This window comes from Rutidosis leptorrhynchoides, chromosome 1 (assembly GCF_046630445.1).
Source record: "Rutidosis leptorrhynchoides isolate AG116_Rl617_1_P2 chromosome 1, CSIRO_AGI_Rlap_v1, whole genome shotgun sequence".
In the NCBI taxonomy this organism is placed as follows: Eukaryota; Viridiplantae; Streptophyta; class Magnoliopsida; order Asterales; family Asteraceae; genus Rutidosis; species Rutidosis leptorrhynchoides.
The window spans coordinates 67,678,813-67,750,901 of NC_092333.1; the positions used below are offsets into that span (position 1 = coordinate 67,678,813).

At 33.8% G+C, this 72,089-nt stretch overlaps 1 protein-coding gene and 1 long non-coding RNA gene across 3 annotated transcripts; one reads left to right on the plus strand and one right to left on the minus strand.

Moving 5' to 3' along the window:
- The first annotated feature begins 28,038 nt into the window (after window positions 1-28,038).
- LOC139861298 (metalloendoproteinase 1-MMP-like) lies at window positions 28,039-29,204 on the plus strand. Its single transcript, XM_071849677.1, has one exon. The coding sequence runs from the start codon at window positions 28,048-28,050 to the stop codon at window positions 29,095-29,097; it is 1,050 nt and encodes a 349-aa protein (XP_071705778.1). The 5' UTR covers window positions 28,039-28,047; the 3' UTR covers window positions 29,098-29,204.
- A 1,770-nt stretch (window positions 29,205-30,974) lies between these two features.
- LOC139861307 (uncharacterized) lies at window positions 30,975-33,661 on the minus strand. 2 transcript variants are annotated; one of them, XR_011763716.1, is made up of 4 exons: window positions 33,531-33,661; window positions 33,371-33,424; window positions 32,835-32,879; window positions 30,975-32,403 (listed from the first exon to the last, which is right to left on the minus strand). It is a non-coding gene; the product is annotated as an uncharacterized lncRNA (long non-coding RNA). The 2 variants fall into 2 exon arrangements; XR_011763715.1 differs by having other exon boundaries at window positions 33,493-33,609.
- Window positions 33,662-72,089: the final 38,428 nt, after the last annotated feature.

The window sequence follows — 72,089 nt, forward strand, 5'->3', positions numbered from 1 at the left end:
GTCGAGAGTCCAAATAAGTTTGTATTGATGATTATATGATAAATGGAATAGGTACATTCCATTGGCGAGTTGCGGGATTTGGATTGCACTTCATCGAGGCGTTAAGGTGAGTGGGATATTTATGTATGTATGTATATAGTATATTTATTTGTATGCTATGGCATGGTCCACGGAGCCGAAAGTGCCATAGTTTGTGCGAGTGAGCTATGATGCAAACCACGGAGCCGGTGGCATCATGGTACGTGTGTTGTAGTGTGAACCAAGGAGCCGGTAGCACTATAGTACGAGTGTCGAGGTGTGAACCACGAAGCCGGTATCGCCTTGATAAGAGTATGACTCTAGTTGTGATGTAAACCACGGAGCCGGTAGCATCAAAGTGTGAACCATGGAGCCGGTAGCACTATAAAATAATGTGTGAACCACGGAGCCGGTAACACCAAAGTGTGAACCAAGGAGCCGGTAGCACTATAAAAGAGTATGACTCAAATGCGTAGTGGCGTGAACCAAGGAGCCGGTAGCGTCATAGCATTACGTATGTGTGAACCACGGAGCCGGTAGCACCATGACGCGAGTATAGTTAACCATATAGTTTGTGCATGTATTGTAGCATATTATATTTTGGAGTATATGCTATTGTTTATGCTAGTTGCGGTATTAGAGGTTATTAACTTTATACTTGGAGTTCGTATGCTAATATTATATTGCTAGCATGTTTGTGGTATGTGAATAGGTGGTTGCAAGTAGGTGTATTATATATGCATGTGTATACTTACTGCACTCACTAAGCATTAGCTTACCCCTCTCGTTGTTTACCTTTTTACAGGTATTGTGATTGTAAGGCTAGCTAATCGTTAGACTAGATGTGTAGGAGCGCTTGGGTTCGATAGGGTGGCTTTCGGAGATTTGGATGCGGATTGGGGATTTGGTAGTCCCCGAGATTATGCTCTTGGTATTGGGTTGGGTTATTGAGTATTAACCCGTATTTTCTGTAATTGGGTCATTGTTACGAATGATTTTGTAATGTGTCATCTGTGTACCAAGGGTTATATTAAGTTGTTAAATGTAACGTTATGATATTATGTTTTCGATTAAAACAGAGTTGAAAATGTTATGTATTATTAACGGGATATTGGGACCTAACTTATATAAATAAATAAAAACGTGCTTCGTTTTTGGTAAACGGAATTGGGGTTGTTTCAAAAGGAAACATCGACATATTGTTGAAACTGGATTATCTCTTTTGTCGCATGCTAAACTCCCACTCACTTTCTGGTCACTTGCGTTTACTACGGCATCCTATCTCATCAATCGAATGCCTAGTCCAATATGCAACAACAAGTCTTCATATCACCTCTTTTTGGCACCTCACCTGATTACTCCAAACTCAGGAGTTTTGGTTGTTTATGCTATCCATGGTTACGACCTTATACCACTCACAAGCTTGATTCACGATCAACTCCATGCATTTTTGTTGGTTATTCCTCAACTCAAAGCGCGTACCATTGTATGGATCCGGTCATTAATCGTATTTACAGCTCTGGTCATGTTCTTTTTGTTGAAGAAGAGTTCCCCTATCCCAAACTCACTTCAACCACACCCTCATCTTCATATCCTACATCAGAATCATGGTGCCTTGTTGAGGTTCCTATCATTCCACCTGAACATCATCCATCACCTGAACCACCACAATCTCCACCTTCACCAACTTTACCTTCATCACCTGTCCCGCCAATACAACCTCCTGTTGTTCCTGCACCACCGCTACCACCTCATGTTGTTCCTTCATCGTCAATCACTACTCGTTCCAAGAACAATATTCGCAAACCAAATCCCAAGTATGTTAACTCTACCATCACCAATACACGTCCCTTTAAGCTTACTAATGTTAAACAGGCGCTACTTGATCCTGCATGGAAGTCTGCTATGCTTACTGAATTATAAGCGTTACACAAACTTGGTACATGGGACTTGGTACCTAGTGATCCTTTTTACAACATTGTCAAATTTAAATGGAAATTTCGCATTAAATATAACTCGGATTGTTCTATTGAACGCTATCGTACTCGACTTGTAGCCAAAGGGTTTCACAACGTCCGGGTGTTGACTATACCGAAACCTTTAGTCCCGTTGTCAAACCATCAACCATTCGTACTCTCTTGAGTCTTGCAATTACTCGAAAGTTGAAATGTCCCGTTCTTATTGATTAAAAACGTTCCATATTAATTGATTTCGTTGCGAGGTTTTGACCTCTATATGAGACGTTTTTCAAAGACTGCATTCATTTTAAAACAAACCGTAACCTTTATTTCATCAATAAAGGTTTAAAAAGCTTTACGTAGATTATCAAATAATGATAATCTAAAATATCCTGTTTACACACGACCATTACATAATGGTTTACAATACAAATATGTTACAACAAAATAAGTTTCTTGAATGCAGTTTTTACATAATATCATACAAGCATGGACTCCAAATCTCATCCTTATTTAAGTATGCGACAGCGGAAGCTCTTAATAATCACCTGAGAATAAACATGCTTAAAACGTCAACAAAAATGTTGGTGAGTTATAGGTTTAACCTATATATATCAAATCATAATAATAGACCACAAGATTTCATATTTCAATACACATCCCATACATAGAGATAAAAATCATTCATATGGTGAACACCTGGTAACCGACATTAACAAGATGCATATATAAGAATATCCCCATCATTCCGGGACACCCTTCGGATATGATATAAATTTCGAAGTACTAAAGCATCCGGTACTTTGGATGGGGCTTGTTGGGCCCGATAGATCTATCTTTAGGATTCGCGTCAATTAGGGTGTCTGTTCCCTAATTCTTAGATTACCAGACTTAATAAAAAGGGGCATATTCGATTTTGATAATTCAACCATAGAATGTAGTTTCACGTACTTGTGTCTATTTTGTAAATCATTTAGAAAACCTGCATGTATTCTCATCCCAAAAATATTAGATTTTAAAAGTGGGACTATAACTCACTTTCACAGATTTTTACTTCGTCGGGAAGTAAGATTTGGCCACTGGTTGATTCACGAACCTATAACAATATATACATATATATCAAAGTATGTTCAAAATATATTTACAACACTTTTAATATATTTTGATGTTTTAAGTTTATTAAGTCAGCTGTCCTCGTTAGTAACCTACAACTAGTTGTCCACAGTTAGATGTACAGAAATAAATCGATAAATATTATCTTGAATCAATCCACGACCCAGTGTATACGTATCTCAGTATTGATCACAACTCAAACTATATATATTTTGGAATCAACCTCAACCCTGTATAGCTAACTCCAACATTCACATATAGAGTGTCTATGGTTGTTCCGAAATATATATAGATGTGTCGACATGATAGGTCGAAACATTGTATATGTGTCTATGGTATCTCAAGATTACATAATATACAATACAAGTTGATTAAGTTATGGTTGGAATAGATTTGTTACCAATTTTCACGTAGCTAAAATGAGAAAAATTATCCAATCTTGTTTTACCCATAACTTCTTCATTTTAAATCCGTTTTGAGTGAATCAAATTGCTATGGTTTCATATTGAACTCTATTTTATGAATCTAAACCGAAAAAGTATAGGTTTGTAGTCGGAAAAATAAGTTACAAGTCGTTTTTATAAAGGTAGTCATTTCAGTCGAAAGAACGACGTCTAGATGACCATTTTAGAAAACATACTTCCACTTTGAGTTTAACCATAATTTTTGGATATAGTTTCATGTTCATAATAAAAATCATTTTCTCAGAATAACAACTTTTAAATCAAAGTTTATCATAGTTTTTAATTAACTAACCCAAAACAGCCCGCGGTGTTACTACGACGGCGTAAATCCGGTTTTACGGTGTTTTTCGTGTTTCCAGGTTTTAAATCATTAAGTTATCATATCATATAGATATAGAACATGTGTTTAGTTGATTTTAAAAGTCAAGTTAGAAGGATTAACTTTTGTTTGCGAACAAGTTTAGAATTTACTAAACTATGTTCTAGTGATTACAAGTTTAAACCTTCGAATAAGATAGCTTTATATGTATGAATCGAATGATGTTATGAACATCATTACTACCTTAAGTTCCTTGGATAAACCTACTGGAAAAGAGAAAAATGGATCTAGCTTCAATGGATCCTTGGATGGCTCGAAGTTCTAGAAGCAGAATCATGACACGAAAACAAGTTCAAGTAAGATCATCACTTAAAATAAGATTGTTATAGTTATAGAAATTGAACCAAAGTTTGAATATGATTATTACCTTGTATTAGAATGATAACCTACTGTAAGAAACAAAGATTTCTTGAGGTTGGATGATCACCTTACAAGATTGGAAGTGAGCTAGCAAACTTGAAAGTATTCTTGATTTTATGAAACTAGAACTTTTGGAATTTATGAAGAACACTTAGAACTTGAAGATAGAACTTGAGAGAGATCAATTAGATGAAGAAAATTGAAGAATGAAAGTGTTTGTAGGTGTTTTTGGTCGTTGGTGTATGGATTAGATATAAAGGATATGTTATTTTGTTTTCATGTAAATAAGTCATGAATGATTACTCACATTTTTGTAATTTTATGAGATATTTCATGCTAGTTGCCAAATGATGGTTCCCACATGTGTTAGGTGACTCACATGGGCTGCTAAGAGCTGATCATTAGAGTGTATATACCAATAGTACATACATCTAAAAGCTGTGTATTGTACGAGTACGAATACGGGTGCATACGAGTAGAATTGTTGATGAAACTGAACGAGGATGTAATTGTAAGCATTTTTGTTAAGTAGAAGTATTTTGATAAGTGTATTGAAGTCTTTCAAAAGTGTATAAATACATATTAAAACACTACATGTATATACATTTTAACTGAGTCGTTAAGTCATCGTTAGTCGTTACATGTAAGTGTTGTTTTGAAACCTTTAGGTTAACGATCTTGTTAAATGTTGTTAACCCAATGTTTATAATATCAAATGAGATTTTAAATTATTATATTATCATGATATTTTCATGTATGAATATCTCTTAATATGATATATATACATTAAATGTCTTTACAACGATAATCGTTACATATATGTCTCGTTTAAAAATCATTAAGTTAGTAGTCTTGTTTTTACATATGTAGTTCATTGTTAATATACTTAATGATATGTTTACTTATCATAGTATCATGTTAACTATATATATATCCATTATATGTCATCATATAGTTTTTACAAGTTTTAACGTTCGTGAATCACCGGTCAACTTGGGTGGTCAATTGTCTATATGAAACATATTTCAATTAATCAAGTCTTAACAAGTTTGATTGCTTAACATGTTGGAAACATTTAATCATGTAAATATCAATCTCAATTAATATATATAAACATGGAAAAGTTCGGGTCACTACAGTACCTACCCGTTAAATAAATTTCGTCCCGAAATTTTAAGCTGTTGAAGGTGTTGACGAATCTTCTGGAAATAGATGCGGGTATTTATTCTTCATCTGATCTTCCCGCTCCCAGGTGAACTCGGGTCCTCTACGAGCATTCCATCGAACCTTAACAATTGGTATCTTGTTTTGCTTAAGTCTTTTAACCTCACGATCCATTATTTCGACGGGTTCTTCGATGAATTGAAGTTTTTCGTTGATTTGGATTTCATCTAACGGAATAGTGAGATCTTCTTTAGCAAAACATTTCTTTAAATTCGAGACGTGGAAAGTGTTATGTACAGCCTTGAGTTGTTGAGGTAACTCTAGTCGGTAAGCTACTGGTCCGACACGATCAATAATCTTGAATGGTCCAATATACCTTGGATTTAATTTCCCTCGTTTACCAAATCGAACAACGCCTTTCCAAGGTGCAACTTTAAGCATGACCATCTCTCCAATTTCAAATTCTATATCTTTTCTTTTAATGTCAGCGTAGCTCTTTTGTCGACTTTGGGCGGTTTTCAACCGTTGTTGAATTTGGATGATCTTCTCGGTAGTTTCTTGTATAATCTCCGGACCCGTAATCTGTCTATCCCCCACTTCACTCCAACAAATCGGAGACCTGCACTTTCTACCATAAAGTGCTTCAAACGGCGCCATCTCAATGCTTGAATGGTAGCTGTTGTTGTAGGAAAATTCTGCTAACGGTAAATGTCGATCCCAACTGTTTCCGAAATCAATAACACATGCTCGTAGCATGTCTTCAAGCGTTTGTATCGTCCTTTCGCTCTGCCCATCAGTTTGTGGATGATAGGCAGTACTCATGTCTAGACGAGTTCCTAATGCTTGCTGTAATGTCTGCCAGAATCTTGAAATAAATCTGCCATCCCTATCAGAGATAATAAAGATTGGTATTCCATGTCTGGAGATGACTTCCTTCAAATACAGTCGTGCTAACTTCTCCATCTTGTCATCTTCTCTTATTGGTAGGAAGTGTGCTGATTTGGTGAGACGATCAACTATTACCCAAATAGTATCAAAACCACTTGCAGTCCTTGGCAATTTAGTGATGAAATCCATGGTAATGTTTTCCCATTTCCATTCCGGGATTTCGGGTTGTTGAAGTAGACCTGATGGTTTCTGATGCTCAGCTTTGACCTTAGAACACGTCAAACATTCTCCTACGTATTTAGCAACATCGGCTTTCATACCCGGCCACCAAAAATGTTTCTTAAGATCCTTGTACATCTTCCCCGTTCCAGGATGTATTGAGTATCTGGTTTTATGAGCTTCTCTAAGTACCATTTCTCTCATATCTCCAAATTTTGGTACCCAAATTCTTTCAGCCCTATACCGGGTTCCGTCTTCCCGAATATTAAGATGCTTCTCCGATCCTTTGGGTATTTCATCCTTTAAATTTCCCTCTTTTAAAACTCCTTGTTGCGCCTCCTTTATTTGAGTAGTAAGGTTATTATGAATCATTATATTCATAGATTTTACTCGAATGGGTTCTCTGTCCTTCCTGCTCAAGGCATCGGCTACCACATTTTCCTTCCCCGGGTGGTAACGAATCTCAAAGTCGTAATCATTCAATAATTCAATCCACCTACGCTGCCTCATATTCAGTTGTTTCTGATTAAATATGTGTTGAAGACTTTTGTGGTCGGTATATATAATACTTTTGACCCCATATAAGTAGTGCCTCCAAGTCTTTAATGCAAAAACAACCGCGCCTAATTCCAAATCATGCGTCGTATAATTTTGCTCGTGAATCTTCAATTGTCTAGACGCATAAGCAATCACCTTCGTTCGTTGCATTAATACACAACCGAGACCTTGCTTTGATGCGTCACAATAAATCACAAAATCATCATTCCCTTCAGGCAATGACAATATAGGTGCCGTAGTTAGCTTTTTCTTCAATAACTGAAACGCTTTCTCTTGTTCATCATTCCATTCAAAATTCTTCCCTTTATGCGTTAATGCAGTCAAGGGTTTTGCTATTCTGGAAAAGTCTTGGATGAACCTTCTGTAGTAACCAGCTAGTCCTAAAAACTGGCGTATGTGTTTCGGAGTTTTCGGGGTTTCCCACTTTTCAACAGTTTCTATCTTTGCCGGATCCACCTTAATACCTTCTTTGTTCACTATGTGACCGAGGAATTGAACTTCTTCCAACCAAAATGCACACTTTGAAAACTTAGCGTACAATTCTTCCTTCCTCAATACTTCTAACACCTTTCTCAAATGTTCACCGTGTTCTTGGTCATTCTTTGAGTAAATAAGTATGTCATCAATGAAAACAATGACAAACTTGTCCAGGTATGGTCCACACACTCGGTTCATAAGGTCCATGAACACAGCTGGTGCATTAGTTAAACCAAATGGCATGACCATAAACTCGTAATGACCGTAACGTGTTCTGAAAGCAGTCTTTGGAATATCATCTTCTTTCACTCGCATTTGATGATACCCGGAACGTAAGTCAATCTTTGAATAAACAGACGAGCCTTGTAGTTGATCAAATAAGTCGTCGATTCTCGGTAGTGGGTAGCGGTTCTTGATGGTAAGTTTGTTCAACTCTCGGTAGTCGATACACAACCTGAATGTACCATCTTTCTTCTTGACAAACAAAACAGGAGCTCCCCACGGTGATGTGCTTGGTCGAATGAAACCACGCTCTAAAAGTTCTTGTAATTGGCTTTGCAGTTCTTTCATCTCGCTGGGTGCGAGTCTGTAAGGAGCACGAGCTATTGGTGCAGCTCCTGGTACAAGATCTACTTGAAATTCAACGGATCGATGTGGGGGTAATCCCGGTAATTCTTTCGGAAATACATCGGGAAATTCTTTTGCAATGGGAACATCATTGATGCTCTTTTCTTCAGTTTGTACTTTCTCGACGTGTGCTAGAACAGCATAGCAACCTTTTCTTATTAGTTTTTGTGCCTTCAAATTACTAATAAGATGTAGCTTCGTGTTGCCCTTTTCTCCGTACACCATTAAGGGTTTTCCTTTTTCTCGTATAATGCGAATTGCATTTTTGTAACAAACGATCTCTGCTTTCACTTCTTTCAACCTGTCCATACCGATTATCACATCAAAACTCCCTAACTCTACTGGTATCAAATCAATCTTTAATGTTTCGCTAACCAGTTTAATTTCTCGATTCCGACATATATTATCTGCTGAAATTAATTTACCATTTGCTAATTCGAGTAAAAATTTACTATCCAAAGGCGTCAATGGACAACTTAATTTAGCATAAAAATCTCTACTCATATAGCTTCTATCCGCACCCGAATCAAATAAAACGTAAGCAGATTTATTGTCAATAAGAAACGTACCCGTAACAAGCTCCGGGTCTTCCTGTGCCTCTGCCGCATTAATATTGAAAACTCTTCCACGGCCTTGTCCATTCGTGTTCTCCTGGTTCGGGCAATTTCTAATAATGTGGCCCGGTTTTCCACATTTATAACAAACTACATTGGCATAACTTGCTCCGACACTACTTGCTCCGCCATTACTCGTTCCGACACCATTTGTTCCTTTCGTTCTATTAACCCCTGGTCCGTAGACCTCACACTTCGCCGCGCTATGACCATTTCTTTTACACTTGTTGCAAAATTTGGTGCAGAACCCCGAGTGATTCTTTTCACACCTTTGGCATAGCTGCTTCTGATTGTTGTTGTTGTTGCGGTTATTATTGTTGTTGGGATGATTGTTGTAGTTGCTGTTGTTGTTGTTGTTGTTGTTGTTGTTGTTGGGCCGTTTGTTGTAGTTGCGATTGATGTTGCGATTGTTGGGATAATTGCTGCGATTATTGTTGTAATTGCTGTTGTTGTTGTATTGGTGATTCTTATCACCGTTTTCCTCCCACTTTCTTTTGACTTGCTTCACATTGGCCTCTTCAGCAGTCTGTTCTTTAATTCTTTCTTCAATCTGGTTCACTAGTTTGTGAGCCATTCTACATGCCTGTTGTATGGAGGCGGGCTAGTGTGAACTTATATCTTCTTGGATTCTTTCCGGTAATCCTTTCACAAACGCGTCGATCTTCTCTTCCTCATCTTCGAATGCTCCCGGACACAATAGGCACAATTCTGTGAATCGTCTTTCGTACGTGGTAATATCAAATCCTTGGGTTCGTAACCCTCTAAGTTCTGTCTTGAGCTTATTGACCTCGGTTCTGGGACGGTACTTCTCGTTCATCAAGTGCTTGAATGCTGACACGGTAGTGCGTACGCATCGCCTTGTCCCACTTGCTCTAGATAGGTATTCCACCATGTTAACGCAGAACCTATGAAGGTATGCGTAGCGTACTTCACTTTGTCCTCTTCAGTACACTTACTTATGGCAAACACCGATTCGACCTTCTCGGTCCACCGTTTCAATCCGATCGGTCCTTCGGTTCCATCAAATTCCAAAGGTTTGCAGGCAGTGAATTCTTTGTAGGTGCATCCTACACGATTTCCTGTACTGCTAGATCCAAGGTTATTGTTGGTATGTAGCGCAGCCTGTACTACGGCTATGTTTGAAGCTAGAAAAGTACGGAATTCCTCTTCATTCATATTCACGGTGTGTCGAGTAGTCGGTGCCATTTCCTTCAAAATAGTCAAATGGAACAAGTTAATCATACAGAATATTAAGAGTAGTTAATAGTATTTCGTAGCATAATATGAACTCATTTATAAAAGCTTTTTCTTCATATTAGCGTTTTATAAGTTTAAATTCGGGTAGTACCTACCCGTTAAGTTCATACTTAGTAGCTAATATACAATTCAACTACTACAATTCTATATGAAAAACTGATTATAATAATATTTCGCGTTCAAACTTTTATACAATATTTTACAAACTTACAATACCGCTTATTTTACATAAAGCATGAAATATAGCACACAATAACTTTGATACAAGATAGTTGTGAAGATAATTCTAGCTAGTACACAAGTCGTTCAGCAAAGGCAATAAAAACACGTAATTCATACGTCCAGAAACAAGTCATGCATTCTGGTTTTACTAGGACTACTTCCCATCCTTGGTCTTGTGGAACATAACCGTTATGGCCGTTGATAAGACAGTGTGTTGTAACATCGTCAAAGGGACGAGGGTTACGTAATGACCAACAGTCTCGTAATAACCTAAAAACCTCATTTCTTACCCCAATTACCGACTCCGTTACTTGTGGGAACGTTTTGTTTAATAGTTGTAGCCCGATGTTCTTGTTCTCACTTTGGTGAGAAGCGAACATTACTAACCCGTAAGAATAACATGCTTCTTTATGTTGCATGTTAGCCGCTTTTTCTAAATCACGAAGTCCTATATTCGGATATACTGAGTCAAAATAATTTCTTAACCCGTTGCGTAAAATAGCATTTGGGTTCCCCGCAATATATGCGTCAAAGTAAACACATCGTAACTTATGGATTTCCCAATGTGATATTCCCCATCTTCCGAACGAAAGTCTCTTATAAACCAAGACATTCTTGGAACGTTCTTCGAATGTCTTACAAACTGATCTCGCCTTAAATAGTTGTGCCGAAGAATTTTGACCGACTCTAGACAAGATTTCATCAATCATGTCTCCGGGTAGGTCTCTTAAAATATTGGGTTGTCTATCCATTTTGTGTTTTTATACTGTAAAATAGACAAGAGTTAGATTCATAAAAAAATACTTATTAATACAAGCAATTTTTACATATATCATAAAGCATAAGCACACTATATTACATATATTACACCACACGAATATAACTATCTTATTCCGACTCGCTCGTTTCTTCTTGTTCGGTTTTGGTTCGTTTTGCCAAGTTTCTAGGGATATATGATGTTCCCCTAATACGAGCCGTCGTTATCCACATTGGTTTAGAAAAACCTGGTGGTTTAGAGGTTCCCGGGTCATTGTTACAACTTAAGGACTTCGGGGGTTGACGATACATATAAAGTTCATCGGGGTTGGAATTAGATTTCTCTATTTTTATGCCCTTTCCCTTATTATTTTCTTTTGCCTTATTAAATTTAGTTGGGGTAATTTCTATAACATCATCGGACTTCTCGTCGGAATCCGATTCATCGTAGAATTGGTAATCCTCCCAATATTTTGCTTCCTTGGCGGAAACACCATTGACCATAATTAACCTTGGTCGGTTGGTTGAGGATTTTCTTTTACTTAACCGTTTTATTATTTCCCCCACCGGTTCTATTTCTTCACCCGGTTCCGATTCTTCTTCCGGTTCCGATTCTTCTTCCGGTTCCGACTCTTCTTCCGGTTCCTCTTCGGGAACTTGTGAATCAGTCCACGAATCATTCTAATTTACATTTGACTCTTCATTATTATTAGGTGAGTCAATAGGACTTGTTCTAGAGGTAGACATCTATCACATAATATCAAACACGTTAAGAGATTAATATATCACATAATATTCATATGTTAAAAATATATAGTTTCCAACAAAAATGTTAAGCAATCATTTTTAAAGAAAACACGGTCGAAGTCCAGACTCACTAATGCATCCTAACAAACTCGATAAGACACACTAATGCAAATTTTCTGGTTCTCTAAGACCAACGCTCGGATACCAACTGAAATGTCCCGTTCTTATTGATTAAAAACGTTCCATATTAATTGATTTCGTTGCGAGGTTTTGACCTCTATATGAGACGTTTTTCAAAGACTGCATTCATTTTAAAACAAACCGTAACCTTTATTTCATCAATAAAGGTTTAAAAAGCTTTACGTAGATTATCAAATAATGATAATCTAAAATATCCTGTTTACACACGACCATTACATAATAGTTTACAATACAAATATGTTACAACAAAATAAGTTTCTTGAATGCAGTTTTTACATAATATCATACAAGCATGGACTCCAAATCTCATCCTTATTTAAGTATGCGACAGCGGAAGCTCTTAATAATCACCTGAGAATAAACATGCTTAAAACGTCAACAAAAATGTTGGTGAGTTATAGGTTTAACCTATATATATCAAATCATAATAATAGACCACAAGATTTCATATTTCAATACACATCCCATACATAGAGATAAAAATCATTCATATGGTGAACACCTGGTAACCGACATTAACAAGATGCATATATAAGAATATCCCCATCATTCCGGGACACCCTTCGGATATGATATAAATTTCGAAGTACTAAAGCATCCGGTACTTTGGATGGGGCTTGTTGGACCCGATAGATCTATCTTTAGGATTCGCGTCAATTAGGGTGTCTGTTCCCTAATTCTTAGATTACCAGACTTAATAAAAAGGGGCATATTCGATTTTGATAATTCAACCATAGAATGTAGTTTCACGTACTTGTGTCTATTTTGTAAATCATTTAGAAAACCTGCATGTATTCTCATCCCAAAAATATTAGATTTTAAAAGTGGGACTATAACTCACTTTCACAGATTTTTACTTCGTCGGGAAGTAAGATTTGGCCACTGGTTGATTCACGAACCTATAACAATATATACATATATATCAAAGTATGTTCAAAATATATTTACAACACTTTTAATATATTTTGATGTTTTAAGTTTATTAAGTCAGCTGTCCTCGTTAGTAACCTACAACTAGTTGTCCACAGTTAGATGTACAGAAATAAATCGATAAATATTATCTTGAATCAATCCACGACCCAGTGTATACGTATCTCAGTATTGATCACAACTCAAACTATATATATTTTGGAATCAACCTCAACCCTGTATAGCTAACTCCAACATTCACATATAGAGTGTCTATGGTTGTTCCGAAATATATATAGATGTGTCGACATGATAGGTCGAAACATTGTATATGTGTCTATGGTATCTCAAGATTACATAATATACAATACAAGTTGATTAAGTTATGGTTGGAATAGATTTGTTACCAATTTTCACGTAGCTAAAATGAGAAAAATTATCCAATCTTGTTTTACCCATAACTTCTTCATTTTAAATCCGTTTTGAGTGAATCAAATTGCTATGGTTTCATATTGAACTCTATTTTATGAATCTAAACCGAAAAAGTATAGGTTTGTAGTCGGAAAAATAAGTTACAAGTCGTTTTTATAAAGGTAGTCATTTCAGTCGAAAGAACGACGTCTAGATGACCATTTTAGAAAACATACTTCCACTTTGAGTTTAACCATAATTTTTGGATATAGTTTCATGTTCATAATAAAAATCATTTTCTCAGAATAACAACTTTTAAATCAAAGTTTATCATAGTTTTAATTAACTAACCCAAAACAGCCCGCGGTGTTACTACGACGGCGTAAATCCGGTTTTACGGTGTTTTTCGTGTTTCCAGGTTTTAAATCATTAAGTTAGCATATCATATAGATATAGAACATGTGTTTAGTTGATTTTAAAAGTCAAGTTAGAAGGATTAACTTTTGTTTGCGAACAAGTTTAGAATTTACTAAACTATGTTCTAGTGATTACAAGTTTAAACCTTCGAATAAGATAGCTTTATATGTATGAATCGAATGATGTTATGAACATCATTACTACCTTAAGTTCCTTGGATAAACCTACTGGAAAAGAGAAAAATGGATCTAGCTTCAATGGATCCTTGGATGGCTCGAAGTTCTAGAAGCAGAATCATGACACGAAAACAAGTTCAAGTAAGATCATCACTTAAAATAAGATTGTTATAGTTATAGAAATTGAACCAAAGTTTGAATATGATTATTACCTTGTATTAGAATGATAACCTACTGTAAGAAACAAAGATTTCTTGAGGTTGGATGATCACCTTACAAGATTGGAAGTGAGCTAGCAAACTTGAAAGTATTCTTGATTTTATGAAACTAGAACTTTTGGAATTTATGAAGAACACTTAGAACTTGAAGATAGAACTTGAGAGAGATCAATTAGATGAAGAAAATTTAAGAATGAAAGTGTTTGTAGGTGTTTTTGGTCGTTGGTGTATGGATTAGATATAAAGGATATGTTATTTTGTTTTCATGTAAATAAGTCATGAATGATTACTCACATTTTTGTAATTTTATGAGATATTTCATGCTAGGTGCCAAATGATGGTTCCCACATGTGTTAGGTGACTCACATGGGCTGCTTAGAGCTGATCATTGGAGTGTATATACCAATAGTACATACATCTAAAAGCTGTGTATTGTACGAGTACGAATACGGGTGCATACGAGTAGAATTGTTGATGAAACTGAACGAGGATGTAATTGTAAGCATTTTTGTTAAGTAGAAGTATTTTGATAAGTGTATTGAAGTCTTTCAAAAGTGTATAAATACATATTAAAACACTACATGTATATACATTTTAACTGAGTCGTTAAGTCATCGTTAGTCGTTACATGTAAGTGTTGTTTTGAAACCTTTAGGTTAACGATCTTGTTAAATGTTGTTAACCCAGTGTTTATAATATCAAATGAGATTTTAAATTATTATATTATCATGATATTTTCATGTATGAATATCTCTTAATATGATATATATACATTAAATGTCTTTACAACGATAATCGTTACATATATGTCTCGTTTAAAAATCATTAAGTTAGTAGTCTTGTTTTTACATATGTAGTTCATTGTTAATATACTTAATGATATGTTTACTTATCATAGTATCATGTTAACTATATATATATCCATTATATGTCATCATATAGTTTTTACAAGTTTTAACGTTCGTGAATCACCGGTCAACTTGGGTGGTCAATTGTCTATATGAAACATATTTCAATTAATCAAGTCTTAACAAGTTTGATTGCTTAACATGTTGGAAACATTTAATCATGTAAATATCAATCTCAATTAATATATATAAACATGGAAAAGTTCGGGTCACTACAAAAGTGGTCACTACGACAGTTGGATATTAATAATGAATTTCTAAATGGTACTTTGCAGGAACATGTTTACATGATGCAACCCCCTGGTTTCGAAGATATCAAGTTTCCGTCACATGTTTGCAAGCTTCGCAAGGCAATCTATGGTCTTAAACAGACTCCGAGAGCATGGTACAATGAACTTGCATCTTTTCTACAAACTTGCAGTTTTACTCGATCTGTATCGGATGGCTCATTGTTCATCAACAACACGAAAGGTGCTCCTATTTACTTAATTGTGTACGTTGATGATATTGTTCTTACCAGCCCCAATGATGCTCTTTTAAATGAATTCATCACACAACTTGCAGACAAATTTGCTCTCAAAGATTTGGGTGAACTAGCATATTTTCTTGGAGTTGAAGTTATACCAACTACCACAGGTTTATTCTTGAGCCAACTCAAATATGTGCTTGATCTTCTTGAACGAGCAGACATGCTTTATGAAAAACTAGTCTCTATACCGATGGCTACTTCCTGTTCATTGCACAATGCCTCTGGTTCGCTTATATCCAATTCCACTGATTATCGTGCCTTAGTGGGTAGTTTATAGTATTTAACACTCACACGTCCTGATGTTGCCTTTGTTGTAAATCGCCTATCTCAATTTATGAAAGCACCTCGAAGTGATCATTATGCCGCTTTGATAAGATTACTTCGATATCCAGCAGGTACCTTGGACCAAGGAATTACTTACTACCGAGATTCCCCGCTTACCTTACATGCTTTCTCTGACGCTGACTGCGCTGGTGACAAGGATAACTATTCTTCAACTCTGGGTCATGTAGTGTTTTTGGGGCGAAATCCTATCAGTTGGACATCAAAGAAGCAACGGTTTATCTCTCGCTCGTCTACGGAAGCAGAGTACAAAGCCGTTGCTGCCACTGCATCCAAACTTTTATGGATGCATAGTTTACTTAGTGAATTGGGGATTACTCCGTCTACAAAACCTGTTATTGATATCGGCTAAAAAGTCATGTTTTTACCCCCGATATTGAGTCCCAAAAGCATAAAGTTTATAAGTTTATAAGTTTACTATCTATCTGTTGCAAATGTTTATTATATGTTGAATACGTTATCTGAAACTTATGCTATTGTTATGCTGAAACCTTGACGGTTTATAAGTTTAATTTACGGATCACCCTTTCCGCTTATTCATGTAGCTATAACCTAGTACTAGGACCTGATCAACCCTAGGATACGGGTAAGTAGTTATGTGTGCTTAACATCACAATAGGGATATAGTACCTACGTATGGATAATCAATTATCCATCAAAGAAGAGCTGCCCATTTAGGTTGTGATCAGAGTAGACAATATAGAGTTCAGTGAACACTGGTCTGCTTAGAAGCATGATTCGCGTCAGAAGCAATGTTCTTGAGATGTTGTAAGATGATCCGGGGTTGAATAATTGATCGCAAAGGAGAGACCTCTAACCCAATTAACAGTACCTTAGAATATCTAAGATTGCACAACTGTTGATGTTAAGGCATAACATAATATTAAGTGGTGGAATATTACTTTAGTCAAACCAACTAGGATTAAGAAAAGCTGAGACTTTCCTTTAGGGATATACCACTTTGTTCATGTACCTAGGATTCTTTCCATAAGGTCGTTTAAACCCTCCGGGTTAACGTTGGGAGTAGGGATATCCGTCTTAGCCATAATCTTCAAGGCCTAAACTCTTAGTGACAAATCGGTTAGGTTCATAACCCGATTGATTAAGGTTTAGTGTTTATTCTAGGAAAATAACTCTAGCGATAATTCCCCATCAGAGCCCTATCCTTCATACCTATCTATTCTTATCTTTATAGTTATACTAAATTTGTAGTTAATCTTAATCTATCACCTCTTGTCACTAGGGTTAACTATATAGGAACTTTGGTCCCACATTACTGAGCAAACATACAAAAATACGAACCTGAGTTATATTTACCACTTACTCGTTAAAAGGAAGACAAGTAGGTGAGTTATAGCTAGGAAACCCCAGCTAAATATAAATGATAAAACCATTACGCCCTCGTGGTAGCTGATTCTGACGTGTCGCGGCCTAACGACACCGCACAAATAAAACCGTCCATTTTGACCATATCAGTTATTTATTGTGACAACTTGGGAGCTACTCTTCTTGCTGCTAATTGAAATGTCCCGTTCATATATATTATAAACGTTCCATATTAATTGATTTCTTCGCGAGGTTTTGACCTCTATATGAGACGTTTTTCAAAGACTGCATTCATTTTTAAAACAACCATAACCTTTATTTTATCGATAAAGGTTTAAAAAGCATTACGTAGATTATCAAATAATGATAATCTAAAATATACCGTTTACACACGACCATTACATAATGGTTTACAATAAGAATATATTACATCAAAAATAAGTTTCTTGAATGCAGTTTTTACATAATATCATACAAGCATGGACTCCAAATCTTGTCCTTATTTTAGTATGCAACAGCGGAAGCTCTTAATAATCACCTGAGAATAAACATGCTTAAAACATCAACAAAAAATGTTGGTGCGTTATAGGTTTAACCTATATATTATCAAATCATAATAATAGACCACAAGATTTCATATTTCAATATACATCCCATACATAGAGATAAAATTCATTCATATGGTGAACACCTGGTAACCGACATTAACAAGATGCATATAAGAATATCCCCTATCATTCCGGGAAATCCTTCGGACATGATAAAAATGAATTCGAAGTACTAAAGCATCCGGTACTTTGGATGGGGTTCGTTAGGCCCAATAGATCTATCTTTAGGATTCGCGTCAATTAGTAGATCGGTTTACTAATTCTTAGGCTACCAAGCAAAAGGGGCATATTCGGCTTCGATCATTCACCCATATAATGTAGTTTCAATTACTTGTGTCTATTTCGTAAAACATTTATAAAATTGCATGTATTCTCATCCCAAAATATTAGATTTTAAAAGTGGGACTATAACTCACTTTCACAGATTTTTACTTCGTCGGGAAGTAAGACTTGGCCACTGGTCGATTCACGAACCTATAACAAATATGTACATATATATCAAAGTATGTTCAAAATATATTTACAACACTTTTAATACATTTTGATGTTTTAAGTTTATTAAGTCAGCTGTCCTCGTTAGTAACCTACAACTAGTTGTCCACAGTTAGATGTACAGAAATAAATCTATATATATCATCTTGAATCAATCCATGACCCAGTGTATACACATCTCAGGCTAGATCACAACTCAAAGTATATATATTTTTGGAATCAACCTCAACCCTGTATAGCTAACTCCAATATTACTGCATATAGAGTGTCTATGGTTGTTCCAAATTATATATATACACGGGTCGATATGATATGTCAAATTATTTGCATACGTGTCTATGGTATCCTAAGATTACATAATATATTAGAATACATGTATAATACAATATAATTTATCTAGGATATGATTTATATAGAATTGTTAATATTTCCCGTAGCTACAAAAATCAAAAAATATCCAATCTTGTTTTACCCATAACTTCTTCATTTTAAATCCGTTTTGAGTGAATCAAATTGCTATGGTTTCATATTGAACTCTATTTTATGAATCTAAACAGAAAAAGTATAGGTTTATAGTCGGAAATATAAGTTACAAGTCATTTTTGTAAGAGGTAGTCATTTCAGTCGAAAGAACGACGTCTTGATGACCATTTTGAAAAACATACTTCCACTTTGAGTTTAACCATGATTTTTGGATATAGTTTCATATTCATAAGAAAAAATCATTTTCCCAGAAGAACAACTTTTAAATCAAAGTTTATTATAGTTTTTAATTATCAAACCCAAAACAGCCCGCGGTGTTACTACGACGGCGTATGTCCAGTTTTACGGTGTTTTTCGTGTTTCCAGGTTTTAAATCATTAAGTTAGCATATCATATAGATATAGAACATGTGTTTAGTTAATTTTAAAAGTCAAGTTAGAAGGATTAACTTTTGTTTGCGAACAAGTTTAGAATTAACTAAACTATGTTCTAGTGATTTCAAGTTTAAACCTTCGAATAAGATAGTTTTATATGTATGAATCGAATGATGTTATGAACATCATTACTACCTCAAGTTTTGTGGATAAACCTACTAGAAAAGAGACAAATGGATCTAGCTTCAAAGGATCTTGGATGGCTTGAAAGTTCTTGAAGTAGAATCATGACACGAAAACAAGTTCAGGTAAGATTTCCACTCGAAATAAGATTGTTATAGTTATAGAAATTGAATCAAAGTTTAAATATGAGTATTACCTTGTATTAGAAAGATATCTTACTGTAAATAAGAAAGATTTCTTGAGGTTGGATGATCAGTCTACAAGATTGGAAGTAAGCTAGCAAACTTGGAAGTATTCTTGATTTTATGAAACTAGAACTTGTAGAATTTATGAAGAACACTTAGAACTTGAAGATAAAACTTGAGATAGATCAATTAGATGAAGAAAATTGAAGAATGAAAGTGTTTGTAGGTGTTTTTGGTCGTTGGTGTATGGATTAGATATAAAGGATATGTAATTTTATTTTCATGTAAATAAGTCATGAATGATTACTCATATTTTTGTAATTTTATGAGATATTTCATGCTAGTTGTCAAATGATGGTTCCCACATGTGTTAGGTGACTCACATGGGCTGCTAAGAGCTGATCATTGGAGTGTATATACCAATAGTACATACATCTAAAAGCTGTGTATTGTACGAGTACGAATACGGGTGCATACGAGTAGAATTGTTGATGAAACTGAACGAGGATGTAATTGTAAGCATTTTTGTTAAGTAGAAGTATTTTGATAAGTGTCTTGAAGTCTTTCAAAAGTGTATGAATACATATTAAAACACTACATGTATATACATTTTAACTGAGTCGTTAAGTCATCGTTAGTCGTTACATGTAAGTGTTGTTTTGAAACCTTTAGGTTAACGATCCTGTTAAATGTTGTTAACCCAATGTTTATAATATCAAATGAGATTTTAAATTATTATATTATCATGATATTATGATGTATGAATATCTCTTAATATGATATATATACATTAAATGTCGTTACAACGATAATCGTTACATATATGTCTCGTTTCAAAATCATTAAGTTAGTAGTCTTGTTTTTACATATGTAGTTCATTGTTAATATACTTAATGATATGTTTACTTATCATAATATCATGTTAACTATATATATATCCATATATATGTCATCATATAGTTTTTACAAGTTTTAACGTTCGTGAATCACCGGTCAACTTGGGTGGTCAATTATCTATATGAAACTTATTTCAATTAATCAAGTCTTAACAAGTTTGATTGCTTAACATGTTGGAAACACTTAATCATGTAAATAACAATTTCATTTAATATATATATAAACATGGAAAAGTTCGGGTCACTACACTAATCCTGTATTTCGCTCACAGATGAAGCATCTTGCGATAGCATATCACTTCATTCGAGAACAAGCTCGATTGGGTACTATTCGGGTTACACATGTGTCATCCCGTGACCAACTTGCGGATGTACTTACGAAACCTCTAAGCCGCACAGTGTTCACGAATCTTCTGTCCAAGATTGGTCTCTTGTCTCGGTCGTCCATCTTGAGGGGACGTGTAAAGGATATCGATTAGTTGTACATAATATTCATTCCTTATTTTATCATGCATTGTTTTGGAATGTATTTTCCTGTATATCTTTTGTGTAATGAGTTTTGCTTGTTCACCAAGATATGTAACACTATATATTGTATCCTTTATTCATTAATGAGAATATGATTAATCTTTTAATCTCTACAAAAAATTCGTGTAGTTATTTCGAATTAATTTATGTTGTTTCATGTTAGGTATCTTTTAAGGCAAATACTTGCGCATTACTAGCATGAATATAGATATATGTTCCGTCTCAAAAATTGAATCCTAAATCCCATAGTTATGATGACACGTCTATCGTGCTAGACCAAATGGCCCTTTGTGGATTCTCATTAAGTACTATTCAAGACGTAGTTTAGATATGATGAAAGTCTGTATTTTTAGTAAACGTCATCACTCAAGTCCGTTTAGCTTGATATTTGACTTGAGTGACGCTAATATTGTTGTTGCATGCCCTTGATCATCATATGTCAGTCCACTTTTTAGCTACTGACAGTTGAGAACGCGTGTAAATGTATTGCTATCTAAACGTGGAAGATGTGTGGATTGTATCTAACCGTGGAGAATGTGTGGGCTGAGTAGGATCACAGATAACACAGCGTTTGTCTCCTCTTTGCTGCTTACATGTCACGAGAAACGCCCCACAAACGCCTGTAATGGAGTGTTTGTGGACGTTTGTATTGGGCTTTTGTCAAAAAGAAACGCATGAGGGAGGGAGAAGTGAGGTGAAGTGGCCCATGATTTCTAGATATTTTATCTCTTTTAATTTATTAACACCTCAAATACCAATCAAATTTTAACACATTAGGCCGGTTGCAATCGATCGCCACCCACCACCGTTAACCATCACCAACAAATCGCCAACGTGGCCGCCAGTGGAGCCTGCAACGGCTCTAACGAGTCTATGTGGGGCCCATTTCACCTTCTTCTTTTTTTCCACCTGAACATCCCTATTTCTTTATAATTTTCTTTCATTCTTCTTTTTCGATACATGAATATGAAATGGAAATTGTTTAGGTGTATTTGGGAAGAAGATGAATCAATTGTGGGTTGTGGGTGGGTGGGTAATGAACTAATGTTAAAAACATATAAATATAAATTTATGGAGTATTATGCAGTATTAATAAGTTTATTTTTATGTAACATTTTTTAGAATATTTAATAAAATGTTATTTGTATTTATTTATTATATTTAAATAATAATTTTAAATTGGCTAAAGTTTGAAATGGAGTGTATGATAGTGAGGGTTTAGTAAAAAGAATTTGAAAGAAATGTTAAAGTGTTTATGCTGATGTGGCGCTGATGTGACGGGTAAAATGTGTGTTAAAACCTTGAACCATTGTATGTGGCCTTATCATCAAACTTCTTACAAAAGCCCTCCATTAGACTATTTGTAACGTACCAAGTGACGGCATCACTTGGTGATGTGGCGGAGAAGAAACGGCGAAATCCGGCGTAACAGAGTGTCACTTGTGGTGTTTCTTTGGCGTCAGTTAGAAAGTGACGGGAGAAGAAACATGGTGTTTCTTGTTTTTTTATTAATTTAAAATTATTATTTTTATCCCATTTTAATACTTAACCCAATTACATTTAACACATCATCACAATACTCTTAACCAACACAAAAAAAAAGTACCACCACTACTCCACCCAAAAAAGAAACATGTCATAGTCATCAAAAAAGTACAAAAAACAAGAAACATGAGCAAGAACGTCACCCCACCGTTACAAATGGTCTTACAACTTTCTCATTCTCATGTCATGGCCATGTCAGCGGCTATACCAAAAAAGTACACATTATCCACTCGAACTCAGCATTACCATTAGCAATGGTCAAAGAGGCCAGAATAGTTATTGGGAGATTTTAAAATGAAACGGACCTCCGGTTGAGTCGTTAAGGTAAAATATGCCATGTTTGGCTCACAGAATCCAATGGAATTCCGGCGGAATTGAAATTGAATTTAGACACGACGCGTGTCTAAATTCAATTCCAATTCCGTCAGAATCTCATTGAATTCCGTGAGCCAAACTGGGCAAAGTTCCAATTTTACCTAGACATTAAAGTTTGAATGTGTATTCACGAAGGGCGAGAATCGACTTTAGTAGTTTAGTTGCTCTTCTTATTCATATGTTTTTGTATATTATAGTTTCCATTTACATGTTTAATAAAAAAATAATAATTGGAAATTCATATCAATTATCTATATTTTTTGGATAATATAGTTAGAGCGGGTCGTCGGTTATCAAGTTTTAAAAAAGGAAATAGTGGGCCAGTGGCTACATTCAAAAATCAAAACCTGCCCAACCCAATCTTATGGTCATACTAATCAAGTCTAATAATGAGGCCGGCCCAATTTCTATAATTTACCAAAATTTAATTCATTAACTTAAACCAACCTTGTACTCTACGGTTTATACAATTGCTAACTTGTAAGTATTAAGACTTGCTCATAACTATATTGCTCGTGGTTTAGTAAAATGGGTTCAATAGTTATGAACAAAGATTACAAATATTGTTATACAAAATAGATTAGATATAATGAAAATGATCCGAAATGCTTACCTTTTGGGAATATTGGAAAGGTTATAAGATAGAGAACTGAGACTAGCAATAAAAAATGAAATTAACGAGCTCAAAAGAAATTGCCTAGTTTTAATTGTACATATAGCTAGAAAGTGTTAAATTACTTATGATTTTAAAAGATGAGACAAACTATTAAAACATAAAAAAAAAAAAAAAAAGTAATATATCCATAAGTAATATTTATATCATCATACATTCATATTTTATAAAAGGAAGAAGATTAAACTTCCGAGATTAAATCATTATTATATTATATTATTATATTACTCTACATATCTAATTGGCACAGTTTAAATGAATAGTACCCCATAAGTTTCACAATTAACCTCAAACTTTTTATATTTTCACAATTAGACCCCGCCTTTTACAATACTTAACTTTATAATTTTGCAAACTTAGCACAAAGTTTTCACATTTTATTATTTAACCATTAAACTCCTCATTCATTATAAATCGATCACATAATTTTTATTAACTAATAACTATTCATTATTATTATTATTATTAATTATTACTATTATTATTATTATTATTATTATTATTATTATTATTATTATTATATATCTAAAAGACAAAGGCTTTATGAATAGTTCTTCCCAATGCTTTAATCGTTTGTATGTCGTGCAAAAAGGTTGTACTCACAATGACACCACACTAAACATTGACAATCATTATAAACTTTAGGGCGCCAAATGTAAATTTCTAGGGTAAAAAATGTAAACTCCATAGGGATCTAAAGTTAAACTTCAAGGGCCAAATCGTAACTTCTTTATTTTCCATAAAACTCCCCAATAAATTCACCTAAATTTTTAACCGCCTTTAAATTTTTGTACGACTCGGGATATGTTTAACCGACATAATCATAACCGCTAAACACGAAATAATTTTACGAACCAAACTCAACAAATTATATCCGAAACGGAGTCCCGACGCGAAGCGAGGGCTCCTCCACTAATTAAATCTAAAAAGTGGAGGTTTGATACTTTAAGTTGATGGCCTTAGTCACATTATTTCTCATATATAATCAGAAAAGTTACACAACTTTAATGTATAATAAAATCATTAAAGGGGTTTGATGGTCAATTCACCTAATTTTTAGGTCAACCAACCAACAAGAAGAGTCACAACTACAAACACATAGTCTAAACCACTTGGGATTTTGTGGTTCAACCTCTTTTTCAACCTTAAAATTATTACCCTTTTTCATTTCCTCTTTGAAACTAACCACAACAAATTATATTCATTAAAAACGATAACCATTAACCAACATTTCATAATGTCTGCATAGTTTTAAACCCTACACTGATTGATTTAAACGGATAAAGTTTCTTGTTTGATATTTGTACTCATCCGTCTGCGAGTTAATAGATTATAATGTGAATGTTTTTCGTTCGTTTTGCTGACCACCCTAAGATATATTACGAACGAAGATTGAATCTATAACCTCAAATATCATAATTTCAATCAGTAGAAAATCTTAGAATGATTACAAATTAACTTACCTCTATGCACTAATGAAATACTACTAGTTTAACTATAACCATATATTTAAATAAAGAAAATAGTTACAAAATTATGATAAAAAAAATAGTAGAAAACATCATGCGTTTACTATTAAGCCGTAGGGTACTTTTATAAACTATTAGTTTTTTTGCAGGCACAAAAATTATAAAATATAATAAAATAATTAAGCACATAAAATGGAAAAGAATATAACTAAAACCAAGTGGTTCACCCACCATAGAACATCCCAATCAAAAACTAGTCATAATCAGAAAGGAAAAAGGCTCCAAAGAATTTTCCAAGTTTCAAACACCCAATCTTTCTTGCAGCTTCATCTTTTCCATGCTCTTTATTTTTTTTTTTTCAACAATAATTATAGCATACACGTTAGATAATGACAACACTTTATTTTATAGATGAACAAGATTACCTAAAGTAATCTATATATAATCACACTATTTATATTATTACTTTTCAATTAGGTTTAGTAAAGACTCTTGAATAGCTTTGATTCTTACGAGTCGCTTACTGACTCTTTCGAGTCTCGCTATTGATAAAATTAGACAAACTTTAATTATGTAATACGGAGTATAAAAAATAAAAAGACAAAATAGATAGATTAAATGAGATTAAATTTTTGTATCGACCGTTGGTTAGTGACATAATTCGTACCACGTTTTACCTCTCTTAAGAACAAAAATCTTAAATACGGAGTAACATATAACGGATTTTTACAAGTTGAGTTGGATTACAAGTTAGAAGTTAACAATTGGAAATTTTTGATTAAAATATATTTGTTTGTGCCTATAACTTAGTTTGATATCTAACATTGAAAGTATTTAAAAATAAGGGAACATAAGTACATAACCTACTTTTACACTAAATAAATAGCTTAGTTCAACTACATCTATATAACAAACTTAAATTCTATTATTATATTAGGTGAACTGGCGTTGTAGTTTTATGTATAAAATTTTTGTCCATTTTAACCATCCAGGCATAGCCTTGGTGGCTACCGGGACTTCCAATGAAGCAAGAGGTCACGGGTTCGATTCCTTTCAAGGCAAATACCTTGGGGCGAGCTCCATTTAGTGACTGACTGACTAGAGGATGCTTTGCCTGGTAGCGGTGGAGGCCTGGCTTGCCGTTTATCCGGGATTTACCAACTAGATAGGAGCCATTATGGCTCGTCGCTAGGGGGTTCCTCGTAAAAAAAAAAAAAAAAAAAAAAATTTTTGTCCATTTCTCTCTTTGAATGTCGTTTTGGCTAATAGGAATGGTAACATTGGATCAACAATATAACTTTTTATACGGTAAAAAATGTAACTTTTTAGAGGGTCAAAATAATAAATTCAGAGGATTCAGAGGGTAAATGATAACTTTTCTATTTAATATAAAATTCAACAAATAAAAACCACCTAAATTTTTGACGGGACATATCTATTTATTTGGAGCGAGTTAGGTTTCACCGCCATAACCGTTAAACTCGAAACAAATTTACGAATTAAACACAATAAATTATATTCGAAACAGAACTTTCACGTACTACCAACGAAGATTTGTTTTTGAATCATAAATATAAAACTGAATTACAATTACATTTTTGGTCCCTACATTCTTTATGAACATACAAATCTATTTAATCGTAGTATTAAAAATACATAATCACCCCACATTGCCCTTATGTAACTGGAATGACTCATAACTTCTATGAAGTTAAACTTGGGGTCTGAACTAAAAAATGAATTTTAAACATGTCCCGAATGGTTATTTATCACACATAAAAAAGGTGAATAAACTAACCAACTTGCGCGACACCGCACACTGTTTGTTTTCCTGCTACTTGAAAAATTATGAAGTTTTTGTGTTTTATTTATTTATTTATTTATTTTTCCTTTTTTCTCCTCTTAATTATTTGGCCCAACGAAGTGGACCCTTAATTGTACATGAAGTAATCATTCGGGAGGAAGCAAAAACTTTTTTTTTTCTTTCGTTTTTTGAAAAAACTTTGTTCACGAACATTATAGATGAGATGAAAATATGAACATTTAGTAGAGACACTTTGTGATAAATATTTTTATTTTGGCGGAAAAACGCTCGAAGAAGTAATATATAACAATTATCGTGTTTTTCGAGCGTATTTTGAGGTTTTAGCTATTGGGGTTTAGATATTAGGGTTTAGATATTAGGGTTTATAGGGTTTAGATATTAGGGTTTAGAAATTTAGGGTTTAGGGTTTAGATTTAGGGTTTAGATTTAGGATTTAGATTGAGTTTTTAACACGAACGGTTTAGAGTTTAGGGTTTAGGGTTTGGTGTTTTGGGTTTATGGAATAAACCCAAAACACCAAACCCTAAACCCTAAACCCTAAACTCTAAATCGGGCTAAATTTTACTTCACAAAACATGAAGAAAAAAAACGTCCATATTCTTCACGAACAATATTATCTTGAATGTTATTTTTGTCGACCGTTTTCCCGCCTAAATAATAACATTCATCACGAAGTGTCTCTTCTAAATGTTCATATTTTCGTGTGATCTTGATGCCGGAAAAAAAAATTCAATAAAAATGAAAAAAAAAAAAATTTTGCTTCTCCCGATTGGTTACTTCCCCATTGATCATGTCCATATATATATAACCAATTGATCATGTCCATATATATATATATATGTATGTATGTATGTATGTATGCTGCAACAATGTATTTTGACTCAGCGAAGCGGGCTAGGCTACTATATAGTTAACTATATTTAGGATAATGAAGTATGTTTGTCATATTTTCTAACACAGACGTAAGCTAACCATTTAAAATTACATTAATCAATTATTCAATTATTACGTATAGAAACAAAACAATAGTATTGCCCATATAAATAGTTTGATTTATGATTTATGTTGTAGATACAACTTCAACAAAATCACAAACACTTCAAAAAATATCTTTTCTTCCAACTAACAAAAAAAAGAAAAAAAAAAGAAAAACATGTTTCGGTTATTCAGTTACAAAACCTTCCTCTTCTTTATATTTCTCTCACTTCACAGTCCACTTTTTCCCGCCAGAACAGTTCCGGGCACTTTAATCCCAATCGACCTCTCACAAAACGCCACGTGGAACAACTTTCTTAACTTCATCGACGCAAGTAAAGGCACAAATTTTTCCGGTATGTCTGAACTCAAAAAATACTTCCATAAATTCGGTTACCTCCAATTCGACAACTTCACTGACTTATTCGACGATAGTCTCGAATCAGCCGTCTTGAATTATCAAAAGAATTTAGGCCTTGAAGTTACCGGAAAACTCGATTCGACTACCGTCACACAAATTATATCACCGCGCTGTGGTGTTAGCGATACAATCAAAGATACTAAAAACAGTATACATGTTACCAAACACTATGCGTATTTTTACGGTGAGCCGCGTTGGGGCAGATCATCAAATACGAAATTAACATACGCTTTTTCTGCAAATCATATGATTGATTACTTAAGTGATTTGGATATACGAGATGCTTTCAGGCGATCATTTTCGCGATGGTCGTCAGTAATACCTGTGAATTTTACTGAAACGGATGATTATTCGAGTGCAGATGTTAAAATTGGATTTTATAACGGCGATCACGGTGACGGAGAGCCGTTTGACGGAGTTTTAGGAGTATTGGCTCATGCTTTTTCACCTGAAAATGGAAGGTTGCATTTAGATGAAGCTGAAACGTGGGCCGTTGATTTTAAATCAAGTAAATCAAAAGTAGCCGTTGATTTGGAATCAGTTGCAACTCATGAAATTGGACATATACTTGGGTTAGCTCATTCATCGGTTAAAGATGCAATTATGTACCCGAGTTTGAGTCCGAGAACGAAGAGAGTGGATCTTAAAATTGATGACGTGGAAGGGATCCAAGCGTTATATGGGTCAAACCCAAACTTTCATTATAATTCGTTGTTAGAATCGGATATATCTTCAGGGTGGGTTATTAGAATGAGCTCATATAATTGGTTGACTTATTTGGTTATTTTTGCGGGGTTTATATTGTGACAACATTTATCTATTAAAAAAATTTTGTTTTGTTATTTTATAAACAAAATTTGTTTTTATACTTTTGATTGAACTTAAAGGATATTGTAAAGATTTGGACGTTTAAAAGCTAGATTCATGTTTTATAATGATAATTTCTTTTTTTATTTTGGTTCAGATATATATATTGGTTTACTTGAATTTGAATTTGATGCTAACATCTATTGGAAGCTCTTGTGTGGAAACTAGTTGTTGTAAATATTACGACTATGTTAAAGATTCTATAAATCCTTCATTTTATGTATGCAAATATTTTTTGTACGTATATACGAACTCTGAGCAATTGGTTTGATGTTTGGCATGTATTAAAGATTTTTATTATGTATTTCTTTTTCAATCGTAATTTATGTAAAGTAGTAGATTTTTAAATTTATATGGAGGATGATTGGTCTTGGGCCCTAACCAACAGAATATAGAGTAGAAAAAGTCCAACTTAAATCGTGAATGTATTGATGATAATTAGGACTAAGATAGTATGAAACAGAGTTAATTCTTATCTGATATACTTCACTTAGATACATATTTTTCGATAGTTGAATTGAAAATCATTATTTTTAATTTTAATGTTTTATAACAACATACTTTATTTTCAATATTCAATCTAACAAAGCATTAGTGTGAAAAAACGGTAAATCACGAGTTAGAACAAAGTCTGGTTCGAGCACACTACATATCGTTCGAATCTGTGTATGGGGTTGTGATTTCTATCGGTCACGAACTCGTTATCATTATAATGAATGGTGTATTCCGACAATTTTTTTTGAAAGAAGTGGAAACTGAAAAGAAAAAAAAAAGAATATATCCTTCCCGGTTAAACTTATCCAGGAGGTGCGTAGAGATTGAGCATATTGGTTGTATGTCTTGTAACTATGAAGTCGAGACTATCAATCACGTGATGTTTGATTGTCACATTGCCATTGATCTTTGGAGAAGGATTCACCTTTGGGTAGATGTTGAGATGCCGATGTTTCAAGAGTGGGCAGAGTGGATTGTGTGGTCCGATGATTGGCAGGAAAGAATAGACGTGAAGGACAAGCTTTACACAATTGTCGCTGCGGTAGTTTGGCACATTTGGAGATATAGAAACAACATTTTATTTAAGCCTCGGATGAACAAAAGTTTACTTTTTGATTCTATTTGTTTTACTTCTTTTATTTGGTATAATAGTAGAGTCAAATGTAATGTAAGTTGGAACTCGTGAGCCATTGTAACGTTTGGCCTTTTTCTAGCATCTTGCTAGGAGAGTGGTTTTTTAAATAGTTCTAAGCTGTTAAATAAAAATATCCGTTATTATATATATATTGATTGATAATTGATACTTGTACTTATATTTGATAGTTGAATAGATATTTGATAGTTGATTGGCGTAATCATTTCATGTTTCATGTTTCATGTGAAGATTATAACTACTTTGTCCCTTGCAAAACTAATAGTCTGAATTTGGCCATTGAAGTTTGTACTAGTGAAGGGACCCGTGGTTTTACGAGATTGTATAAGAAAAATTGTTAATTGATATTTTATTAACCATTTCTCACAAACTACTTGCAACCTAGTTAATGTAGGGTGCACTAAAAGATTAAACGCATACTTTTTTTTCTCTCACCACAGTTCGAAGTAAAAGTTCTAGACATCACAACTCACAATTAGGTACATGATAACACATTAAAAAAATCATTACTTAGATGCACGCAGAATGGCCGGGCCAAATTGAGAGATGAACATCCATAATCAACCAAACACGTCATTAAGACAAAAAGAAGATTTAACAATAACCAAACTTAAATTAGAAATGAGACTTGTCATCTAAATATTACAAAGTAAAGAGAACAATACATTGGACAAAAGATGAGCCCTTGCCAACCAAAATACAATGGAGAAAGAAACAGAAACAAAATGTTGCTCTCAAACTTAAATCTAAAACATCTTATGAGTTAAAATGCTAAATATTCCACTAAAGAACCCTATGCATAAAAACCAAAATGCAGCCTCCATTCATATGCATTGCAAAAGACTTGAATAGCTAAAACTCAATCCTATATATAAATGTCTCTCCATAATTGAAATCAACTTTATAACCCATAACCTTATAAGACATATCCAAAAGGCTCTAAAGTACTAAGCAATAGTAACAAAAATTGAATATTGACATGAAGATAGGAAACCCATGAACATAAAACCACATGAACCCTTGAACCTCTAGAAAAGGTTTACCTGCACCGAAGCTTTAGATATTTGAGCCTTTTAAAATAAGTAAGGAAGAACTACATTGAGGTGTACCTGATAAAAGAACATAGTAATCATAATAAAATGAAGTTGATTGAACATGTTTTATGTTCAATAGCTCCTAGCTCATACTTACAAAACCCAACGCAACCCGCCCATTTTGTCATGTCTTGTAAAATCATAGACAAAATTCATAGTAATTCTTGCATCCTTACCCTTCTCATATCTGAAACTTGTTAAGAATGACATTCCATTCTTGAACACCCCCACTAACAAACATAAATATATATTTTTAACAGATTCACCATATAGTTTTTATATAAATGAACAGATTCATTGTTTTCATATAATTAAACAGGTTCTCATTGTTTTTAACTCGAAGCCTAATTGCATACACCACTATACAGAAATCAAGCTTTTAAGAATGGAAAGTGCGATGATCAAAGCATAGACTAAATGAAACGTATAAACTGTTACAGAGCACTAACTCTCGATATTAACCCGACCCTCCCAACCTAAAGCAATAAAGAACATTATACATTAGAATTCATTTTTTATCTTACCTAATCGCCTCCAAGATTGCCGATAAGTCACCAACCATTTCTTTAAATTCTCGTCTTTAAGATATTCACAAAATGGAAGATTCTAACTGCTGGTTAGAACTAAATATATATAGTTATTAGTGACCAGAAACAAAAATGCACTTCATACTACCACAACTATGAGACCCATTACAAACTAAGAACACTTACATTTGTTCAAAATATATATAGTTATTTACCAATACAATATGCATATTCCATTTGTCATTATGATTGAAATTGATGCAAAGTGCAAGTAATCTCTCAAAATATAAAGAAACTAAATGAACATAAATAATCACCAACTATTCAAGTAAAAATTTCTAACAAAAACACACAAAACCAATAATAAAGGTAAAAGCAAAATCAAGTTAACTAAAGAACAAAACATATACCTTCATATTAGTCTGTCATCAACCTTATAACTGCTAGGTTATTCAAAGCTTCCATATAAAGCTTCCACCTGATGCACAAATTGAAAAACTTACAAAAGTCAAAGTTTATCTCTACCTTCCAAATAAGTTTATCTATATTGTAAATTGTAAGCAATACCTAATAAAGAATAAAAAACCTTAAAGTCGCACAAAAAAAAAAAAAAAAACAACCATCCCCTAGAAAAATATAAATCAAACACTTCTTGATTCGTTGTAGCTTCGTTTGTTCAAAGCGAAAAAACATAATGAATAATATTGTAGCTTATTATGTTGTACTAGTTTATAGTTATCCATTTAAGCATTTCATCAAACAATTGATTTGCGTATAAAATAATAAACTTTTTTACATAATAAACTTTTTTACATAATAAACTTGCTTTGATTCATAGTTTAAACAATCATTTATCTACTTGCAATAAAATGAAAATAGTAAATTAGCAAAACTCAAAAAAGGGAGTACCTTGCTAGTTGAAGTTGTAGTTTAGTACCTTACATATCATGATACCTTACAATGATGAAAGCAAGACTGTAAGTGTTTTACATTAGTGCCTAGTGTAAACAACCAAACACAATAATGAAATCAAACAGCTAGAAGATTAAGTTATACAAAACTAACAGTCATCTATGTCATACCTTTAGCAAAATCATCTTTTTTTTTCAAATTTCTCATCAAATATATTAACTCCCAATATATTATTTTGTTTGTAGGCTGGACTATCCATTAACAGTGAACCCCTGAACCCCGAAGTTATTAAACCCTAACAATTTCAGATCTAGCAGAAATGAACAATCGAAAACCAAACGTAATCATAGTGCAGTGGAATCAATTTATACGTAACCATAAGACCAGTGCACACCCATTGGAGCTCAAGAATTTAAACTAAACATAATACGGAGTAATAACAATAATCAGTTCATTCAAGCATTATAGCAAACAGTTAATGTGCATAATCAAATAAGATAATATTATTTATACAAAAAATTAGAGATTGGCACCTTATGGTCAACCTCCAACAAAAACCACAACTTTCAAAGTATCATTCTTCAAACCTGCAAAAACCATAAACTCAAAAGATTGATTACTTGTTGAAGCTCATAGAAAGGAAGATTAAGATTACCTTTGAGAAGATGAAGAAGAAATAGTATTAATCCTAACATAAAGAACCATTATCCGCCTCCAAAATCGCAGGTTGAAGAACATAAAAGCAACAATTCAAAAACCCAAATTATTTTACATAATTGCAAGTAGTGGAATCAATTAATTCATTCAGAACTATCGAATAGGCGAAGATCTGAGTAGTTTTTTTTTTTTTTTTTTTTTAAATTGGAGATTTGAAAGATGTAATTTTTGATTGTGAAGAAGCATATTTAATCTCTCGAAGCTCATTGGGAAAAATGACGGTACCAATTTTATTGAGCAGGAGTAATTTGGTGAAGCCCTTGGTAGAGTAAAAAGCCGATTTTCAAAAGCATGCGTGCTATTTTTTATTTTTTTTTGAAAGGCAGCATGCCACGCTATTTCTTTTTTTATTTTTTTCTGTATTTGTTTAATTAATTTAATTAAAAATTAATCCCCCTTAATGACATCATTAAAGGCCCTATCTTTTTTTCTTTTTTTGTTTTGATTTTTTTTTAAGCTATGTAAAGCCTTGTTTATGACATCATACTTTTAGTCAAATATTAGAGTAGAATAGATTCTTTAATGTTGACTTTAAATTTATTTATTTATATTATATATTATTTGATTAAATTTATATGAATGGATTGGTTTTATAAATTTGTTTTCATTAATAAAACTTTCATCAAGAATTTTATAACACAAACAAATAAATTTAAAGTCAAAGTCCGAAAAAAAGATTTCAAAAGTTAAACCGAAACTATTAAATTAGGACCGAGAGAGTACATATTTTATCTAGGTAAAAAGATAAAACGGTTCACCGGAATTTGTTATAATGATTTTCCATAAAGTAATTAACAAACTATTGTAGTTGTATCAAGACCAAGAGTGCGGTTGTTTACCTCTTAATTGAATGGTGCGCTGAATGTTGTGTTTGTTTCTCACATCTATTCGAATAATAGACGGTATTGAATGGTTCAAAATTCAGTGTTGAACCATTTAGAGTTGAAATTCTCTCTTGACCATTAAACACGTAAATATTATGTAATTTTTTCTATATGTTATATCAAGAACACTTATTAAACATCTATTTCGTAATTTTATTCATGTTAAATGTTAATAAGGTAATTTTACATCATTCACATGATTTCTTTAATGGCTATTTCGGCATCACCTAAAGGGAACTTCATCACCTTCGCAATCATTGCCACCCACGCACGCTACGAAGGAAATCCAATTGCCACCCACACACGCTACGGAAGAAACCCACCTAAAAATCAGGAAGGAAAAACCCTTGAGGAGACTTAAACCCCGGGAATATCCTTAAAGTTTTTCTCTCCTAAGATTCGAACCCGGGACAAAGTCCTCAGAGTTCAGCCTTTCATACCACTCAACCAAAGGCTTAGTGGTACATCATTCTTATTATTTATTCAATATAATTATTATAAAGGTCATTGTCATTTATAAACAACTTCATTTAGAACCATTAAATTATTCATATTATGAACCATTCAACGCTAAATTATTCAGTTTTATCATACGCAACCTAAGAGTCTGCTTCTTTGGGCCTTAATGGACTTAATCGTTTACAAATATTATTCGCTCAATGACTTGTATGTTTACTTGTGACTTTTTCATTCAATATATCATTCTGGTATGATTATTTGGTTATGCAAGAATTGGGTGTTGTCCCCGTACATTGTGATGACCCGGAAATTTCCGACCAAATTTAAACTTTAATCTTTACATTATTCCGACACGATAAGCAAAGTTTGTTAAGAATTTTAAACTGTGTTCATACATTCAATTAACCTCGACCAAGTTTCGACGATTCACGAACCAATACATAAATGGATATGATTATATATATATATATATATATATATATATATATATATATATATATATATATATATATATATATATATATATATATATATATATATATATATATATATATATATATATATATTATAACTTGAGAATATTAACAAAGTATTAAACGTATCATACTTTACATGAACGTTTTTGTTTCAATATGTTTATCGACGGAATTAAAAGATAATATCAAATGATTGAATTATTAGATATATTGAATTAAGGCTACGAATCCCTATTAGGAGGTCCACTTTGATTTAGGAAACCTTTCCCTTTTAACCATATTCGGAAAATGGTAAAGTGATTTTACAAATAAGAACAAAGTATCAACTAACGAGAACTAGACAAGAGTTAGTAAAGATTCCTATTTGATTTTCAATTCATACCTTACAACATTTTCCTCGTGATGTTAATAAGATAACTATTATTACTATCATTTTAAAGTTGGAATGTGAAATGTAAATAACTTAGACATTGGGTATCGACATTTTACATTAAGATGATTTCGCACGTTTATCTAACCTTAGACTTTATATCATGTTGCACCAACAAACATTAAAAACTTGAAACCTATGAAAAGTATATTCAATCTTACTTCTCTAAAATGTTTTACGATATAACAATTTCTACTAATATAACCTTGTTAGTAAAATGATTCTTAAATATACTTAGTTTTGGAAAACAAAGTTTTCATATTTATTTAATATTGTTTCAAACGTACAAAAACAATTTTTAAAGAACTTTATTAGTGAAACGTTTTATAAGATAAATTGTTCATAAGTTTTAAGAAACTTAATTAAAGCTTTGTATCATAAATTACACACACACACACACACACACACACACATATATATATATATATATATATATATATATATATATATATATATATATATTGTTTCAAAAACGTAAAACGTGATACGACATAATATTTTCTATTACTTAAACGTTTTGAACTTTGAAATATAATTAGATAGATATTTCAATTATATATAAGATATACAAAATTATATTCTTAAGTAAGAATATATATATATATTTTACAAACGCGTTAATGTATAAATTAAATATAAAAACGTTTCGATATTATTAAACGTATTTTAGTAAACAACGAGACTCTGATTTATAGAAGCAAATGACCACAACGCTCAATTTTATAAGTTACATTTATTATAAGGTAATTTATTGATGAGTAAGTCAAATTATTAATAAGGGTACACGTCGCGTAACGTAAAAAGCTAGTTTTCTAAATGTACGAAAGTGCGTTCGAGAAACCGGAACCGAGACATGAGTCGAGTGACAACGTCCGTGTTATTTGAGTAAAAATTACTTTTTTTTTACCATGAACGTAAATATAATATAATATATAAATAATTATATAAATTAAATAAATAAATATAAATTATATATACGAGTGTCGGCACCAAAAATTTAGTGCATATGAGCTGTAAAAGAGAGCCATGCTTTCGCATGGCATCTCCTCACAATACCCATGCGATCGCATGGTGAGGAGGAAGGGGTCAAGTGTTATAAAGCTCGCTCGTTCTGCTCTCTGATCCATATCTCATTCTCTATCTCTCGTAATATATATACATATATATTTATATTATTATTAATATTAAGATTATTAATATTAATCATATTATTATTATTATTAGTATTATTAGGAGTATTATTATTAGTATTATACATATAAATACTACGATGGAGTGCTCCTCGAGTAATCTGAAACGAGTTTCCAAAACTGGTGTGCGAGTAGCATAGGGCTAAGGAAATTATGGGTTATAGCTATGGAGGTGATGGGTATGGTTCATGGGTATGCTCGTGAGGTCAATTTAGTGTTTATCGTCTCCGTTGGGTCTACGTACCTTTTCTGCAATATTGAATCTCAATATTGATACGTAAGCACTCATAATTTAATTTTTACATATTAATAGTGTATCCATGAATAGTGCTCGAGTATATAGGATTATGCATGCTTGTACTTTTGATATTACCGTTAGATAGGTTATGCCGAATCTTGAATTAATTACATATGCGGTTGAGATAAGGTATAAGATATGCATGTTCTTGGAAAGCTAGCGAAAAATTAAGAACTTTTCATATAAATATCGAATGGTTTCGATGAACGAATTAGAAGTTATAGTCAATTGAAATTTGGTATTATTATTAAAAATGATTATTATTATCGTCGTTATAGTTCTTATCTAATTATTATTATTATTATTATTATTATTATTATTATTATTATTATTATTATTATTATTATTATCATTATCAATAAAAAGTATTATCATTAAAAATTGTTATTATTACTATCGTTATTATCGTTAAAGTTATAATTAGTATTATCATTATCATAATATCTATTATCATTAGTATTATTATAATTAAAAATTAATATTAGTAACACCTAATTATTATAATTAATATTATTATCATTAACACGAACGCGATATAAAAGACGATTAAAAGCTATTAAACAAACCGATTAGGAAATAATGATATGAGTATCATGATGAAATTTAACTTATTGTAAGATATTGATTTAGATAAAATTATCGTTTTTCATTATTTTTATCACTATTATTATTAAAAGTATTATTAATATTAAAACTATCATTTTTTACAAAATTATTATTTTAATAAGAATATCATTGTTAATATAAAATTTCATTATTTTTATTAATATGAATTACCATTTTATCATAATATCATTTTAACAAATATAAATATTGTTATTATTATTAATAGAATAATAATAATTATTATTGCAAAATAATATAACTTTTACTTACTATTATTATTATCGATATTATTTTATCAAATAAATATGTAATACAAAGATGTTTTACTACGTGTAACATAATTACATTAATACTACCTATCATATTATTTTTATGATGTTAAATGAACTTTATAAATTTTTTTACTTAAGATATATAAAAGTATATTTTATATAAAATTTTATTTATTAATAAATGAATTATATTATTTACTCTAATAGATCTTTTAAAAATATTTAAAAATATAAAACGACGATATTTAAACTATATATTAATCATGTATAGATTTTGGAAATCATTTCGAGTCAAATTGACTTTTGTTGACCTTTGCATATTAGTCTCGAGCATTAGGATTGAGATACACTATGACTTGACCTAATTTGTTAGACAAATATTGACCAACACACATATATATATAATTAATTTAGGTTCGTGAATCCGAGGCCAACCTTGCACTTGTTCAATGACGTTATATATATTTTTACTACGAAATACAGTATGGTGAGTTTCATTTACCTTTTTACCCTTTATATTTTTGGGCTGAGAATACATGCGAATTTTTATGAATGTTTTACGAAATAGACACAAATAATCGAAACTACATTATATGGTTGGTTGAATGATCGAAGCCGAATATGCCCCTTTTGCTTGGTAGCCTAAGAATTAGGGAATATCACTAATTTTGAGAATTAGTGCACCCCTAATTGACGCGAATCCTAAAGATAGATCTATCGGGCCTAACAAACCCCATCCCAAGTACCGGATGCTTTAGTACTTCGAGTTTTTATATCATGTGAAATGTCCCGTTCTTATTGATTAAAAACGTTCCATATTAATTGATTTCGTTGCGAGGTTTTGACCTCTATATGAGACGTTTTTCAAAGACTGCATTCATTTTTAAAACAAACCATAACCTTTATTTCATAGATAAAGGTTTTAAAAAGCTTTACGTAGATTATCAAATAATGATAATCTAAAATATCCTGTTTACACACGACCATTACATAATGGTTTACAATACAAATATGTTACAACAAAATAAGTTTCTTGAATGCAGTTTTTACACAATATCATACAAGCATGGACTCCAAATCTCGTCCTTATTTAAGTATGCGACAGCGGAAGCTCTTAATAATCACCTGAACAAAAATGTTGGTGAGTTATAGGTTTAACCTATATATATCAAATCATAATAATAGACCACAAGATTTCATATTTCAATACACATCCCATACATAGAGATAAAAATCATTCATATGATGAACACCTGGTAACCGACATTAACAAGATGCATATTTAAGAATATCCCCATCATTCCGGGACACCCTTCGGATATGATATAAATTTAGAAGTACTAAAGCATCCGGTACTTTGGATGGGGTTTGTTAGGCCCAATAGATCTATCTTTAGGATTCGCGTCAATTAGGGTGTCTGTTCCCTAATTCTTAGATTACCAGACTTAATAAAAAGGGGCATTTTCGATTTTGATAATTCAACCATAGAATGTAGTTTCACGTACTTGTGTCTATTTTGTAAATCATTTATAAAACCTGCATGTATTCTCATCCCAAAAATATTAGATTTTAAAAGTGGGACTATAACTCACTTTCACAGATTTTTACTTCGCCGGGAAGTAAGACTTGGCCACTGGTTGATTCACGAACCTATAACAATATATACATATATATCAAAGTATGTTCAAAATATATTTACAACACTTTTAATATATTTTGATGTTTTAAGTTTATTAAGTCAGCTGTCCTTGTTAGTAACTTACAACTAGTTGTCCACAGTTAGATGTACAGAAATAAATCGATAAATATTATCTTGAATCAATCCATGACCCAGTGTATACGTATCTCAGTATTGATCACAACTCAAACTATATATATTTTGGAATCAACCTCAACCCTGTATAGCTAACTCCAACATTCACATATAGAGTGTCTATGGTTGTTCCGAAATATATATAGATGTGTCGACATGATAGGTCGAAACATTGTATATGTGTCTATGGTATCTCAAGATTACATAATATATAATACAAGTTGATTAAGTTATGGTTGGAATAGATTTGTTACCAATTTTCACGTAGCTAAAATGAGAAAAATTATCCAATCTTGTTTTACCCATAACTTCTTCATTTTAAATCCGTTTTGAGTGAATCAAATTGCTATGGTTTCATATTGAACTCTATTTTATGAATCTAAATAGAAAAGGTATAGGTTTATAGTCGGAAAAATAAGTTACAAGTCGTTTTTGTAAAGGTAGTCATTTCAGTCGAAAGAACGACGTCTAGATGACCATTTTAGAAAACATACTTCCACTTTGAGTTTAACCATAATTTTTGGATATAGTTTCATGTTCATAATAAAAATCATTTTCTCAGAATAACAACTTTTAAATCAAAGTTTATCATAGTTTTTAATTAACTAACCCAAAACAGCCCGCGGTGTTACTACGACGGCGTAAATCCGGTTTTACGATGTTTTTCGTGTTTCCAGGTTTTAAATCATTAAGTTAGCATATCATATAGATATAGAACATGTTTTTAGTTGATTTTAAAAGTCAAGTTAGAAGGATTAACTTTTGTTTGCGAACAAGTTTAGAATTAACTAAACTATGTTCTAGTGATTACAAGTTTAAAACTTCGAATAAGATAGCTTTATATGTATGAATTGAATGATGTTATGAACATCATTACTACCTTAAGTTCCTTGGATAAACCTACTGGAAAAGATAAAAATGGATCTAGCTTCAACGGATCCTTGGATGGCTCGAAGTTCTTGAAGCAGAATCATGACACGAAAACAAGTTCAAGTAAGATCATCACTTGAAATAAGATTGTTATAGTTATAGAAATTGAACCAAAGTTTGAATATGATTATTACCTTGTATTAGAATGATAACCTACTGTAAGAAACAAATATTTCTTGAGGTTAGATGATCACCTTACAAGATTGGAAGTGAGCTAGCAAACTTGAAAGTATTCTTGCTTTTATGTAACTAGAACTTGTAGAATATATGAAGAACACTTAGAACTTGAAGATAGAATTTGAGAGAGATCAATTAGATGAAGAAAATTGAAGAATTAAAGTGTTTGTAGGTGTTTTTGGTCGTTGGTGTATGGATTAGATATAAATGATATGTAATTTTGTTTTCATGTAAATAAGTCATGAATGATTACTCATATTTTTGTAATTTTATGAGATATTTCATGCTAGTTGCCAAATGATGGTTCCCACATGTGTTAGGTGACTCACATGGGCTGCTAAGAGCTGATCATTGAAGTGTATATACCAATAGTACATACATCTAAAAGCTGTGTATTGTACGAGTACGAATACGGGTGCATACGAGTAGAATTGTTGATGAAACTGAACGAGGATGTAATTGTAAGCATTTTTGTTAAGTAGAAGTAGTTTGATAAGTGTCTTGAAGTCTTTCAAAAGTGTATGAATACATATTAAAACACTACATGTATATACATTTTAACTGAGTCGTTAAGTCATCGTTAGTCGTTACATGTAAATGTTGTTTTGAAACCTTTAGGTTAACGATCTTGTTGAATATTGTTAACCCATTGTTTATTATAACAAATGAGATGTTAAATTGTTATATTATCATGATATTATGATATATAATATATCTTAGTATGATGTATATACAGTTAAATGTCGTTACAACGATAATCGTTACATATATGTCTCGTTTCGAAATCATTAAGTTAGTAGTCTTATTTTTACATATGTATTTCATTGTTAATACACTTAATAATATATTTACTTATCATTTAACATAATTAACCAAGTGTATCAATATCTTAATATGATTCATATGTACCTAGTAAGACGTTGTTATAACGATAATCGTTATATATATCGTTTTCGAGTTTCTTAAATTAATAGTCTCATTTTTATGTATATAACTCATTGTTAAAATACCTAATGAGATACATACTTATAATAAAAACATGTTAACTATATATATAACCATATATATGTCATCGTATAGTTTTTACAAGTTTTAACGTTCGTGAATCACCGGTCAACTTGGGTGGTCAATTGTCTATATGAAACATATTTCAATTAATAAAGTCTTAACAAGTTTGATTGCTTAACATGTTGGAAACATTTAATCATGTAAATATCAATCTCAATTAATATATATAAACATGGAAAAGTTCGGGTCACTACAGTACCTACCCGTTAAATAAATTTCGTCCCGAAATTTTAAGCTGTTGAAGGTGTTGGCGAATCTTCTGGAAATAGATGCGGGTATTTCTTCTTCATCTGATCTTCACGCTCTCAGGTGAACTCGGGTCCTCTACGAGCATTCCATCGAACCTTAACAATTGGTATCTTGTTTTGCTTAAGTCTTTTAACCTCACGATCCATTATTTCGACGGGTTCTTCGATGAATTGAAGTTTTTCGTTGATTTGGATTTCATCTAACGGAATAGTGAGATCTTCTTTAGCAAAACATTTCTTCAAATTTGAGACGTGGAAAGTGTTATGTACAGCCGCGAGTTGTTGCAGTAACTCAAGTCAGTAAGCTACTGGTCCGACACGATCAATAATCTTGAATGGTCCAATATACCTTGGATTTAATTTCCCTCGTTTACCAAATCGAACAACGCCTTTCCAAGGTGCAACTTTAAGCATGACCATCTCTCCAATTTCAAATTCTATATCTTTTCTTTTAATGTCAGCGTAGCTCTTTTGTCGACTTTGGGCGGTTTTCAACCGTTGTTAAATTTGGATGATCTTCTCGGTAGTTTCTTGTATAATCTCAGGACCCGTAATCTGTATATCCCCCACTTCACTCCAACAAATCGGAGACCTGCACTTTCTACCATAAAGTGCTTCAAACGGCGCCATCTCAATGCTTGAATGGTAGCTGTTGTTGTAGGAAAATTCTGCTAACGGTAGATGTCGATCCCAACTGTTTCCGAAATCAATAACACATGCTCGTAGCATGTCTTCAAGCGTTTGTATCGTCCTTTCGCTCTGCCCATCAGTTTGTGGATGATAGGCAGTACTCATGTCTAGACGAGTTCCTAATGCTTGCTGTAATGTCTGCCAAAATCTTAAAATAAATCTGCTATCCCTATCAGAGATAATAGAGATTGGTATTCCATGTCTGGAGACGACTTCCTTCAAATACAGTCGTGCTAACTTCTCCATCTTGTCATCTTCTCTTATTGGCAGGAAGTGTGCTGATTTGGTGAGACGATCAACTATTACCCAAATAGTATCAAAACCACTTGCAGTCCTTGGCAATTTAGTGATGAAATCCATGGTAATGTTTTCCCATTTCCATTCCGGGATTTCGGGTTGTTGAAGTAGACCTGATGGTTTCTGATGCTCAGCTTTGACCTTAGAACACGTCAAACATTCTCCTACGTATTTAGCAACATCGGCTTTCATACCCGGCCACCAAAAATGTTTCTTGAGATCCTTGTACATCTTCCCCGTTCCAGGATGTATTGAGTATCTGGTTTTATGAGCTTCTCTAAGTACCATTTCTCTCATATCTCCAAATTTTGGTACCCAAATCCTTTCAGCCCTATACCGGGTTCCGTCTTCCCGAATATTAAGATGCTTCTCCGATCCTTTGGGTATTTCATCCTTTAAATTTTCCTCTTTTAAAACTCCTTGTTGCGCCTCCTTTATTTGAGTAGTAAGGTTATTATGAATCATTATATTCATAGATTTTACTCGAATGGGTTCTCTGTCCTTCCTGCTCAAGGCATCGGCTACCACATTTGCCTTCCCCGGGTGGTAACGAATCTCAAAGTCATAATCATTCAACAATTCAATCCACCTACGCTGCCTCATATTTAGTTGTTTCTGATTAAATATGTGTTGAAGATTTTTGTGGTCGGTATATATAATACTTTTGACCCCATATAAGTAGTGCCTCCAAGTCTTTAATGCAAAAACAACCGCGCCTAATTCCAAATCATGCGTCGTATAATTTTGCTCGTGAATCTTCAATTGTCTAGACGCATAAGCAATCACCTTCGTTCGTTGCATTAATACACAACCGAGACCTTGCTTTGATGCGTCACAATAAATCACAAAATCATCATTCCCTTCAGGCAATGATAATATAGGTGCCGTAGTTAGCTTTTTCTTCAATAACTGAAACGCTTTCTCTTGTTCATCCTTCCATTCAAATTTCTTCCCTTTATGCATTAATGCAGTCAAGGGTTTTGCTATTCTGGAAAAGTCTTGGATGAACCTTCTGTAGTAACCAGCTAGTCCTAAAAACTGGCGTATGTGTTTCGGAGTTTTCGGGGTTTCCCACTTTTCAACAGTTTCTATCTTTGCTGGATCCACCTTAATACCTTCTTTGTTCACTATGTGACCGAGGAATTGAACTTCTTCCAACCAAAATACACACTTTGAAAACTTAGCGTACAATTCTTCCTTCCTCAATACTTCTAACACCTTTCTCAAATGTTCACCGTGTTCTTGGTCATTCTTTGAGTAAATAAGTATGTCATCAATGAAAACAATGACAAACTTGTCAAGGTATGGTCCACACACTCGATTTATAAGGTCCATGAACACAGCTGGTGCATTAGTTAAACCAAACGGCATGACCATAAACTCGTAATGACCGTAACGTGTTCTGAAAGCAGTCTTTGGAATATCATCTTCTTTCACCCGCATTTGATGATACCTGGAACGTAAGTCAATCTTTGAATAAACAGACGAGCCTTGTAGTTGATCAAATAAGTCGTCGATTCTCGGTAGTGGGTAGCGGTTCTTGATGGTAAGTTTGTTCAACTCTCGGTAGTCGATACACAACCTGAATGTACCATCTTTCTTCTTGACAAACAAAACAGGAGCTCCCCACGGTGATGTGCTTGGTCGAATGAAACCACGCTCTAAAAGTTCTTGTAATTGGCTTTGCAGTTCTTTCATCTCGCTGGGTGCGAGTCTGTAAGGAGCACGAGCTATTGGTGCAGCTCCTGGTACAAGATCTATTTGAAATTCAACGGATCGATGTGGGGGTAATCCCGGTAATTCTTTCGGAAATACATCGGGAAATTCTTTTGCGACGGGAACATCATTGATGCTCTTTTCTTCAGTTTGTACTTTCTCGACGTGTGCTAGAACTGCATAGCAACCTTTTCTTATTAGTTTTTGTGCCTTCAAATTACTAATAAGATGTAGCTTCGTGTTGCCCTTTTCTCCGTACACCATTAAGGGTTTTCCTTTTTCTCGTATAATGCGAATTGCATTTTTGTAACAAACAATCTCTGCTTTCACTTCTTTCAACCAGTCCATACCGATTATCACATCAAAACTCCCTAACTCTACTGGTATCAAGTCAATCTTAAATGTTTCGCTAACCAGTTTAATTTCTCGATTCCGACATATATTATCTGCTGAAATTAATTTACCATTTGCTAATTCGAGTAAAAATTTACTATCCAAAGGCGTCAATGGACAACTTAATTTAGCACAAAAATCTCTACTCATATAGCTTCTATCCGCACCCGAATCAAATAAAACGTAAGCAGATTTATTGTCAATAAGAAACGTACCCGTAACAAGCTCCGGGTCTTCCTGTGCCTCTGCCGCATTAATATTGAAAACTCTTCCGCGGCCTTGTCCATTCGTGTTCTCCTGGTTCGGGCAATTTCTAATAATGTGGCCCGGTTTTCCACATTTATAACAAACTACATTGGCATAACTTGCTCCGACACTACTTGCTCCGCCATTACTTGTTCCGACACCATTTGTTCCTTTCGTTCTATTAACCCCTGGTCCGTAGACCTCACACTTCGCCGCGCTATGACCATTTCTTTTACACTTGTTGCAAAATTTGGTGCAGAACCCCGAGTGATACTTTTCACACCTTTGGCATAGCTGCTTCTGATTGTTGTTGTTGTTGCGGTTATTATTGTTATTGGGATGATTGTTGTAGTTGCTGTTGTTGTTGTTGTTGTTGTTATTGGGCTGTTTGTTGTAGTTACGATTGATGTTGCGATTGTTGGGATAATTGTTGCGATTATTGTTGTTGTTGTATTGGTGATTCTTATCACCGTTTTCCTCCCACTTTCTTTTGACTTGCTTTACATTGGCCTCTTCAGCAGTCTGTTCTTTAATTCTTTCTTCAATCTGGTTCACTAGTTTGTGAGCCATTCTACATGCCTGTTGTATGGAGGCGGGCTCGTGTGAACTTATATCTTCTTGGATTCTTTCCGGTAATCCTTTCACAAACGCGTCGATCTTCTCTTCCTCATCTTCGAACGCTCCCGGACACAATAGGCACAATTCTGTGAATCGTCTTTCGTACGTGGTAATATCAAATCCTTGGGTTCGTAACCCTCTAAGTTCTGTCTTGAGCTTATTAACCTCGGTTCTGGGACGGTACTTCTCGTTCATCAAGTGCTTGAATGCTGACCACGGTAGTGCGTACGCATCGTCTTGTCCCACTTGCTCTAGATAGGTATTCCACCATGTTAACGCAGAACCTGTGAAGGTATGCGTAGCGTACTTCACTTTGTCCCCTTCAGTACACTTACTTATGGCAAACACCGATTCAACCTTCTCGGTCCACCGTTTCAATCCGATCAGTCCTTCGGTTCCATCAAATTCCAAAGGTTTGCAGGCAGTGAATTCTTTGTAGGTGCATCCTACACGATTTCCTGTACTGCTAAATCCAAGGTTATTGTTGGTATGTAGCGCAGCCTGTACTGCGGCTATGTTTGAAGCTAGAAAAGTACGGAATTCCTCTTCATTCATATTCACGGTGTGTCGAGTAGTCGGTGCCATTTCCTTCAAAATAGTCAAATGGAACAAGTTAATCATACAGAATATTAAGAGTAGTTAATAGTATTTCGTAGCATAATATGAACTCATTTATAAAAGCTTTTTCTTCATATTAGCGTTTTATAAGTTTAAATTCGGGTAGTACCTACCCGTTAAGTTCATACTTAGTAGCTAATATACAATTCAACTACTACAATTCTATATGAAAAACTGATTGTAATAATATTTCGCGTTCAAACTTTTATACAATATTTTACAAACTTACAATACCGCTTATTTTACATAAAGCATGAAATATAGCACACAATAACTTTGATACAAGATAGGTGTGAAGATAATTCTAGCTAGTACACAAGTCGTTCAGCAAAGGCAATAAAGACACGTAATTCATACGTCCAGAAACAAGTCATGCATTCTGGTTTTACTAGGACTACTTCCCATCCTTGGTCTTGTGGAACATAACCGTTATGGCCGTTGATAAGACAGCGTGTTGTAACGTCGTCAAAGGGACGAGGGTTACGTAATGTCCAACAGTCCCGTAACAATCTAAAAACCTCATTTCTTACCCCAATTACCGAATCCGTCACTTGTGGAAACGTTTTGTTTAATAGTTGTAGCCCGATGTTCTTGTTCTCACTTTGGTGAGAAGCGAACATTACTAATCCGTAAGCATAACATGCTTCTTTATGTTGCATGTTAGCCGCTTTTTCTAAATCACGAAGTCCAATATTCGGATATATTGAGTCAAAATAATTTCTTAACCCGTTGCGTAAAATAGCATTTGGGTTCCCTGCAATATATGCGTCAAAGTAAACACATCGTAACTTATGGGTTTCCCAATGTGATATCCCCCATCTTTCAAACGAAAGTCTCTTATAAACCAAGACATTCTTGGAATGTTCTTCGAATGTCTTACAAACTGATCTCGCCTTAAATAGTTGTGCCGAGGAATTCTGACCGACTCTAGACAAGATTTCATCAATCATGTCTCCGGGTAGGTCTCTTAAAATATTGGGTTGTCTATCCATTTTGTGTTTTTAAACTGTAAAATAGACAAGAGTTAGATTCATAAAAAAATACTTATTAATACAAGCAATTTTTACATATATCATAAATCATAAGCACACTATATTACATATATTACACCACACGAATACAACTATCTTATTCCGACTCGCTCGTTTCTTCTTCTTCGGTTTTGGTTCGTTTTGCCAAGTTTCTAGGGATATATGATGTTCCCCTAATACGAGCCGTCGTTGTCCACATTGGTTTAGAAAAACCTGGTGGTTTAGAGGTTCCCGGGTCATTGTTACAACTTAAGGACTTCGGGGGTCGACGATACATATAAAGTTCATCGGGGTTGGAATTAGATTTCTCTATTTTTATGCCCTTTCCCTTATTATTTTCTTTTGCCTTTTTAAATTCAGTTGGGGTAATTTCTATAACATCATCGGAATTCTCGTCGGAATCCGATTCATCGGAGAATTGGTAATCCTCCCAATATTTTGCTTCTTTGGCGGAAACACCATTGACCATAATTAACCTTGGTCGGTTGGTTGAGGATTCTCTTTTACTTAACCGTTTTATTATTTCCCCCACCGGTTCTATTTCTTCTTCCGGTTCCGATTCTTCTTCCGGTTCCGATTCTTCTTCCGGTTCCGACTCTTCTTCCGGTTCCTCTTCGGGAACTTGTGAATCAGTCCACGAATCATTCCAATTTACATTTGACTCTTCATTATTATTAGGTGAGTCAATGGGACTTGTTCTAGAGGTAGACATCTATCACATAATATCAAACGCGTTAAGAGATTAATATATCACATAATATTCACATGTTAAAAATATATAGTTTCCAACAAAATTTGTTAAGCAATCATTTTTCAAGTAAAGATGGTCGAAGTCCAGACTCACTAATGCATCCTAACCAACTCGATAAGACACACTAATGCAAAATTCCGGTTCTCTAAGACCAACGCTCTGATACCAACTGAAATGTCCCGTTATTATTGATTAAAAACGTTCCATATTAATTGATTTCGTTGCGAGGTTTTGACCTCTATATGAGACGTTTTTCAAAGACTGCATTCATTTTTAAAACAAACCATAACCTTTATTTCATAGATAAAGGTTTTAAAAAGCTTTACGTAGATTATCAAATAATGATAATCTAAAATATCCTGTTTACACACGACCATTACATAATGGTTTACAATACAAATATGTTACAACAAAATAAGTTTCTTGAATGCAGTTTTTACACAATATCATACAAGCATGGACTCCAAATCTCGTCCTTATTTAAGTATGCGACAGCGGAAGCTCTTAATAATCACCTGAACAAAAATGTTGGTGAGTTATAGGTTTAACCTATATATATCAAATCATAATAATAGACCACAAGATTTCATATTTCAATACACATCCCATACATAGAGATAAAAATCATTCATATGGTGAACACCTGGTAACCGACATTAACAAGATGTATATTTAAGAATATCCCCATCATTCCGGGACACCCTTCGGATATGATATAAATTTCAAAGTACTAAAGCATCCGGTACTTTGGATGAGGTTTGTTAGACCCAATAGATCTATCTTTAGGATTCGCGTCAATTAGGGTGTCTGTTCCCTAATTCTTAGATTACCAGACTTAATAAAAAGGGGCATTTTCGATTTCGATAATTCAACCATAGAATGTAGTTTCACGTACTTGTGTCTATTTTGTAAATCATTTATAAAACCTGCATGTATTCTCATCCCAAAAATATTAGATTTTAAAAGTGGGACTATAACTCACTTTCACAGATTTTTACTTCGTCGGGAAGTAAGACTTGGCCACTGGTTGATTCACGAACCTATAACAATATATACATATATATCAAAGTATGTTCAAAATATATTTACAACACTTTTAATATATTTTGATGTTTTAAGTTTATTAAGTCAGCTGTCCTTGTTAGTAACCTACAACTAGTTGTCCACAGTTAGATGTACATAAATAAATCGATAAATATTATCTTGAATCAATCCACGACTCAGTGTATACGTATCTCAGTATTGATCACAACTCAAACTATATATATTTTGGAATCAACCTCAACCCTGTATAGCTAACTCCAACATTCACATATAGAGTGTCTATGGTTGTTCCGAAATATATATAGATATGTCAACATGATAGGTCGAAACATCGTATACGTGTCTATGGTATCTCAAGATTACATAATATACAATACAAGTTGATTAAGTTATGGTTGGAATAGATTTGTTACCAATTTTCACGTAGCTAAAATGAGAAAAATTATCCAATCTTGTTTTACCCATAACTTCTTCATTTTAAATCTGTTTTGAGTGAATCAAATTGCTATGGTTTCATATTGAACTCTATTTTATGAATCTAAACAGAAAAGGTATAGGTTTATAGTCGGAAAAATAAGTTACAAGTCGTTTTTGTAAAGGTAGTCATTTCAGTCGAAAGAACGACATCTAGATGACCATTTTAGAAAACATACTTCCACTTTGAGTTTAACCATAATTTTTGGATATAGTTTCATGTTCATAATAAAAATCATTTTCTCAGAATAACAACTTTTAAATCAAAGTTTATCATAGTTTTTAATTAACTAACCCAAAACAGCCCGCGGTGTTACTACGACGGCGTAAATCCGGTTTTACGATGTTTTTCGTGTTTCCAGGTTTTAAATCATTAAGTTAGCATATCATATAGATATAGAACATGTGTTTAGTTGATTTTAAAAGTCAAGTTAGAAGGTTTAACTTTTGTTTGCGAACAAGTTTAGAATTAACTAAACTATGTTCTAGTGATTACAAGTTTAAAACTTCGAATAAGATAGCTTTATATGTATGAATCGAATGATGTTATGAACATAATTACTACCTTAAGTTCCTTGGATAAACCTACTGGAAAAGAGAAAAATGGATCTAGCTTCAACGGATCCTTGGATGGCTCGAAGTTCTTGAAGCAGAATCATGACACGAAAACAAGTTCAAGTAAGATCATCACTTGAAATAAGATTGTTATAGTTATAGAAATTGAACCAAAGTTTGAATATGATTATTACCTTGTATTAGAATGATAACCTACTGTAAGAAACAAAGATTTCTTGAGGTTGGATGATCACCTTACAAGATTGGAAGTGAGCTAGCAAACTTGAAAGTATTCTTGCTTTTATGTAACTAGAACTTGTAGAATATATGAAGAACACTTAGAACTTGAAGATAGAACTTGAGAGAGATCAATTAGATGAAGAAAATTGAAGAATTAAAGTGTTTGTAGGTGTTTTTGGTCGTTGGTGTATGGATTAGATATAAATGATATGTAATTTTGTTTTCATGTAAATAAGTCATGAATGATTACTCATATTTTTGTAATTTTATGAGATATTTCATGCTAGTTGCCAAATGATGGTTCCCACATGTGTTAGGTGACTCACATGGGCTGCTAAGAGCTGATCATTGAAGTGTATATACCAATAGTACATACATCTAAAAGCTGTGTATTGTACGAGTACGAATACGGGTGCATACGAGTAGAATTGTTGATGAAACTGAACGAGGATGTAATTGTAAGCATTTTTGTTAAGTAGAAGTAGTTTGATAAGTGTCTTGAAGTCTTTAAAAAGTGTATGAATACATATTAAAACACTACATGTATATACATTTTAACTGAGTCGTTAAGTCATCGTTAGTCGTTACATGTAAATGTTGTTTTGAAACCTTTAGGTTAACGATCTTGTTGAATATTGTTAACCCATTGTTTATTATAACAAATGAGATGTTAAATTGTTATATTATCATGATATTATGATATATAATATATCTTAGTATGATGTATATACAGTTAAATGTCGTTACAACGATAATCGTTACATATATGTCTCGTTTCGAAATCATTAAGTTAGTAGTCTTATTTTTACATATGTATTTCATTGTTAATACACTTAATAATATATTTACTTATCATTTAACATAATTAACCAAGTGTATCAATATCTTAATATGATTCATATGTACCTAGTAAGACGTTGTTATAACGATAATCGTTATATATATCGTTTTCGAGTTTCTTAAATTAATAGTCTCATTTTTATGTATATAACTCATTGTTAAAATACCTAATGAGATACATACTTATAATAAAAACATGTTAACTATATATATAACCATATATATGTCATCGTATAGTTTTTACAAGTTTTAACGTTCGTGAATCACCGGTCAACTTGGGTGGTCAATTGTCTATATGAAACATATTTCAATTAATAAAGTCTTAACAAGTTTGATTGCTTAACATGTTGGAAACATTTAATCATGTAAATATCAATCTCAATTAATATATATAAACATGGAAAAGTTCGGGTCACTACATCATGTCTGATGGATGTCCCGGAATGATGAGGATATTCTTATATACATCTTGTTAATGTCGGTTACCAGGTGTTCAATCCATATTGATAGGTCAGATCATGTTGAGATTGAGAGAAATGATAAGATAAAGAGAGATTCGGTAGATAGGAATGATACTCGGTATTAGAGAGAATCGGTACAATTACATTCCACAGCTTCTAGAACTCAGTTACAATGCAATGGCTATCTAATTAGGACTACTTAGGTTCCTTATATAGCCCTCTTCTAAGGAACCTTCATTTAAGCTTATTTTCACATTAACACTATACAACTTCGGGGTCCTAAAAATCTCCCCCTTAGTGTTAAATGTGAACTTTACAACATAATCCTATTTTGTAATCTTGAGAGGTCCAAACGTTAGTTTCCATCGTGTGCCATCTGGTTTCGAAACTTCTACTTGATTTTCTGAAACTTGCTTAGAAGGTTTCCAGACACCCCACGCTTTTCTTGGATCTCCCTCATATAATGGATATTCATCCATTTCTTTGAAATATCTTCTCTTTCTCTGTCCACGAAGTATCTCAAACTGTCTTGTACGAATTCGGAGTTTCAGACGATCTCTTATATGCTTTATGAATTCTCCAAGACCCATTACCATGTCAATGTCATGGAACTTGCTTTGATGAATCTTAAGATACTTCAGTGCAGCCTTAAGTGTTCCATCTGAATATTTGTTCAGCTCTTCAGTACGAATGAACAGCTTTTCTTTTTGAGAATTTACAAAAACAAACCCTTCGGGTTCGAATTGCATTTGAAACATCCTCATATCCTTCAGTCCCTCTGTAAATTGATTCGGACACGTAATTCGAATCTTTTTTCTTTTTGCTTCGAGACCTTTTTGAAAATCTTCACGTCTCATCAGTTCAATTGTCTCCATCATGTATCTTTTTACAGCTTCCAAAGCTTGAGCCTTAGCAAAAGGTCGAATGGTGATGATACTGAGGTAGTTGTAGATGTGAATGATGTCAAGCATGTCAAGATTATGAAGGTCTGCTTCTGTGAACTTGTACTCTTTCTCATCTTTTCTAATAACGTGGAACTAACTGATGACGTCTTTCTTTTCACTTATCTCTACTCCGACTCGAGTAATATTCAACACTTCTGAAATACGATATTTTCTTTGAAGCCACAAATCATCTTCATCTTTGTTGATATGTTTCCTCCACATAAATTCATACCAATTCCTTTCACTTGCTGGAAGTAATCGTGAACCTATATAAGTAAACCTTTTACTCCTTGGTAATTCATTGATGCGGAAGATCTTGTAAGCATTTTCCTCGATGAATGTGTTTCGTAACGTTATAAAATCATGTTCTACTCCCAACAATAATTTTTGCTCCTGATTCTTAAAGAATATTCCATGATTGTATTTGAATCTGGAATTCACTATTTCTCTTGATGTAGGTGTACCAGAAGTTGAACTTTCATTAGCATTTGTTGGATTTGAACTCAATGAGGGTGTAGAATTTGATGAATGACCAGTAGGATTTGTTGCATCATTATTTGGATCATCATCATCTTCAATATGATCAAATATCTCATCTTCATTTGGATTAACATAAAGATTGTCTTCATCGTCATCAGAAGAATCCATTTCATCATCACTTTCTATTACAGGTTCAGGATTCTCTTCATCTACAATCTCTACATCTTCCGAAATTGAAGATACTGATGATAACTTGCTTAGAATGACAAATCCATCGTCATCCATTTCTTCAAGATAGAAATCACTCAAGTTCAAATCCTCATCTATCAGTCCACTGTCAGCCTCATTATGAACAACTGGAATTATAACTTGTTCAGGCTCCTTATCATCAATTTCATCATGTGTAGAAACCATTTCTGATTCCATCTGAACTTGTTGAGTTTGTGAAGCTGATGAAGACCTTACACCACCACCCTTAGTTGAAATGTTTACCGTTAGATATTCTACATCTACTCCTATCTCCCCCTCATGACTATTCTGAGGATCAGAATTGTAGTGACCCGAACTTTTCCATGTTTATATATATATTAAATGAAATTGTTATTTACATGATTAAGTGTTTCCAACATATTAAGCAATCAAACTTGTTAAGACTTGATTAATTGAAATATGTTTCATATAGACAATTGACCACCCAAGTTGACCGGTGATTCACGAACGTTAAAACTTGTAAAAACTATATGATGACATATATATGGATATATATATATATAGTTAACATGATACTATGATAAGTAAACATATCATTAAGTATATTAACAATGAACTACATATGTAAAAACAAGACTACTAACTTAATGATTTTTAAATGAGACATATATGTAACGATTATCGTTGTAAAGACATTTAATGTATATATATCATATTAAGAGATATTCATACATGATAATATCATGATAATATAATAATTTAAAATCTCATTTGATATTATAAACATTGGGTTAACAACATTTAACAAGATCGTTAACCTAAAGGTCTCAAAACAACACTTACATGTAACGACTAACGATGATTTAACGACTCAGTTAAAATGTATATACATGTAGTGTTTTAATATGTATTTATACACTTTTGAAAGACTTCAATACACTTATCAAAATACTTCTACTTAACAAAAATGCTTACAATTACATCCTCGTTCAGTTTCATCAACAATTCTACTCGTATGCACTCGTATTCGTACTCGTACAATACATAGCTTTTAGATGTATGTACTATTGGTATATACACTCCAATGATCAGCTCTTAGCAGCCCATGTGAGTCACCTAATACATGTGGGAACCATCATTTGGCAACTAGCATGAAATATCTCATAAAATTACAAAAATATGAGTAATCATTCATGACTTATTTACATGAAAACAAAATTACATATCCTTTATATCTAATCCATACACCAACGACCAAAAACACCTACAAACACTTTCATTCTTCAATTTTCTTAATCTAATTGATCTCTCTCAAGTTCTATCTTCAAGTTCTAAGTGTTCTTCATATATTCTACAAGTTCTAGTTACATAAAATCAAGAATACTTTCAAGTTTGCTAGCTCACTTCCAATATTGTAAGGTGATCATCCAACCTCAAGAAATCTTTGTTTCTTACAGTAGGTTATCATTCTAATACAAGGTAATAATCATATTCAAACTTTGGTTCAATTTCTATAACTATAACAATCTTATTTCTAGTGATGATCTTACTTGAACTTGTTTTCGTGTCATGATTCTGCTTCAAGAACTTCAAGCCATCCAAGGATCCGTTGAAGCTAGATCCATTTTTCTCTTTTATAGTAGGTTTATCCAAGGAACTTAAGGTAGTAATGATGTTCATAACATCATTCGATTCATACATATAAAGCTATCTTATTCGAAGGTTTAAACTTAAAATCACTAGAACATAGTTTAGTTAATTCTAAACTTGTTCGCAAACAAAAGTTAATCCTTCTAACTTGACTTTTAAAATCAACTAAACACATGTTCTATATCTATATGATATGCTAACTTAATGATTTAAAACCTGGAAACACGAAAAACACCGTAAAACCGGATTTACGCCGTCGTAGTAACACCGCGGGCTGTTTTGGGTTAGTTAATTAAAAAATATGATAAACTTTGATTTAAAAGTTGTTATTCTGAGAAAATGATTTTTATTATGAACATGAAACTATATCCAAAAATTATGGTTAAACTCAAAGTGGAAGTATGTTTTCTAAAATGGTCATCTAGACGTCGTTCTTTCGACTGAAATGACTACCTTTACAAAAACGACTTGTAACTTATTTTTCCGACTATAAACCTATACTTTTTCTGTTTAGATTCATAAAATAGAGTTCAATATGAAACCATAGCAATTTGATTCACTCAAAACGGATTTAAAATGAAGAAGTTATGGGTAAAACAAGATTGGATAATTTTTCTCATTTTAGCTACGTGAAAATTGGTAACAAATCTATTCCAACCATAACTTAATCAACTTGTATTGTATATTATGTAATCTTGAGATACCATAGACACGTATATAATGTTTCGACCTATCATGTCGACACATCTATATATATTTCGGAACAACCATAGACACTCTATATGTGAATGTTGGAGTTAGCTATACAGGGTTGAGGTTGATTCCAAAATATATATAGTTTGAGTTGTGATCAATACTGAGATACGTATACACTGGGTCGTGGATTGATTCAAGATAATATTTATCGATTTATTTCTGTACATCTAACTGTGAACAACTAGTTGTTGGTTACTAACGTGGACAGCTGACTTAATAAACTTAAAACATCAAAATATATTAAAAGTGTTGTAAATATATTTTGAACATACTTTGATATATATGTATATATTGTTATAGGTTCGTGAATCAACCAGTGGCCAAGTCTTACTTCCCGACGAAGTAAAAATCTGTGAAAGTGAGTTATAGTCCCACTTTTAAAATCTAATATTTTTGGGATGAGAATACATGCAGGTTTTATAAATGATTTACAAAATACACACAAGTACGTGAAACTACATTCTATGGTTGAATTATCGAAATCGAATATGCCCCTTTTTATTAAGTCTGATAATCTAAGAATTAGGGAACAGACACCCTAATTGACGTGAATCCTAAAGATAGATCTATTGGGCCTAACAAACCCCATCCAAAGTACCGGATGCTTTAGTACTTCGAAATTTATATCATATCCGAAGGGTGTCCCGGAATGATGGGGATATTCTTATATATGCATCTTGTTAATGTCGGTTACCAGGTATTCACCATATGAATGATTTTTATCTCTATGTATGGGATGTCTATTGAAATATGAAATCTTGTGGTCTATTATTATGATTTGATATATATAGGTTAAACCTATAACTCACCAACATTTTTGTTGACGTTTTAAGCATGTTTATTCTCAGGTGATTATTAAGAGCTTCCGCTTTCGCATACTTAAATAAGGACGAGATTTGGAGTCCATGCTTGTATGATATTGTGTAAAAACTGCATTCAAGAAACTTATTTTGTTGTAACATATTTGTATTGTAAACCATTATGTAATGGTCGTGTGTAAACAAGATATTTTAGATTATCATTATTTGATAATCTACGTAAAGCTTTTTAAACCTTTATTGATGAAATAAAGGTTATGGTTTGTTTTAAAATGAATGCAGTCTTTGAAAAACGTCTCATATAGAGGTCAAAACCTCGCAACGAAATCAATTAATATGGAACGTTTTTTAATCAATAAGAACGGGACATTTCAGTTGGTATCTGAGCGTTGGTCTTAGAGAACCAGAATTTTGCATTAGTGTGTCTTATCGAGTTTGTTAGGATGCATTAGTGAGTCTGGACTTCGACCGTGTTTACTTGAAAAATGATTGCTTAACAAATTTTGTTGGAAACTATATATTTTTAACATGTGAATATTATGTGATATATTAATCTCTTAACGCGTTTGATATTATGTGATAGATGTCTACCTCTAGAACAAGTCCCATTGACTCACCTAATAATAATGAAGAGTCAAATGTAAATTGGAATGATTCGTGGACTGATTCACAAGTTCCCGAAGAGGAACCGGAAGAAGAGTCGGAACCGGAAGAAGAATCGGAACCGGAAGAAGAATCAGAATCGGATGAAGAAATAGAACCGGTGGGGGAAATAATAAAACGGTTAAGTAAAAGAAAATCCTCAACCAACCGACCAAGGTTAATTATGGTCAATGGTGTTTCCGCCAAGGAAGCAAAATATTGGGAGGATTACCAATTCTCAGATGAATCGGATTCCGACGAGAATTCCGATGATGTTATAGAAATTACCTCAACTGAATTTAAAAAGGCAAAAGAAAATAATAAGGGAAAGGGCATAAAAATAGAGAAATCTAATTCCAACCCCGATGAACTTTATATGTATCGTCAACCCCCGAAGTCCTTAAGTTGTAACAATGACCCGGGAACCTCTAAACCACCAGGTTTTTCTAAACCAATGTGGAAAATGACGGCTCGTATTAGGGGAACATCATATATCCCTAGAAACTTGGCAAAATGAACCAAAACTGAAGAAGAAGAAACAAGCGAGTCGGAATAAGATAGTTGTATTCGTGTGGTGTAATATATGTAATATAGTGTGCTTATGCTTTATGATATATGTAAAAATTGCTTGTATTAATAAGTATTTTTTTTATGAATCTAACTCTTGTCTATTTTACAGTATAAAAACACAAAATGGATAGACAACCCAATATTTTAAGAGACCTACCCGGAGACATGATTGATGAAATCTTGTATAGAGTCGGTCAGAATTCTTCGGCACAACTATTTAAGGCGAGATCAGTTTGTAAGACATTCGAAGAACGTTCCAAGAATGCCTTGGTTTATAAAAGGCTTTCGTTCGAAAGATGGGGGATATCACATTGGGAAATCCATAAGTTACGATGTGTTTACTTTGACGCATATATTGCGGGGAACCCAAATGCTATTTTACGCAATGGGTTAAGAAATTATTTTGACTCAATATATCCGAATATTGGACTTCGTGATTTAGAAAGAGCGGCTAACATACAACATAAAGAAGCATGTTATGCTTACGGATTAGTAATGTTCGCTTCTCACCAAAGTGAGAACAAGAACATCGGGCTACAACTATTAAACAAAACGTTCCCACGAGTGACGGAGTCGGTAATTGGGGTAAGAAATGAGGTTTTTAGATTGTTACGGGACTGTTGGACATTACGTAACCCTCGTCCCTTTGACGACGTTACAACACGCTGTCTTATCAACGGCCATAACGGTTATGTTCCACAAGACCAAGGATGGGAAGTAGTCCTAGTAAAACCAGAATGCATGACTTGATTCTGGACGTATGAATTACGTGTCTTTATTGCCTTTGCTGAACGACTTGTGTACTAGCTAGAATTATCTTCACAACCATCTTGTATCAAATTTATTGTGTGCTATATTTCACGCTATATGTAAAATAAGCGGTATTGTAAGTTTGTAAAATATTATGTGAAAGTTTGAACGCGAAATATTATTATAATCAGTTTTTCATATAGAATTGTAGTAGTTGAATTGTATATTAGCTACTAAGTATGAACTTAACAGGTAGGTACTACCCGAATTTAAACTTATAAAACGCTAATATGAAGAAAAAGCTTTTATAAATGAGTTCATATTATGCTACGAAATACTATTAACTACTCTTAATATTCTGTATGATTAACTTGTTCCATTTGACTATTTTGAAGGAAATGGCACCGACTACTCGACACACCGTGAATATGAATGAAGAGGAATTACGTACTTTTCTAGCTTCAAACATAGCCGCAGTACAGGCTGCGCTACATACCAACAATAACCTTGGATCTAGCAGTACAGGAAATAGTGTAGGATGCACCTACAAAGAATTCACTGCCTGCAAACCTTTGGAATTTGATGGAACCGAAGGACCGATCGGATTGAAATGGTGGACCGAGAAGGTCGAATCGGTGTTTACCATAAGTAAGTGTACTGAAGAGGACAAAGTGAAGTACGCTACGCATACCTTCACAGGTTCTGCGTTAACATGGTGGAATACCTATCTAGAGCAAGTGGGACAAGACGATGCGTACGCACTACCGTGGTCAGCATTCAAGCACTTGATGAACGAGAAGTACCGTCCCAGAACCGAGGTCAATAAGCTCAAGACAGAACTTAGAGGGTTACGAACCCAAGGATTTGATATTACCACGTACGAAAGACGATTCACAGAATTGTGCCTATTGTGTCCGGGAGCGTTCGAAGATGAGGAAGAGAAGATTGACGCGTTTGTGAAAGGATTACCGGAAAGAATCCAAGAAGATATAAGTTCACACGAGCCCGCCTCCATACAACAGGCATGTAGAATGGCTCACAAACTAGTGAACCAGATTGAGGAAAGAATTAAAGAACAGACGGCTGAAGAGGCCAATGTGAAGCAAGTCAAAAGAAAGTGGGAGGAAAACGGTGATAAGAATCACCAATACAACAACAACAGCAATTACAACAATAATCGCAACAATTATCCCAACAATCGCAACATCAATCGCAACTACAACAAACGGCCCAACAACAACAACAATAACAACAACAACAGAAACAACAATAACAACAACAACAACAACAACAGCAACTACAACAATCATCCCAACAACAATAATAACCGCAACAACAACAACAATCAGAAGCAGCTATGCCAAAGGTGTGAAAAGTATCACTCGGGGTTCTGCACCAAATTTAGCAACAAGTGTAAAAGAAATGGTCATAGCGCGGCGAAGTGTGAGGTCTACGGACCAGGGGTTAATAGAACGAAAGGAACAAATGGTGTCGGAACGAGTAATGGCTGAGCAAGTAGTGTCGGATCAAGTTATGCCAATGTAGTTTGTTATAAATGTGGAAAACCGGGCCACATTATTAGAAATTGCCCGAACCAGGAGAACACGAATGGACAAGGCCGGGGAAGAGTTTTCAATATTAATGCGGCAGAGGCACAAGAAGACCCGGAGCTTGTTACGGGTACGTTTCTTATTGACAATAAATCTGCTTACGTTTTATTTGATTCAGGTGCGGATAGAAGCTATATGAGTAGAGATTTTTGTGCTAAATTAAGTTGTCCATTGACGCCTTTGGATAGTAAATTTTTACTCGAATTAGCAAATGGTAAATTAATTTTAGCAGATAATATATGTCGGAATCGAGAAATTAAACTGGTTAGCGAAACATTTAAGATTGATTTGATACCAGTAGAGTTAGGGAGTTTTGATGTGATAATCGGTATGAACTGGTTGAAAGAAGTGAAAGCAGAGATCGTTTGTTACAAAAATGCAATTCGCATTATACGAGAAAAAGGAAAACCCTTAATGGTGTACGGAGAAAAGGGCAACACGAAGCTACATCTTATTAGTAATTTGAAGGCACAAAAACTAATAAGAAAAGGTTGCTATGCTGTTCTAGCACACGTCGAGAAAGTACAAACTGAAGAAAAGAGCATCAATGATGTTCCCATTGCAAAAGAATTTCCCGATGTATTTCCGAAAGAATTACCGGGATTACCCCCACATCGATCCGTTGAATTTCAAATAGATTTTGTACCAGGAGCTGCACCAATAGCTCGTGCTCCTTACAGACTCGCACCCAGCGAGATGAAAGAACTGCAAAGCCAATTACAAGAACTTTTAGAGCGTGGTTTCATTCGACCAAGCACATCACCGTGGGGAGCTCCTGTTTTGTTTGTCAAGAAGAAAGATGGTACATTCAGGTTGTGTATCGACTACCGAGAGTTGAAAAAACTTACCATCAAGAACCGCTACCTACTACCGAGAATCGACGACTTATTTGATCAACTACAAGGCTCGTCTGTTTATTCAAAGATTGACTTACGTTCCGGGTATCATCAAATGCGGGTGAAAGAAGATGATATTCCAAAGACTGCTTTCAGAACACGTTACGGTCATTACGAGTTTATGGTCATGCCGTTTGGTTTAACTAATGCACCAGATGTGTTCATGGACCTTATGAACCGAGTGTGTGGACCATACCTTGACAAGTTTGTCATTGTTTTTATTGATGACATACTTATTTACTCAAAGAATGACCAAGAACACGGTGAACATTTGAGAAAGGTGTTAGAAGTATTGAGGAAGGAAGAATTGTACGCTAAGTTTTCAAAGTGTGCATTTTGGTTGGAAGAAGTTCAATTCCTTGGTCACATAGTGAACAAATAAGGTATTAAGGTGGATCCAGCAAAGATAGAAACTGTTGAAAAGTGGAAAACCCCGAAAACTCCAAAACACATACGCCAATTTTTAGGACTAGCTGGTTACTACAGAAGGTTCATCCAAGACTTTTCCAGAATAGCAAAACCCTTGACTGCATTAACGCATAAAGGGAAGAAATTTGAATGGAATGATGAACAAGAGAAAGCGTTTCAGTTATTGAAGAAAAAGCTAACTATGGCACCTATATTGTCATTGCCTGAAGGGAATAATGATTTTGTGATTTATTGTGACGCATCAAAGCAAGGTCTCGGTTGTGTATTAATGCAACGAACGAAGGTGATTGCTTATGCGTCTAGACAATTGAAGATTCACGAACAAAATTATACGACGCATGATTTGGAATTAGGCGCGGTTGTTTTTGCATTAAAGACTTGGAGGCACTACTTATATGGGGTCAAAAGTATTATATATACCGACCACAAAAGTCTTCAACACATATTTAATCAGAAACAACTGAATATGAGGCAGCGTAGGTGGATTGAATTATTGAATGATTACGACTTTGAGATTCGTTACCACCAGGGGAAGGCAAATGTGGTAGCCGATGCCTTGAGCAGGAAGGACAGAGAATCCATTCGAGTAAAATCTATGAATATAATGATTCATAATAACCTTACTACTCAAATAAAGGAGGCGCAACAAGGAGTTTTAAAAGAGGGAAATTTAAAGGATGAAATACCCAAAGGATCGGAGAAGCATCTTAATATTCGGGAAGACGAAACCCGGTATAGGTCTGAAAGGATTTGAGTACCAAAATTTGGAGATATGAGAGAAATGCTACTTAGAGAAGCTCATAAAACCAGATACTCAATACATCCTAGAACGGGGAAGATGTACAAGGATCTCAAGAAACATTTTTGGTGGCCGGGTATGAAAGCCGATGTTGCTAAATACGTAGGAGAATGTTTGACGTGTTCTAAGGTCAAAGCTGAGCATCAGAAACCATCAGGTCTACTTCAACAACCCGAAATCCCAGAATGGAAATGGGAAAACATTACCATGAATTTCATCACTAAATTGCCAAGGACTGCAAGTGGTTTTGATACTATTTGGGTAATAGTTGACCGTCTCACCAAATCAGCACACTTCCTGCCAATAAGAGAAGATGACAAGATGGAGAAGTTAGCACAACTGTATTTGAAGGAAGTCGTCTCCAAACATGGAATACCAATCTCTATTATCTCTGATAGGGATGGCAGATTTATTTCAAGATTATGGCATACATTACAGCAAGCATTAGGAACTCGTCTAGACATGAGTACTGCCTATCATCCACAAACTGATGGGCAGAGCGAAAGGACGATACAAACGCTTGAAGACATGCTACGAGCATGTGTTATTGATTTCAGAAACAGTTGGGATCGACATCTACCGTTAGCAGAATTTTCCTACAACAACAGCTACCATTCAAGCATTGAGATGGCGCCGTTTGAAGCACTTTATGGTAGAAAGTGCAGGTCTCCAATTTGTTGGAGTGAAGTGGGGGATAGACAGATTACGGGTCCGGAGATAATACAAGAAACTACCGAGAAGATCATCCAAATTCAACAACGGTTGAAAACCGCCCAAAGTCGACAAAAGAGCTACGCTAACATTAAAAGAAAAGATATAGAATTTGAAATTGGAGAGATGGTCATGCTTAAAGTTGCACCTTGGAAAGGCGTTGTTCGATTTGGTAAACGAGGGAAATTAAATCCAAGGTATATCGGACCATTCAAGATTATTGATCGTGTCGGACCAGTAGCTTACCGACTTGAGTTACCTCAACAACTTGCGGCTGTACATAACACTTTCCACGTCTCAAATTTGAAGAAATGTTTTGCTAAAGAAGATCTCACTATTCCGTTAGATGAAATCCAAATCAACGAAAAACTTCAATTCATCGAAGAACCCGTCGAAATAATGGATTGTGAGGTTAAAAGACTTAATCAAAACAAGATACCAATTGTTAAGGTTTGATGGAATGCTCATAGAGGACCCGAGTTCACCTGGGAACGAGAAGATCAGATGAAGAAGAAATACCCGCATTTATTTCCAGAAGATACGTCAACACCTCCAACTGCTTAAAATTTCGGGACGAAATTTATTTAACTGGTAGGTACTGTAGTGACCCGAACTTTTCTATGTTTATATATATATTAAATGAAATTGTTATTTACATGATTAAGTGTTTCCAACATATTAAGCAATCAAACTTGTTAAGACTTGATTAATTGAAATATGTTTCATATAGACAATTGACCACCCAAGTTGACCGGTGATTCACGAACGTTAAAACTTGGAAAAACTATATGATGACATATATATGGATATATATATAGTTAACATGATACTATGATAAGTAAACATATCATTAAGTATATTAACAATGAACTACATATGTAAAAACAAGACTACTAACTTAATGATTTTTAAACGAGACATATATGTAACGATTATCGTTGTAAAGACATTTAATGTATATATATCATATTAAGAGATATTCATACATGATAATATCATGATAATATAATAATTTAAAATCTCATTTGATATTATAAACATTGGGTTAACAACATTTAACAAGATCGTTAACCTAAAGGTCTCAAAACAACACTTACATGTAACGACTAACGATGACTTAACGACTCAGTTAAAATGTATATACATGTAGTGTTTTAATATGTATTTATACACTTTTGAAAGACTTCAATACACTTATCAAAATACTTCTACTTAACAAAAATGCTTACAATTACATCCTCGTTCAGTTTCATCAACAATTCTACTCGTATGCACCCGTATTCGTACTCGTACAATACACAGCTTTTAGATGTATATACTATTGGTATATACACTCCAATGATCAGCTCTTAGCAGCCCATGTGAGTCACCTAACACATGTGGGAACCATCATTTGGCAACTAGCATGAAATATCTCATAAAATTACAAAAATATGAGTAATCATTCATGACTTATTTACATGAAAACAAAATTACATATCCTTTATATCTAATCCATACACCAACAACCAAAAACACCTACAAACACTTTCATTCTTCAATTTTCTTCATCTAATTAATCTCTCTCAAGTTCTATCTTCAAGTTCTAAGTGTTCTTCATATATTCTACAAGTTCTAGTTACATAAAATCAAGAATACTTTCAAGTTTGCTAGCTCACTTCCAATCTTGTAAGGTGATCATCCAACCTCAAGAAATCTTTGTTTCTTAACAGTAGGTTATCATTCTAATACAAGGTAATAATCATATTCAAACTTTGGTTCAATTTCTATAACTATAACAATCTTATTTCAAGTGATGATCTTACTTGAACTTGTTTTCGTGTCATGATTCTGCTTCAAGAACTTCGAGCCATCCAAGGATCCGTTGAAGCTAGATCCATTTTTCTCTTTTCCAGTAGGTTTATCCAAGGAACTTAAGGTAGTAATGATGTTCATAACATCATTCGATTCATACATATAAAACTATCTTATTCGAAGGTTTAAACTTGTAATCACTAGAACATAGTTTAGTTAATTCTAAACTTGTTCGCAAACAAAAGTTAATCCTTCTAACTTGACTTTTAAAATCAACTAAACACATGTTCTATATCTATATGATATGCTAACTTAATGATTTAAAACCTGGAAACATGAAAAACACCGTAAAACCGGATTTACGCCGTCGTAGTAACACCGCGGGCTGTTTTGGGTTAGTTAATTAAAAAATATGATAAACTTTGATTTAAAAGTTGTTATTCTGAGAAAATGATTTTTATTATGAACATGAAACTATATCCAAAAATTATGGTTAAACTCAAAGTGGAACTATGTTTTCTAAAATAGTCATCTAGACGTCGTTCTTTCGACTGAAATGACTACCTTTACAAAAACGACTTGTAACTTATTTTTCCGACTATAAACCTATACTTTTTCTGTTTAGATTCATAAAATAGAGTTCAATATGAAACCATAGCAATTTGATTCACTCAAAACGGATTTAAAATGAAGAAGTTATGGGTAAAACAAGATTGGATAATTTTTCTCATTTTAGCTACGTGAAAATTGGTAATAAATCTATTCCAACCATAACTTAATCAACTTGTATTGTATATTATGTAATCTTGACATACCATAGACACGTATACAATATTTCAACCTATCATGTCGACACATCTATATATATTTCGGAACAACCATAGACACTCTATATGTGAATGTTGGAGTTAGCTATACAGGGTTGAGGTTGATTCCAAAATATATATAGTTTGAGTTGTGATCAATACTGAGATACGTATACACTGGGTCGTGGATTGATTCAAGATAATATTTATCGATTTATTTCTGTACATCTAACTGTGGACAACTAGTTGTAGGTTACTAACGAGGACAGCTGACTTAATAAACTTAAAACATCAAAATATATTAAAAGTGTTGTAAATATATTTTGAACATACTTTGATATATATGTATATATTGTTATAGGTTCGTGAATCAACCAGTGGTCAAGTCTTACTTCCCGACGAAGTAAAAATCTGTGAAAGTGAGTTATAGTCCCACTTTTAAAATCTAATATTTTTGGGATGAGAATACATGCAGGTTTTATAAATGATTTACAAAATAGACACAAGTACGTGAAACTACATTCTATGGTTGAATTATCGAAATCGAATATGCCCCTTTTTATTAAGTCTGGTAATCTAAGAATTAGAGAACAGACACCCTAATTGACGCGAATCCTAAAGATAGATCTATTGGGCCTAACAAACCCCATCCAAAGTACCGGATGCTTTAGTACTTCGAAATTTATATCATATCCGAAGGGTGTCCCGGAATGATGGGGATATTCTTATATATGCATCTTGTTAATGTCGGTTACCAGGTGTTCACCATATGAATGATTTTTATCTCTATGTATGGGATGTGTATTGAAATATGAAATCTTGTGGTCTATTATTATGATTTGATATATATAGGTTAAACCTATAACTCACCAATATTTTTGTTGACGTTTTAAGCATGTTTATTCTCAGGTGATTATTAAGAGCTTCCGCTGTCGCATACTTAAATAAGGACGAGATTTGGAGTCCATGCTTGTATGATATTGTGTAAAAACTGCATTCAAGAAACTTATTTTGTTGTAACATATTTGTATTGTAAACCATTATGTAATGGTCGTGTGTAAACAAGATATTTTAGATTATCATTATTTGATAATCTACGTAAAGCTTTTTAAACCTTTATTGATGAAATAAAGGTTATGGTTTGTTTTAAAATGAATGCAGTCTTTGAAAAACATCTCATATAGAGGTCAAAACCTCGCAACGAAATCAATTAATATGGAACGTTTTTTAATCAATAAGAACGGGACATTTCAAGAATCGTCATGTTCATCATCACGGTGAGGACTCAACGGAGAAGAGCACAAACTAAGTGGATATCGAACACGAGCACGAAACAATGCTTGAAGCGAAGTGCGTCAAAGAACATCTAGATTGACTCTAGAAAACATACGGCTGAAATATTCTTGCTCCAAAGCATCATAGAAATGTGTAAACGAGAAGGTGATGGTGGAAAAGTAACAATAGGAACACCAGAAGTAGCAACTGTTGAAGGCGATGTCGGTGGAAGTGTTTGAGTTGCCTTGAGGGCAGGTAAGGATGATTGTGCGGTGTTATTCTTATATGTAGGGCTGTACGTACTACTAGTCAGATTCGTGTTATCCCCTTCTGATGGAGGTTGAGTAACAACTGGAGTTGTCACCGGTGAAGTTTCTTTCGAAGCATCCACCTCCATGACTTTGGTCTCATGGGACTCTGACAAAGTAGTAGAACTACCCGTCTGTTTAGTTCTCACAGAGATATTGCTATCCCCGACTCCTGAAATCATTGATATACCATGAGGTGGTACATCTCTTTCAGTTAAAGACTTTTCCTCCAGACCCTGAGATTCAGAATCCGGAAGAGAAGTGGTTTGAACCAATGAATCACTTTCATGAACCAAGGGAACAGTCTGCTAGAAGTCTGATAAATATCCCAAAGGATTGTCATGTTGACTCGTTTCCATGGGACGCGGCAGATCTTCCTCATCAAGATAAGCCGAACCTCGAGACCCTGTTGTACGTTGAGGTACATGAGGATTTCCAGCCGATACGTAGGGTGCCTTTTCAAGATTTTTCGGCTCCCCTTCGGCCGTTCTGGACTTCAATGATTGAGTTTCCTCAATCGATTGAGTCAACGCAGACTTTACTGCAGAGGAAGACTTTACTTCCTTAGATGCTAAAGCACCTTGCTTTGTAGGATTTATTATTAAGTCCTGTTTAGATTGGATGGGCTTAGTGGTCGTTTTACCATCCGTGCGTTTAGATCTCTTGCCTACCGAAGCTTGCGCTTCATTTAGCGTAGGGCTTACTGTTATTCTTGAATGTGATACGGAGATGGGTGAGGGTGACCTAATTGGTTCTAGGTCTTGGTCCGTATCACCACTGGTTGGAGTAACTGTTTGGTGGACAATGGGTGTCGAAGTCCTAGATCTAGTTACTCGTTGGGTTGGTGGAGTCTGAATCATCTCATCAGGCATGTATCGAGTTCTCTTAGGAGAATGTTCAGGAGATGATTCAGATGCTGTTGCTGAAGTGTCACTGCTTACTTCGGGTGTTGTGGAAAAGGTTGGTTCAATCCTAGTTGGACTAGGTTCCCTGATCCTCACGGGTTGAGCTTGGTGTACTACCCTAGATCGTTTGAGGTTTACCCTAAGTGGAGGATTAGCTGGCTCGGGTGTTTGAACTACAGGTTCCTCTACAACCTCTGGGGCTGGAACCACGGCAGGTTCAACTTGTTCTTGTTGTACCGGGTTCGGAAGAGGTATTCCTACAGCCTGAAAATAAGAACGCATACGAGTGTCTTGGGGTTCAGCTAGCCTCACTAGCCAATTTGGAATTGGCGCAGTGAATTGATTATCAGACACCATTGGGGTGTTCATCTTCAGCTCTCCAAACCTTTTCATCTGTAATCCATGTGTACCTGGTACAAAGATATTTGCATTTCTGCAAGCATTGATAGCATCATGGATAAAGATACAGAAAAACCTTTCGCATGGGATGTATGAACCCCTTGGCTTTTCAACCTGTGCCTGAACCAAATCCCATATAAGTTCTGCATAATCAGGATTCTCTACTCTTGTGAATGAGTAGAAAAGTTTGAGCATCGGCACAGTTAAGCTATCAGATCCACTTCTTGTCATCAACAAGCATCTGTTGATGATTGAGAAGATCACATACCACCTTGAATGCAGATATTTCTTCTGAAACTTAGCTGGTGGAACATTGGTAGCTCCAACATAACCAAGATCAAAGACAGAATTCATCATTTGCTGAGTAGCAGGAAAAGCAGGAGCATTCTGTACAAGAGGAAGTCTGAATATCCTCCTGAAGTCAGCTTTTGTGAAACTCCTGAATCCTTGTACTCCCCTCAGCCTAAATTCAAATCTGGATGGTTCGGCCTGTGAATTAGTAGCATTTGGTTGTATGGCCTCCACAAATCTGATTGATCTGTTAAGAATATCCAAGTCTATTTCTGGCACACTAACTGTGGAGCTCAGAGCAGGCCATAAAGTATGCCTCTCTAGAATTGCAGTCCAATATTTGCAGGGAATATTGGTTTCAGAGTTGATAAAGTGATTGTTCGCTATTTAGCTGTAAAGATAAGAAATAGAAGACCACAAGAAATTTAACAAACAGCATATATCTCTATTCTTATTTGCCTTTGAAATCCTTTTTATATTTTTTAAATTTTAAGATTTTTATGATTTTTCAAAAATATAAAAGAGTTTTATTCTCAAATATGAACAAATAATTGACAACCATGACATTCATATGATATTCATCTTAGTACAAAATCATCATGCAAAGTCAATTATATAACACTTAGTCAATTTCAGCACAATTCAAGCAGATTCGGTAGTTATGAAAACTTTAGATTCTGTAACCAAATAAGATTGAGTTTTCATATCAGAAAAATATAGAATAAACATGTTAAGTGTTTGAAGATATAAATTAGAAACTTTCAAGGTACCAAGTTTTAGACTCGGTATTAAGAAGGAAAACCAGATTCGGTATCTTCAACAATTAACAAAAAGTCACTCAAACATGCATATTCTATCATATATCATGTAATTTCACAACCATGATCAATCAACCATTCAATTATAAGCATATTAACATGTTAATTGTATGAACAAATTCGGTATCAGGATAAGAACACATTCGGTAGATACAGAATCCATCAAATAAGCAAATAAACATGTAATCAGGCTCGGTCAAATGATAGATCAGTCAATTTAACTCAGATTAGATAAGATTTCATGTTGATTTTCAAAATCAATTGAGTTTAATCAAAGATTAATTGAACTCGACTCAGACTCGGTATAATCAACAAGATTTCAAAAATTAAAGGTCATAATCCAGTTATATTGAACTTTTCTGGTTGATAAAAACATAATTATCTCAGATCTACAATTATATATCTTAAACATTGATTAAAATGAACAATTACTAAGAATTTGAAGAAACAGAATGACGGACTCGGTAGAATTAGGCAGATTCGGTATAATCAACATACTCGGTAGGTAATTAATAACAGTAAGAGTAATGTTTGACTTTGACTCTCCTTTTATAGATACCGAAGGTAAAATACCGAATGGGCTTTACAGAATGGGCTTAATATACCGAATTCAGTCCAATTTTTCAAAACATTAACAATTTAACTTCAAATCTTGACAAATTGATTTTTCCTCTTGAAATCCATTTTAATCTTTTCATGAAAAACAATTCTGAGACAATTTTTTTGAAAACTTTGAACTTACCGAATCTGTGCAGTTGGTTGTCAGACTCGGTAAAATGCTAAAAATAGCATTTATTCAGTAAAATTTAAATATTTTTGGATTTTATCCTTTCCAATTTTTATGAATTTTTCAAAATAAGATTTGTACTCAAAAGAGCTTTGAATTTTATACAAAGTACAAATCTTCAGTGATACCAATTGTTAACACGGGTTGCATACTGAGATGTATACAAGCCATAGTGAATTATTTCAGATAAAAATAAAGAAATTTTAATTCACTTTTTGAAAAAAACAATATTTTTGAATAATTTTCTCATTTTCTCCCTTTTTCTCCCTCTCAAAATGTGATATACAAGAAAGTAAATCAGCATTTTGATTATGTTCCCAAGAAAATGAATTAACTCCCCCTTGAAATAGGATATCAATGAGTTACCTCCCCCTTGCGTAACCATTGAACAAATGTACCTAGGAAGTTATCATTAATCTAAAGGTAGTCCCTTAAAGAAAAATTATCTAAAGCACTGAAACTTAGTTGCTTCCCTAGAAAGTATCTACTCCCCCTAAACACAAGATCTCAAAAATAAGTCCCAACAGATCTAAGGAATATCAAGCACTATACTCTACCATGCCAATCTCTTTGATCAAGAATTTTAGCCTAAGTTCATCTAAAGGTTTAGTGAACATGTCAGCTAATTGCACTTTAGTAGGCACAAAGTATAATTCTACATCCCCTTTCTCTACATGGTCCTTAATGAAATGATAACGAATATCTATGTGTTTAGTTTTAGAATGCTGAACCGGGTTGCTTGTTATTGCAATAGCACTTTGTGAATCACAATAGATCGGGGTCTGAGAAATCTTAAAGCCATAGTCCAAGAGTTGAGTTTGCATCCACAAAACTTGTGAACAACAGTGAGCTGCAGCAATGTACTCAGACTCAGCTGTTGATAAAGACACACAGTTCTGCTTTTTGGATGACCAGCCAACTAGCCTATTCCCCAACATCTGAATTGATCCATATGTGCTTTTTCTATCAACATGGCAACCACCATGATCCGCATCAGTATAAGCAGTGAGATTGAAATCGGATCCATGAGGATACCAGATCCCAAGGTTAGGTATACCTTTA

Bases quoted from the DNA above. Each gene is read 5' to 3' on its own strand.
- LOC139861298 (XM_071849677.1), top strand. From the start codon at position 28,048: ATGTTTCGGTTATTCAGTTACAAAACCTTCCTCTTCTTTATATTTCTC.